At 40.1% G+C, this 60,948-nt stretch overlaps 1 protein-coding gene across 1 annotated transcript; it reads right to left on the bottom strand.

Annotated features, from left to right (window-relative positions):
* Positions 1-410: 410 nt before the first annotated feature.
* col2a1b (collagen, type II, alpha 1b) lies at positions 411-53,406 on the bottom strand. The gene is made up of 54 exons (XM_034690199.1): positions 52,791-53,406; positions 48,542-48,748; positions 47,018-47,034; positions 46,272-46,304; positions 44,722-44,754; positions 44,392-44,445; positions 42,597-42,698; positions 40,769-40,846; positions 38,674-38,718; positions 37,150-37,203; positions 34,503-34,556; positions 33,142-33,195; positions 32,736-32,789; positions 32,579-32,632; positions 32,452-32,496; positions 32,298-32,351; positions 31,758-31,802; positions 31,533-31,586; positions 28,217-28,315; positions 27,896-27,940; positions 27,600-27,698; positions 27,317-27,370; positions 26,915-27,022; positions 26,685-26,738; positions 25,841-25,939; positions 23,984-24,037; positions 23,164-23,262; positions 22,665-22,718; positions 21,783-21,836; positions 21,395-21,448; positions 20,592-20,645; positions 20,241-20,285; positions 20,054-20,152; positions 16,958-17,065; positions 16,785-16,838; positions 16,432-16,485; positions 15,999-16,052; positions 15,721-15,774; positions 13,582-13,689; positions 13,132-13,185; positions 12,962-13,015; positions 11,036-11,197; positions 9,107-9,214; positions 6,992-7,099; positions 6,698-6,751; positions 6,023-6,130; positions 4,902-4,955; positions 4,560-4,667; positions 4,376-4,429; positions 4,172-4,279; positions 2,564-2,852; positions 2,109-2,296; positions 1,478-1,720; positions 411-1,276 (listed from the first exon to the last, which is right to left on the bottom strand). The coding sequence occupies exons 1-54, from the start codon at positions 52,882-52,884 to the stop codon at positions 1,130-1,132; spliced, it is 4,473 nt and encodes a 1,490-aa protein (XP_034546090.1). The 5' UTR covers positions 52,885-53,406; the 3' UTR covers positions 411-1,129.
* Positions 53,407-60,948: the final 7,542 nt, after the last annotated feature.

Below are 60,948 nucleotides of genomic sequence, written 5' to 3'. Positions count from 1 at the left end.
CACAGCAAAATGGGGGCGCTGATTGGGCTTAAATAACCAAGATATTGGTCATATTGATAATCACGTTGATTACGGGGGAAGATTTCGGGGGGGAAAGGCCTTGGATTGATTTGTGACTTTTTGGTGTGAGGTAGCTTTAAAAAATAAGAATAAAAGTAAATTAAAATTCAGGATTGTTTCCAAATTGGAAATGCCTTACTTGTGATATTCAAAATAGGCATGTCTTTACATTTTGATGTTGAAGCAGGAGGGTGGGGCTCGCCAGGGACATTTCTCACCCCTGAAATTCAAAATTCCAGGGTGAAATCCTCTCTGAGAATCTGTATATATATGTATACACACATATACATATATATACATATTTACAAGTCGCTACATATGAGTTTCTGGTTGTTAAAAAATACAGACTGTTTTACAACAATAGCACCATTGACTTTTATTATAGTACACAGTAACTTTTTGATACACACTGTGGTGGTAGAAATAGGAACACCTGCACTTTCTACGTTAGCTAGATTTTTGGTTTCAAAGAGATATGTTTGCTTTAGTGGATACAGGAGAGATGGGGTGATGAGAAAAGAGGAGGAAGTAAGAGAGGAAAGGGTGGATAAGGTCTTTTCTGTGTAGGTGGGCTTTTTATTACTTAGCAACAAACTCAGTCCTACCACACCTGGGACCCAAACCTAAACAATAAATAAATAACACCAACACATTTTTCTCTCTCTAGTTCACCGGTGTGTTCCCGTACTCTCCTCCTGCTTGCTCCTTTTTGTACACGGGGTGGAGTAGGCAGAGCAGTTGCTGTGTGAAAAAAGGGGCTTTGGGGTTATGTTGGGTGTCCATGAAGAGGGTTTAGGGTTTTGGGGGTAGGGGGTGGGGGTTGACTAGAGGCAATGCTGGATGAATCACAGATGACAGATGCTGGTGCCATTCAGTGCAGATATCCTACGGAGTTCGACTTGGAAAAAAAGCACTTTTTACTTAGAAAAAAGTCCCATTTTAAAAAAAGTGTCTTGATCTTTCTTTTCACTCCTTCTCTCCTCCTTTATCTGAAGTGTGCTCCTCTTTCATTCTATTTTTTCTTTAATTTTCCACTTCTTTCTTTCTCTTCTTTTGGATCCCTCGTTCTTTACAAGAAGCAGACTGCTCCGACTTCGACTCCGAACTCCTGGTCTGCTCCACCAATATCCATGGGGGCAATGTCCACAATGGGCAGACGAGAGGTCTTCTGCGATCTGTATTCAATCACTGTCTTGCCCCACTGTCCCGTGTGTTTCTGTGGAGAGGAAGGAAACATAAGGGCTGTTAAATGAACTATGACTTTCTCCAAAATGGTCGAGAATAAGAGGGCCTCAGAGAGTAAGAGATAGTGCTTAACATTCCTCAAAGAAGGAAAAAGAAGATAGTATCAATTTAACATAACTTTGAGTAATATTGTCTAGTCCTGCACATGTGATTTGAACCAGTCTAATCTTACCGTGCAGCCATCCTCCATCACGCTGTAGGTGAAGCGGCTGTTGCCCTCAGCTCTGATCTCCACATCGTTGGAGCCCTGCAGCAGCACGGCCTTCTTCAGGTTGCCAGTGGCAGCGTCCATGTAGGCTACGCTGTTCTTACAGTGGTAGGTGAGGTTCTGAGAGGCCTCGGTGGACAGCAGTCTCAGGAAAGTCATCTGGATGGCAGCAGTGTTTGCTGCCAGGCTGTCATCACCATAGCTGAACTGCATTGGGCCGCAGGGAAGGAAGAGGAAATGAGAATGACAGTTAATATTACTGGTGTAGGACTATTTCCCTTTCAGAGGTAAAGCTACTTTTGTTCTTTAAAATTGCAACTTTTTAAAGGTTTTACACTAAAATGTTATGTTATTAATCTTTTAATTTGACTGGATAAGTTTTTGTCCCTATGTTTTCAGTGTAACTTAATACCAATCAGCCATTACGGCTTGAAATCACAACAATTAAAATCTACAAAAAAGGAGGGAGTTAAGTTTATCCAACTTAATGTTTGTGTCAATAGCGAGTATGAGATCACGATGCAGTATAAATTGTTGTTTACTGTGTTTCAGCTCATTGATTCTGCACAAAGAAGTAAATAATGGTGCAACTCACGTGATATCCTCCATTCATTGTCTCTCCGAACCAGACGTGTTTGCGGTCCTTGCTCTTGCTGGACCACCAGTTCTTGCGAGGGATGCTGGAAGGCTTGGGGAGGACGCAGGACTCTCCGGTCTCCATGTTGCAGAAGACTTTGATTGCATCGATGGTGCAGCCTTGGTTGGGGTCAATCCAGTACTCTCCTGCAGGATGAAAATAGAGGAACATATCAGAAACATATCAACATATAATCCCTCTCTGGCTTAAAAAAAAGCCTGTAAACACTGACACTTTATATGGTACTGGAGTACTGTATAACCCTAATACATCAGAAACACTCTGGATCATCCACATCCAAACACGCATACTGTTCAAACTACATTTAATCTCAGCTTGAACTGCAAACACTCCAACTTCTTCTACTCCTTCATGTCACCCCAATTTGTTCAATTCCCCTTGCTGTCACTCACCGCTCTTCCAGTCGGGGTGACAGAGCTTCAGGTCTCTGCAGGTGCGAGCCGGGTTCTTTTTGGATCCCTCGGGGCTGCGGATGTTCTCGATCTGGTTGTTTAGAGACTTTAGGGTGGCATCGACCTCGGCATCGTGCTGACGGAGGTTTCCAGATGCCTGGTCGGCTCTCATGTACCTGAGAGGATCAGGAGACTTTTCAGTCTGACCCAGACCAGCAAAGGCAGACATGTCGATGCCAGGGCCAGGGGGACCAGGAGGACCGGGGGGTCCGGCGTTTCCAGCAGGACCCTGAGAGGAAGAAAAGGATGGCGTGTTATAGTTGGCAGTAAAAAGAAATTTCACATTTCATCAAGTCATCGCTCCACTTTATGTAGCCTCATTGCTCATAAATGGTGGGTTATTTTTCCTGCTCCTTTTAGAGTTGACAAATCCCCCTAGCTCCTTTAAATGTTGGAGAAGCTGTGAGCTGTTCTGCAATCTGTTCTCTGGTCTAATTTCAGTATCACTGTCCAGGACTTCAAGATTCAACAAACAAGCTTAAGACAGACCGCAGTCCTTGTTCCTGTTTACTTGTTTCAAAATATCTTCTTCAATCAACCTTGCAGAATTTTCTCCTCATTCTGTTTTTGGCATCATCGAGAGTGATGTTCAAAAGCATAATTAATGATCACTAACACTAAATTACCAATGTTAAGATAAACCTTGTGAGTTTATGACAACGAAGATATTGGGATTTTTCAGTTTAGGTGTAAGAGCTCATATGTTAACTGGCTCAGATTAGGTTAAGCACTATTTCAGTATGTGACACATCATTTCATATTGGTCTCGAATCTAATGGTGGCACCAAAAAAAAACCCAATTATCTCATATAAACAAAGCAAATTTTGCCTTTAAGTACCAAAAAAATGTCAAGGTTTGTCTTGATTTATTTGTCAGAGAAAACAATTTAATTGATTTTCTTAAAAAAACATTCATACCATTGTGTTTGGACAAGATGTGCATGTCCTATAATCAGACACAATTCAATTAAATTCACTTGCATCCTTATTAACATATTTCACTTTAAAAACCTTCAGTATTTTACATTTTTGTTGCAGCTCTGACACTTTATCCAAAAAAGAAGTAATACTAAATGATATTATATCCTTTTTCAAATTATTCCACCACTAACTTTGTATTTCAGCCAAAAAAAAGCATCATTTTAGACTTCATTTGTGCCTGCCCAGGGCATAGTGTCTTGTGCTAAGTTTGAACAGTGAATTCAATATAAAGATGACTTAGTGATGCATTTTAGTGGGTCATACTTTATGGGATTAGTACATAAGCTCGGGGATTTCAGTGTGTCATTCACGCCCAGCAACAGACTGACACCTGCTGCACATGATGTTAATATGGGGTGTGAATGTAGCCCACTGAGGCTATTGATTTAAGGACTCTGGATCTTTTCCACATCAGAGGGTGTTATGAATTCATGAATACGTCATTAATCATGTTAATTTACCATATGCGTGTCACACTGTATTACATTTACAGGCTTCGCTGTGTTTTTAAGTCTACTATTATCTTGTTCAGTGTGTCAGATAGAGAACGTTTTCCTGGGTACTTACTGAGGGACCAGTCTCTCCACTGCGACCACGGGGTCCGGGGGGTCCAATGGGTCCAGGTAAACCATTTGAACCGTCCTTTCCACCAGGCCCAACAGGTCCAGGTGGTCCCTATAGAAAAAGATGGAGTGAAAATATGCTCTTACAGGAACTCCATGGATTGAAAACTATTTTATTTCATCTTCATTTGACAGCATTAGCACTCACTCTTTGTCCAGAAGGTCCAGAAGGTCCAGTAGCACCCTGGTCTCCACCTTGACCCTAAACAGATAGTACATGTATCAAGGTTTCTGTGGGGTTCGCCAAGTGATGTACATTTATAAGACCCTTTTGATGCCATGTAGAACGCAATTTCTTAGCCGTTTTAGGGTGATATTATCCTTGTACTTACTGGAGGTCCAGGCAGACCCTGCAGACCTGTGAAGCCTCTGTGTCCCTTCTGCCCTCTCTCACCAGACTCTCCTGCCTCACCCTTGTCACCACGGGGTCCTTGGGGTCCCTGTAAGCAAGTGGAAAACAACCTCATTAAGGAAACTTACAGTCATTTCTCTAATATCGTATATCCTCCTCAGCGTTAAATACACACAGAACTTCTTACATTAATATACTGTCTCTTACATTTTTCTGACCCTTAATAGTAAAAAAAAATGTGGATGAAGGTGTGTGTGCATCTATGTATGTGTGTGTGTATGTGTGTGTTTGTGTGATGATGTCCAGAAAGATAAAAACATACAGGCATTCCTCTGGCTCCAGCAGGTCCTGAAGGTCCAGAAGGTCCTTGTGCGCCCTGTCAGAGAAACACAGAATAATTGAATGAAATTACAGCAGAAACATTCAGAAAAATACTGGAACCTTTATTTTAACAGTCATAATAATCATAAATGAAATGAATAAGTGATCAAATTTATTGTACAACTTGCAGTTCTAAGCTGCTCTTATCCAACACATATCTGCTTGTATCGCATCATGTATCATGGTATAAAACATGGACGTAGTCTCAGTGACATCACCCATTGGTTCCTGAAGAGGTGTTAACAAGCCACATGATGCGTGAAGCCATATTGGAAGTGCTGGCTCAACCTTACTTTCTGTCAGTCTACACACAAGCAATGAGTTGGATCTGAGGAGGGCCTTATGATGCGGACAGACTTGCATGCAGCTAAATCACCTGTTGGCGTGCTGCCCTCTTTGGCGGCTTCACTTATTGTCTTAAGTTTCTTAATAATAAAAAAAAAACACTTCACAAGGTGTATTTACCCAATAGTACATCACTGTTTGATTTAAATGCATGATTTTAACATAAAGAGGAAGGAAAGGTGTTTGAAAACTGTCATTGTCAGTCAGATCTGCTTCTATACCACAATGCTTTGTGCAGGGAAGCAGATGGTTGCAATACAACGTTGTTTGGAGCAAACTTTCAGATGCACAGCGCTGTGCCGTGAATACTCCACGTTGTGCCTCTTGGTCAACAGCATCCGTATGTCAGTCAACTCAGCTATGCCTCTTATTATACAAAATAATGCAAATTCACAGCCTTATTATATAATATATAATCAAGTACCTACGTAAAATGTAAGAAGAAACTCTGGAGCACACTGACTGGAAGCGACATTTTCAAAAAAGCTAAATATAGAAGCTGTTTTTTACTCTGACCACAGGTCATTCAGTCAAGGATAAAACACTTCAGACATCTTCCCCTGTACTCCAGCACTAATTAACAGCAGGTGAAAAATCCACCTTTTCAAAATGATGTCTGCTCTTTTCTGGAGAGAGATAAATGTCACCTGGGGGAACATCCTGTAATTTAGAGACAACATCAAATGTTTCACTTGTGTTGGTACAGCCAGTACTCACAGACTCTCCGCGGTCTCCCTGTTTGCCGGTGGGGCCGACTGGGCCGTTAGCACCAGGAGCGCCAGGAGCACCAGGAGCACCAGAAGGACCAGTGTTTCCACGATCACCCTGAAGCACAGAGAGCAGAACAGTCAGTCATGGTGAGAAAACTAAGCATGAATAGTATGGTGGGATCACTGCTGTCTGCTCTATGTCTGCTCTGTATTTGGAAATGTCAAGATGATAAGATAATAAGACACATAAAAAGGATAAAACTAAGATTAAATTACTATTGTTTTAATATCAAGAGAGATATTTTAGAGAAAGTTTTAAATACATAAATGTTTAGTGTTGGAATCTGGATTGATTTGGAGAGAAAGTATGCATTAATATTCATCTTACATGGAAATATTAGAGGCAATAAACTGAATGAATCTCTCTCATACACTTTGATTTACATAAGATTGTGTTAAAGGCTAATCAGGGTACAGTAAGTTTAATGTAACTCTAACTCATGCACATGCTAATGCAAATTTTAATGACACAAGTAACATGTTTTTTTCTATCCTGAGAAACAGCATATTTGAAAACTGACAGCTAATTAAACTCCAACACACTGCAGGTACATTGATTATTAACTAAGAGAGAGATTTAATCCTGGTGTATGTTAAAGTAGCACCATTGTGTATTTCTCACCTTGACTCCAGTAGCACCGTCTCTTCCAGGCGGTCCATCAGATCCAGGGTTACCCTATCAGAAGACAGAAGAGTCCCAAGTGTTAATAATAATTCCGCTCTCCACTAAGCCAGGCGTCCTATTGAATACTGATCAGCTGCATAATAAAGCTTGCTCCAACAAAGAGCATCACTAATAGGACATACACACAATACAAATGTATACATAATGTAAATAGCAGTGCATTCTGATTGACTTTACCTCCAGTTATTAACAGTTATTGAAGTAAATTTAGTGTGCTGTTGTTTCTCTGACCTCTCTGCCGAGCTCTCCTGCAGGTCCAGTAAGTCCAGGGGGTCCAACAGGTCCAGGGGGTCCACGGTCTCCACCACCACCAGCAGCTCCCTGCTTACCAGGCTCACCCTGAGAGGAGCGAAGAAACAAAGCAGGTTGTTACACTTTAGATACATGTGTTTGATGAAATGACATCATGAATCACTGTGAGACATGACTCATCAAATAGTAAGTCAGCTGGATCATTCACACTGCTTTTACTGGGTATTCAGTCTGACATCTACAGAATGAATGTTTTGGAAACATTACAGTGAACAGCTGGGTTCTGATTGCCTGACACTTCAGCTTTGAATATGTATAAATGTATCAGGCGGGTAATGGCCTTCTCAGAAGATTTTACCATCTGTGACGACATCAAAATTAACGTTATCACATTTCACTGTCGTACTGTGCAACTTAATACGATGGTGACAACCAATTGTCAATGCAATGGAATCAGAAAAGTTACATACTCTTTGTTTTAATTAAATACCAGATGTTTAGCCACCATGATTTAGCAAAATGATTGCTGCCTTCTGAGACTCCAAAACTTCTGTTAACAGATATTGAAACTAGGTGTTGCAGAGTGTTATGTAACAGCTCAGACTTGTTCTTTAGAAACCAGCCCTGGTTAGTGATAGGGATTTGGCTCTATGATGATATGTTAGCATGTGAGATGAAAATGCATTGCTCTTCATTTTTTTCAGTAACTGGTTTGGAGGAGTATCGGTTGATGTTTTAAGGAGGAAGAACATTTTCAGTCATCCATTAAAAATCTGACAAAAGTGCTTGTTTAACCACAACCAAGCGAAATGTGATTTAACTTGACTGATTGCCCAATTTTCTAACCTCAACCTGAGTTCAGCTCACTAAATGGATTCTTATTGCCATATTGCCAGATTACTGTAGTAGTTGTTCAAGCTCCTGCGTTCTTCAAAAAGGGCCAAACTTGAACAACAAACAGTAGTTCACTTTAACTGCATGTGCTTCACTTCTGTTATTAATAACATATTCTCTGCTTCAAGTTTGGCATCACTGCGTCCGTCTTAGCTTCCCTTTCCTGCCTGCTGATGAATAATTGATGGTGAGGACATGCCCACTGAGACGCTGACAGCAAGGGATGTGGCTCGTGTCACATATCAAATAGTGCGAGCTGTTAGCAGGGGAGCCGTCTTGTCACACGTCATACTGTATATCAAATAAAATCAGTTCAGAGGGAGGAAACGTCCGGGCTCGTGTGAGACGAGATTTGACTGTGTTCCAATTAGGACGCAGCAGAATGACGGTTGCGGGTCTGCTAACTCTGGTCCTGAGTGACAGATTAATTACTGTTGTGTGCTCAGGGTTGAGATTCATTAATATTTACTGTATTTGTTTAACCTCCTCTTTTCTGTTTCCTTCTTTCAGCGGTGAAAGAGAAACACTTAAAATAGCACTGCAGCATCATTAATAATCCTCCGTTCAGCCAATACAAAGTGCAGTCTGAGCCATAAATCTGAACGTACACCTTTTTAATGTGTTTGCTGAAACAATTAGTTAAAGTTTAGACTCATCTACAGCTGCAGCCTCTCTGCATTGAGAGCTGGCTGTTTTTTCCTCTGTATGTATCTTATTACTGTAGTATTGTTTCAATATTAATTAATCTGCATAACATTTCCTTAAATAATTAATCAATAGCTCCTTATAAAAGGACAGGCTTAAGTGTGCTCCTATTTAGCTGTCTTCATTTTAGACATACCAAATTATAATAAAGGGTTATGAAAATGAAATATCATAATGTGTGGCATTTTCACTGGAAAATATATTTATGATTAAAATATATAATTGGTTTTCATTGTCCTGCTGGTCCATCAGGTATTCTTTTTCACATTTTTTTCTACAACTTATCTGTGTTCTACATATTTACAAAGAAATGAACTGGTAGATGCCTACTTACAGTTTCACAATTTTCCAACAACTCAAGCCTGAACAATCCAACAATTGATCATGAGATAAATGTATTTATAACTAATAATGATATTATTATGACTGATAATTAGTTGTGTTATGAAAATGTCTGTAACATTTTCCTTATTTGATGAAGTGTACTGTACTTACAGAGGGTCCAGGCAGACCAGGGAAACCTCTCTCACCACGCTGTCCGGGCAGACCAACGATACCACGCGTACCAGCCAAACCCTGAGGACCTGAAGGACCGAGGGGACCCTGAGGGGGGGAAAGAGGTAGAAAACACAATGACTGTCTGGTACATGCATAAATAGTCTAATCAGTTTATCTTATTTAATCATTATACATATGCCAATGAGCAATCATACCACAAATGACACTGGGCTTCTGAGAAATTAGATAACCCTGATACCCCATTATCATTTCAGCATTTGTGTTCTGAAACTTCAAGTTACTAATATGCCAAACACTTTATCACCACTAACTGGCCCTGCATGATTGTTCAAGCAATTGGGGTCAATTTTGCCTTCATTTCTGACAGTGTTTTGAGAAAGCTCCTGTGATGAATTTGTTACTGTTTACAGAGCGGACTGAAATTAATACCAACGCCACTCTATAGGGGTTTTTCGACCAGAGGTACTTTACCCTGGAACTAGGGACTTTGTGGGCACCTAATGGGGGCACAGGAAACTTTTAGTCCTGTGTAAAGTAGTTCTGGGAGCTAAAAGACCCCGGAAATCTTGGTCGAAATGCACCTTATGACCCCTTAAAGCAAACATGAAAATCAGTGACAATAAAGAATATTTATGTGATGTTATTATAATTACCTGAAATTGATGCCTCGCTGGAGGAACCAAATTAATTGAACAGCATGTGACTGAAATATACTTTTTTTTTTACATTCTCTAATGATTTATGGTGAGAGACACATTTACAGTTAAGAGATTAGATTTCTTCATCAAACACTTCTATCAAGATCAACACAGAGATAAGATGTATCAATTTGTCCACAGGGGGCACCAAAATCAAAACCAACTGAATGTTTCTCACAGGAGCTTTAAGAAAAGGATATATGGACAGGATTTTTCTTTTACACAGAGGGGAATGTTATCTGTAAACCTAAAATATCTGTATACATGTGGACAAGGCAAAATTCACCAACAACCCAAAGTTATCCACGTCTTTGTTTTTGTTTTATAAGTCTTATTTGCCATCAGATTTTCTCTTTGAGAACTCTGTGCCGCTCATTCCGTCTACTTAATTGATTTATATCACACGTCATTTGCTCTGCCTGGGATTTCACAGCTACAAATTGAAGCAGCGCAAACCAGCATTGATTACTTTGTCACCTCTCAGGTCTACTTCATCTCTACCAGCACAGTCCACTCTGCCAGCTGTCTCGTGTGTAACACTGAATTTCCCTTACGCTACGCTCACAACAAACCCTGACTCAAAGCCACAACATTCAGCTGAAAATGACTTTGATGCGAAGATGCAAGGTTCAAGCCTTCATACATGTTATCTATATGGAGGTGGGGGTCCCAACACAGCAACTATCTTCATGTCTTAGCATGCAATCTTCCCTGATGTGTCATTATCGTGACAGGACTCCTCATGTGCTGTGGCGGGAGCGTGAGTGGAAAAAGCCAGGGGTCCTGTCACCGGTCTGTCACTGAGCCTATGCTGCCCTGTGCTGTCATATGTCTTGGTCTGCTATTAAAGTCAGTGATGGACACTGACAGCTTGGTGTATTAATGGAGAGCGCGCTCAGCTGCTGTCCATTAGGGCCAAAATTGGCTCTTTGGGCTGACAGAGCTACCTAAAAGTCTACAGAAATGTGGAAAACAAACACATTTAATCATTTTCTTCTCTCAATAATGGACACCTGTGTTCACCTTGGCACTGCTGAAGGAGATGTGCAGTCTGGAGAGAAAGAGAGGGGGGCTAAATATGTAGGAGCTAAAGGGACTGAAGTGGTATTTTGAGCGACACGAGGTCAGGGAGTTGCATATTATGTAAAAGCCCAGAAGTGCTTCTAGTGTTATAAGGAGGTATATGATTAAAGTGCGGCAAACTCACAGGTGGGCCGTCCTCTCCAGCGTCTCCCTTCTCTCCAGATGCCCCAGCAGGACCACGCAGACCTGCATCACCCTGTCTGCCTGGGGGTCCACCGTCTCCCCTCACACCCTTGGGTCCATCTTTACCAGGAGGGCCGGCGGCACCAGCAGGTCCAGGATTACCCTAGAGGAGAATGAGAAAATATACATGAAATTTAACAAAATACATCAAATAACAAAGCATTCTGATTCATGTCTGGGGTGTACAAGCATTTACAAACAGGCGCAGATTGTGTTTACAGTGCATGTGTTATCAAAGTGTGAGCCCCTGGGTGGCTGTGCTTCTTTAAATAACCTTTAATAAAACCTCTCATTTCACAGTCTTACAGGATCAGGCTTGTTTTTCACAATGTGTTGCACTTCCTTTTCGCAGGTCTGTGAAAATATTCCAACAAACTACAACAGCTCCCACTGTGGCAGACTAACTGTTTCAGCAGCACGGACAGGTGCAAATTAAAAAAGGCTTCTAGGGTGACAATAAGTGGAGTGACATTTAGAAATCCACTTTGTTCCTCCTTGGCTGAACATTTTTCCAATGTAACATTTTGTACAGATGTCCCAATAATCTTCTTTCGCTTCCTCCAGATACTATTTCTGATGCGTTGTAATCTAATACCTAATCATTTGTTTATACTGAGTACTCCGTAGATACCAATGGGCTAAAGAAGATATACACAGTGTTTGGAAAATAAAAAACGACTGACATTTTGGTAACTTCAGCTAATACCATATTCTTTACCAGCGCTTCTAGACGCACATGTTGTAGTTAATTTACAGTCATAAGAGTCGTTATTGGTGGTAGCCATGAAACATATTATTCCTGTGTAGGCTATGTTTATTGAATGAATTAAACAAGTAGATGTCTTGGGCGCTGACAAATTATGTGCGTCAACTGGTGTACTCACCCCATTTGAAACCACGTCTTAGCCTGTATCAAAGGAATTTCTAGGAACGGTGTTGTTATTGTAAAACCTTTGATTTGTTTCACAGCAAAACAATGTCTATATTATATAATAATGGTTGAATTTTGTTTTATGTAACATCAAAAGTTTAAATTTGCAAGACTGAAAAATATAAATATTAGGAGTGTCAGCATTAACACATTATTCATGATGAGATTAAGTCCGAATTTAATGTGTGCCTTTTTTTTTCTAATCGTGTGTTACTGTGTGATCACAAAGTAAAGCCACCGCAGCGTCTTCCTGCTTCCTATTGCTGCTGTGATGGAAAATAACAACCTCACTGCGCTTTTGAACGGCATATTTCACTTTAAAAAAAAAACTCTCAGATGGCTCAGTTGACAAATCAAAAGTAATATACACTTTGTTTAAAACAGAATCAAAATATCACCAGAGTACTTTGAGTTTGAGCCACCACCCAGGAGCTGAGCATGCAGGTGCAGCTAATCAGACTGATGTCAGCGGATAACTGCATCACAAAAGCCAGCAGAGGCTATTTCTGAGTGTGCAAAATTGCCACAGACCTGTGGATGAAATTAAATCATTGCTTGTCCCGTTCAGGGTCGTGAGTGGAACTAAATTGAAGAAGTTAATTCCAGTGCTTTCTAAATGGGTGGTAACTGACTGCAGGCCGGTTCACATTGTGGAAGATTTGCATTCATTTGATCTCCAAATCATTACACTGAAAGAATTGCTCTACATTGTTGATATAGCTTTAAAATAGTTAGAATTTTAAACATGCGATTAAAAATGTAGTTAATCACAATTAAAAACTGAAATTCAGCGATTACTTGCAATTAAAAAATTACTCATTTGACAGCCACACTCAATATTTCACATTAGCAGTGTCCAGTATATAGATATATCAACTCTTTGGTAACAGACTTAGCTGAGTGATTGAGGGCAGTTGGGTTTAGTTGTGAACTTACATTGGGGCCTGGGGGTCCAACTCTGCCAGCAGCACCAGGGAAACCAGTGGCACCCTGAAAGAGAAAGATGGAGTAAGACAAAGCAAAAATAAGCAATTAACAAAAACAATATTTTATTATATGTTATAATGAGATTAATCTGTTTAAGATATTCTCATTAGGTCACTTACAGGAGGTCCCTGAGCACCACGAGCACCTTTAGGTCCAAAAACACCAGTTGGGCCCTGAAACAGAAAACATACTGTTCATTACTGTCTGGCCTTTTTATGTTTCATAAATAAAAACATGAACTCATGAAAAACACTTTGAGCTGCTCTTGAAATGTTGTTTGGTTCAGTGGGGAGATCATCTGCCTCGGCTAGCTTTTTATTCTGCCAGCTGTCACACAATCAGTGACAAGGACTGCTTTCATTCTGATTCAGCAGAGGAAAAAAACATTTTGTCCTCCTTAAAAAAAGGACTCAGTTTTTGCCCGTCGTTGGTTACTTTATGTTTCCTCAGAAAACTTTACCAGACTGTGAACATCCAAGGTTTTAAAAGAACTTTTCACAATTTAGGATTGAGGCACAGTCAGAAAACTACAGTTTGACTGAGTAATGTGAACAGAGTCAGACACGTACAGCAGGTCCAGGGGCTCCAGAGGGTCCTTGGGGTCCGGGCGCTCCAGCGTCACCTTTCTGTCCAGACTCTCCCTGCTCTCCCTTTATTCCTGGCTGACCATCAGCACCCTGAGAGAAAGACACAGATGGATATATACATATGAATAAAATGTGTCGACCTGTAGCTGGGTGTATATTTTTTTATTTTACAGAAGGACAACACGACTTCATCCACTGAAATACACTCAATCAAAAGGAGCAGTCCACTGATTTTGTAACTATATTGACAGTTTCCTGTCATGGTTAGACTGATCATCAGGTGAAAAGTAGTATGTCTGAAGATGTAAAATGTAATATTCAAAGTCTTCATTAGAAACTTTAGGTTGAGAACACCTACGAGACAGGGAGGATGCAAGAATGAATTGAGTAGCATTATGGGTAACGTAGGATCTAGTGCTTTTAGAGCTGAAGACAAAATATCTTATCCTCAGCTGTTTTTCACTTTGTTTAAGTTGACTCTTAGTGCCTCTTAATTTTGTAGAAATTGAGTGTCAAATAACTGGAGATCACAATAAATATGCATCCTAAAAGGAAGACGGATACCTAACATCACTTAAACTTTTCTATCTGAAGGTTTAAGCCTCAGAAATATAATTCCTTAAAAGCAAGACCTACTAACTTAAATTTTGGTGCAACATAACACACACACGCCCATATTTTAAGTAAAAAGGTTCTCCAGGAAATGCCATATTTTGTCTGGTTTTACCATTCACTTATGGTGGCTAAAGCTAACACATTTTAAATGGAAACATATGGATACATATTAACATTAAACTGAGCATTTTACTGATTCTGTCACTCATCTATGCTAGTGCTACTGCTGAGCTGCATGTTGGCATTTTCTATATTTAAGTTATTGTCACTTGTGGCCACTATGACAGATGTGTAACTCAGTGAAATAGTCCTGTGTTATAGCAGCATTACCAGAGGAGAAATGCACTTAAACACTGTATAAGGAAAGCAGACTTCTTAACCACTCTTCCCTCTTTTTGATGTATTCTTTTTAATCACACAACACTTCACTGATGCTTTAATCACGTCCACAGTAATTACAGGTCTTGAAGTGTGAACACAGATTTTAAATTATCCAACAAAAGCAGCTGATGTTTTATGGAGCATCCACGTCTATTTCCAGCCTGTGTGGTGATAAGCTGTGATGTTACAGTCTGTGAGCTGTAAACCACAAATGATTTAGACACCTTATCGTGTTATTCATCCTGACATAAATTCAATAATTAATCATAAAACAACACAAAGAGGAAAACATCACATGATGTATTGTGTTGTCACTAAAGTATTGATGACAATCCTTTTGTTAAGGTGCAGCTTATTAAAAACATTTATTTGACGACTGCTCTGAGTCTTTGGGAGGAACTAAATGGATGAGTGATACAACGACAACAGACTGTTTACACACTAGTTTCTCGCAGAATAATACACACAGGAGGCACAAGATGCATGACAAGGATAACAAATCACTGAGGCCTGACACAGAGGTAAAGACAATTAGATTTCAAAATGTATCCAGATGGCAATGAGCGAAACTACTTTGATGTAAGAAGCTGGTGTCATATTCAAGAGCTAACAAAACATGAGGAGGTTTTCTGTGTCTTCATTTTTTCTTTAATCAAGAGAATCAAAACTCTTTCTTTTTACTGCAACTTAATTGATTATTTTCCTGTTTTTTGAAGGCTATCTGTAGCTTTTAAAAGTCTTAAACTTGTTGAAGTCTTAGGTTAAATTATCTACATGTTTTGATTTACACAACATATTCTGATTATATTTTACCCTATTTGAAAAGACAATAAATTTCCAACTTTTACTTACTTTCTTTCCTTTAAATATTTCTAATCAAGGCCAATAAAAGGTAACTGAAAATCTAAATATATTTTAAGAGATTAAATAGTTATTATAAACATTGACTGTCTAAATAGAAAATACCAAAACATTTTTATAATTATTCCTGAAAATGTCTATACATTTCTTATATGATCAGACCTAAATGTAACCAAACTAAAATTACTCTACGGCTGCAGACTGCATGTCCAGATGATTCAGTGACTGGCTCTAAAAGATTGTCAATGTTTTTTTAGTACTTACAGGGGGTCCAGCAAATCCAGCAGGACCAGGGGGACCTGTCTCACCCCTGTCACCCTGGAGGAGAAATCAAGAAAGGGTACAAAAATTAGAAGTCAGTTCAGGTCACATGTCTCAGAGAAACTTTAATATCGGAAATTATAAGTTGTATCTTTAAACTAATCAAGTGTAGGTCTTTTAATATATTCTCCAACAATAAAAACGATTATGCAGATTCAATGTTTTCTTAGCTTTGGACTGGAATGTAACTTTCTGTTTAAATTAATCCTGGTTGGACTTACAGGTGCACCACGGGTCCCAGCAGCTCCAGAAGGACCAGCAGGACCAGATTCACCCTAGATGAAAACACAGAAGCATCAGCAAAACACACACAAGGCTATAAACATTTTGTTCAGATTATCACAAGCAGACACTGAAAAACACAGTCAGTTTTATTCTTAAAATGTAAAAACATTTACCAAAACAAAAACGTAAATTACAAAAACAAAGACAGTCAGATATTTAAATTCAACATCCCAGTTATAGAAAAACCTCTGATGAAAATACAGGATGTTACTAACATAACAGGATTTGACAGGGATCATGCAACCTTCAATACAAAGCATGGCAGTGAAGGGTTTTGCATTTTTTTAAACTTTATTCCTTAGGTGGGCCATGACATGTACAGTGCAATAACTAATACAACATAGAATAGTCAAGAAATATATAAATCACCTTCTCTCCGTTGGGACCACCAGGACCGGGAGGACCAATGGGACCAGTGAGACCCTGTTACAGGAAAAAAAAAGAATTATTTAGACATTTTTTAGGAAGAAACAAAGGATGCAGGTTTATATATATGTGTCCGCTAAAAATCTCGGATGTTGTTATGTTCATATGTATGAAAATAATATCAGTATCTTCTCGATGTCGGCCATCAGGAGCTGGTAAATATCTGTTATCACTATGAGCTCAAAAAAATCTATGACAATGGCAAGAAAACGTAATACTCCGTGATGGAATACCAGATAACGTTCATACTGTTAAGTATCAGTAATAAAACAACAACATGGATAACAATAACTCACTCTTGAACCATCTTTGCCAGAAGCTCCCTCAGGTCCTTTCTCTCCGAGGTCACCCTATGAAGAATAAAAGAGGTCAGTCACCTGACAGGAGTAAAGGCATAAAACTAAAGTAAAGAAAGCAATTCTCCCTATGAATGTATCCATATTCAGACTTTGTTCCTATCATGGCTTACTCTGTCTCCTTTGGGTCCGGGAATGCCAGCAGATCCTCTCTCTCCAGGCATGCCCTGCAGACCAGGGGGTCCCTGAGCACCGCCGGTACCAGCAGGTCCAATGGCTCCCTGTTTTAAAGATGAAATTAATGAAGATGAGGTTATAAAGGGACTGAAAAGTAGCTGAGGAACAGATACAGAGAGAAAAGGTTCATCAGGGTCAATGTGAGCTGTAATAACTGTGTGCAAGCAGTTCTCTGTCATCCCAAGGACTGTGGATGTGTTGTGGGCATAGACTGTATAAAATATGGACGTAGTATCCGTGACGTCACCCATCTGTTCCTGAGAGCTGTTTTGAAGCAAATCGACGGCAGCAGCCATATTGGAAATGTGGAACTCAACTGGGCAGAGTGTGACGTAGTGTGAGCCTCCTAGCCAATAGCTATGTGTTCCCGGCCGGGAGTCACATCAGTCATGTCCTTATTTGGGCAAAACTCGTAATCTTAATATCTTCTGAACCGTCATGTTAGAAATAAATTCACCTCCCGTACAGTGTGTGCCATTAGAGAGATTAGCTTGGTGGAGCCAAGCTGTTTTTGAACCAGGCTGTAAACATGTTTATTAATGTTGCAAAGATCGTCTTTTTTTCCCATTCATGTCAATGTGGTTTCCAGTGTTTCTGCAGCCAGCCTCAAGCGGATTTTCGATGTATTGCAGTTTATAGCACTTCCGCATTGGCTTCATCGTTTGAGACCGGAGGTTGCCGCTTGGTTGTGGGTCATTTTCACACTGATCTTGCCAAGACCTGTTGTTGATTCAAACGTGTCAGAAAGTGCAGCTGTTACAATGTGAGATTGCACCTATTACTGAACAGACGAGACCCAAGCTTTCATCTGAGCATGTTTTGTTCAAGGTTACCAGAAGATTGAAAAAGCAAGAAAAAAAGAGTGTAACACTGCAGAAAACAGATCAGCTGCACATTATCCACCTCACACAGGTTGTTGACTTGCTTGGCTTAAATAAACCTTTGTAGGCTTTGATCATTGAAAAGCAGAGAAAGCAATGAGGTCATTAAAAATCCAACACCAGAATGAAATATCTCTAGTTCTATGTGTTCTCTGTGTTTTTGGCTGCACCTTTAAGTACAGTTTTATCATCTCTAGTCCACATGCCAAAGCCAAGATAATGGCTGTAAATGTAGACTTGATTTTTTTAAGTGGCTCCACTGGGCCGACTCCCGGTCACAAGCTGTCAGGCTTATCAGCTGCACTTTTTACTGCTGCCTCAGAACAGAGATCAGACGCACTGACACCAACTCTGCCGCCTATCTCCAATCATTAATCTGTAACCATTGGGCAAATGCAGGCTGCATGTTACTGAATGCGTCCAGCATGCTTCTTGTAACTATGTCTGAGAACCGGGCTTCAATTTCCTCAAAATGTCAAATCATCCTTCCTCCATCAGCATCAAACTCACACTCATGACAGCTCGATAATCCTCACCCTTCCTCTCTATCTGCTCCTGTCTGACCTTAAGGGTAGAAAATCTGTGAAGTGGGATTAAATCTGACCAGATATGAGAACAGAAGTGAGAGCAGTCGAAGGTTTAAGCTCTTCTTTTGGTGTAGCTGTTGAGACATACTGCAGAGGCTGGAAATCGTTTATGTCTGTAGGTATGTGACCGTCTACTTTAGTTAGTTGGAATAACACTATGAGGTCCAATTTGTCTTTCTACAACAACCTTTATGATTCATGGATTAATAATACAGTCTTTATTTAAAATAAAAGACATTTTTGAAATAAAGACTGTTTCACTGAAATCATAAAAACTCAAATAATTTATAATTATACACAAAAATCTTTAACATATCTAGCATAATGTTTATGTTCACACTGACTATACTTCTAAGAATGTATGACCACTCAGGTGTAAAAATACAATTGTGACATAGCATCTTCTAAGGTGTGTTCACTTGTATGCTAGATTTAATTTAGGATGTTTTAGTTCATGGTTAACCATTAGGCTTTAGTATTGGAAGTCCTCAAATATAAACCTGAGACTGTCACTGCTTTTACTGCAGATGCATCGGGCATTTATATGGTGCAGGCTTGTAAAAGAGGCAGGCCTTTATATCACAGTCTATCTGTCTAAGAAGTATAATTGTTCATATTTTGTTACATATTTTTGTCTTATTCCCAAAGCAGTGCTAACAGCCCAACGCAGTTAGAGGGACATTTTTACTGTCTGCTGAGAGTTGGTGGTGATTGTGCTGGAGTACGTATAAGCATTGTCATGCTCAAACTCTTCAGTGATCATGACAACATTTCAACTTCTGGAAGACCTAAAAATAATATATCTGTACATGAAGTTTTTTAATTTTTAATTGACATAACCATTGTTATTATAATCAGGGATGTAATCAGTCTGGGACTGTCTGTGGCTGCATGGGCTGTGATGCACAACAGAGTTTATTTTTTTTATTTGAACAAGCAGCTTTTTGCAAGCTCGCTCTAGGAAGTAAGCTGTGAGTAAACTATGAAAAGTGTGTCACATCTGTCATGAATCAACTCCACAATAAACTGGTAAGGACTCTCCCTCTCCATCCAGCACATATAAATAGATACAGTATTTATATCGATAGAATTTAGTGAGCACAGCCAAAAATGAGAGTGCACAACCCCAGTGAATAGTTGGAAGCCGGCTTTTATTCACTCATTAAGGAGGTGATCCTGGCTGTAATGGGGGACCCTACCAAAAACTGAAAACCAGTCTTTATTTGTGGATTTCAATAAATCAGATTCCACCCAAACCCCTACTCTGAATGCACTAGTAAACAATTTATGGAGGAGAACACTATAAATGTGAGTGTAGAGTAATATGTATGTGACTGAGAGTGCAGTGTACTATGTATGTACTCTATGTGCAGTGGACGCAGCTCACACATATCTGAGGTCACTATTCTATGTTCATATGCTCACACTAACGTGTTGCTGCTGCTAAATGTGATAAGAGCAAATCAGAAAACTGGCAGCATTACCACACTAGCACATTTGCCTCGGGCCATAAATAAAATGGAGTATTCCCAAGATCTGTCTCTTGTGCAAAAGTTGGACTCACCTTGGGTCCGTCAGTTCCAGGAGTACCAGGCAGACCACGGGGTCCCTGCAGACCCTGAGGGCCAGCAGCTCCTCTCTCCCCAGGAAAACCGCGCTCTCCCTGATGAAAGTGACACAGCAGATTAGCGATATGCCTGAAAATCTGTCACTTAACTTGAAGCTAAGTCATAAACAAAATGTCAACTTACTCTTGGTCCAGTGGCACCAGCACCTCCAGCCTCTCCAGGAACACCCTGTGAGAGAGAAGACAAATTCATGTCTGCTGAGAAGAGAAACTACCACACATTATACACCACCAAGAGCCTGATAAAAATCCCAGGATGAATGAAGAGGATAAAAAGCCTGTTAATTCACCTCAGTGTTACACTTGGTAAGAAATAAGTAACAGTAGCATAGAAGTTACAAATTCTGTAAGGACCGAAAGAAAAGGATCCGCTAATGAAAGGTAGTGAAAATAACAGCCTCCCCCAAATGACATAGGCACGACCTTTAAGAATCTTTCTCTCAAAGCCCATGACAAGAAAAAAAGGAGCACTCACCTGGTCACCAGGCTTGCCTCCCTCACCAGGGGGACCAGGAGGTCCAGGAAGACCCTGAGCACATGAGAAAAACAAAATAGATGTTAGAAGATCTGACACTGAATCAAAAACGATACAAAATTAAAACAAAATAACACAGATTTCTAACTCATTACATCTCTAGCTGTTAGGTATATAGAATTAAAAACTTCTGTAGTGGTTGCCAGTGCTGCATATCAAAATCGTCTCTCTTCCTATGCAGCTCTGTCATTTCATTTCATGTAGTTTTCAGCCAAGAAGGCCAGCTGGTCAACTTAGCTTGTATTTCCAGTCACCTCATTCCTTTGTATTGCTAACTCCCCCTCCTTTTAACTGTACAAATTAAGGCAAAAATGGCCTTTCAGGGTGGAGTTCAGAGGATTTTACTGATAAGGACACATTCAGTGTTGTTTTGGCTTACACATGTATTAAGCTTAAGAAATGCAGCAGTCCTCAGTGACTACAGCACAGGTGAGGAATTTCTTGCTTTAATTGCAACATCAACACTTCACTGGACAGCCAAATAAAACAGTCAGAATTCATTTTCATGTACAGCAATGAATCAGCACATGTTGGTTGATTGAATATTTACGTAGCAAGAACAAAAGTGGATTTTAACAAAGAGTAGTTGTCATCTTTGAAAGTTCAGTTAACCATTAGAGATAAAACTTTATTTTCCAGTTTTAAGCATCACTGTAATTACTGTGACATTCAAAGCCAAAAGTGCACAACTAAATAATCTTAAACGGAGAACTGATGTTAAATGTTTGAAGCAAGAGACTCACCTGGAAACCTGAGGGACCTGGCTGACCTTGCTCTCCTCTCTCTCCAGCAGAACCCTAAAAAGATTAGACAAATATTATAATGAGAATCAGCTCTATCATAAGCAGCATGTCAGAAAATTCACACAAGACTTGCACATTAAAATGGTAGGAAAATGTTTAGGTACTCTTTGATATATATGGATATCAGTAAATAAGTCAGTGATGGTGCCAACGTCCAGACATTGTGTCTAGGACTTTTTATTCCTGCAGACAAAGCTCTCAAGGGGGCAGTCTGGGAAATGTAGATACTGAAGGTTGCTTCTAAGCGCAGCCTGAGAAAGGGGTAAGATAACATCAGTGTTGCAGGTATATACTAGAAGGGGTTAGGGAGATAGAGATATATACATACGCTTGGGCCAGGGGGTCCTGAAGGGCCGGTTTCTCCATCTTTACCGGGCAGACCCTGAGGAGAGAAGAATAGGAGGAGGAGAAGATAGGGGGGAACAGGACAAATAGAGATCAACAGTTAAGCCGAGGGGGATGCTATTACAGAGATAGACATCTGATAACTATGTGAGCTTCTCAACATGCTTCTCATGTGGAAGCTGAACTGCAGCAATAACAGAAGACCAATGGTGAGTCACAATAACAAGAGAAGAAAGGTTGAATTGAATCTGTTTTATAATTTCAATATTATGGTAATTATTACCATTCAGAGTCTGAAAAACACTTGTAACTTCAAATGCCCTTTGTATTTTTCTGGTATTAATCTCTTGGTTTTGTTAGTTCTCAGACAATATACCTAAAAACTGTTTGGAATAATGTGAAATACAAATGAGTATGTTTATTTTGAGATAAATACATCAATAAGATATTCTGTAAAGTCCTCTGAATGGAAACCTGTTGATATTGATATTAGTATTTTTGAAGCTACAATAAATACATCCTTTTCTTTTCTGTTTCCTTTTTCTAGTTAAAGTTTTTTATTTCCTGAACACAAATTACTCCATTCTGAACTGAAACCTAACAGCAAACTGCTAAATGCTGGGTACTACATGCTAAATGCTATTGCTGTTTAATATCTGTGGAAACCCATGAACCCCAAATCTGAATCTTTCAAAATAAAAAGGGGAAAAACGAAAAGCTTGTTTGTTAGTTGAGTGGAACCCATTTATACTTCAGGCTGATCTATCAATCTGTTTCAAGTGGGGAAGCTGCACAGTGTCAAAATACCCTGACAACTCCAAAGACTCCAATAAGATTTTAGGAGCAGAAAAGAAGAATCACTTACTCTCAGACCAGGAGCTCCACCCAGTCCTTTCTCACCAGACTTTCCAGGCTCCCCCTGAACACATCAGAGACAAAATGCAGCAGTTAGTCACAGGGCCATGATGGCTCATTTGCTGTCTGTGTCTATTTTAAGAGATGAGAGGATGCATGATATGGTGTTAAATCACTATGCAGTAATTGGAGGGTTGTTAAATTTGTGCAGTTTGTATCACTGGCTCTGGGGCTTCTTTTTAGAAAGGATAAAATAGACAACAACGAGGTTTCACAGGCCCAAAACGATGAAATTTAAACAGATGGATGTGTACATTTCTAATCACAAATAAACAGTAGCACACAAACACAACCATACATAAAATATGGTTAGGTAAGTAAATGCATATACGGTACATACGTTTAGGTATAGATACAATAATAAAATCCTTTTAAAATAAGATGTCTTTCCAGAAAACATCAAATAACGTTACTTTAACGGTAACATAACAAGTGGATATTTTACTCACTGTTGCTCCCTTTGGTCCGGGGAAACCCATGACTCCAGGCTGTCCACGGGCTCCCTGTGGGCCAGGAGGTCCTGGACGACCATCCTCACCAGAAGCCCCCTGGTCAAGTCAAAAGCATATTTAAAAAACAAAACAAAAAAAACACAACAAATTTCAAAAGGAAAGTGAAGGCAACCATTTAGTCACTAGGTAATTTAGTCAATTAGAGATAAATATTTACAACATATGGGGACAGATGTAGTAAGTGCTAAACCAGACTTCCATTTTGACTGGCTGTTGAGTGTGGAGGAGGTAAAGTTCAAAGGAATCAGTTCAGATATGGATCTGTGGGTTTGGAGTGAGTTCTAGCTGAGAAGTGTCTGGCACTGCCCAAAGATATGCAACAAAAAACACTCCATTTCTAGAAATGTTGATTTCCTCCACCGCTCTCACATAAGGGAATAAATAAGTAAACAAAGTCCTCAGGGGTAAACTAGGACAGCATGGAAGCAAAGACATACCAGATCAAATAAAACATCCGTCTTTATCAGTCTGACCATGTGCTAGACCTTCGGCAAGTCAGTCAAACATGAAAGGAGTGCATGATCTGTCTGTGAACCATGATGTTTGAATGTTCCATGCATGAATGTAAACAGATAAACGGGCAACATGGTGACCACCAAGAGCACAGGAGTTATGGTGTTACTACTTATACAAGGACCAAAAAATAGAGTAAAATCCGGCCCAAGTACAGCTAGGAAAGAAAAAAATTTGGCTCCTCCTGTTGTTTGACTTTATTAATTTACAACAACCACATGACAAAATGAAAAATAGCACTTACAGATGGTCCAACTTTGCCTTGGGGACCAGCGTCACCAGGGCGTCCGGTCAGGCCCTGAAGGAGACGCAGAGGAGGAAATACAAGTGAGTCATCAGATAAAGAAACATGGGAACTTGTTGCTCAGTGGGAAATTGAATCAACACATCTGAGTTGTCCTTGTGTGCAGTAAGCAACTGTTCAACACCTACTGATAGAAATGACTAAGAAGGGAAATATGAATGATAGATAGCACACTTCAAGCTTCTAATGCTTCACCAGGGCTTATTTTTTCACACTTCGTCTGTAATAATTACAAACTACCTGCTGCTGTTGCTGTTGGGGATTGGAGTCATGCAAGGGAGGGGGGCGGGGTACAAATACTACCCAGTGAACACCATATGCCTCCAAAATTGTTTTCTCAGATAAAATGAAGGATTAAAGGGTAACTCCACTGATTGAACATAAAGGTCATCATCATCCACATAGAGGGACAGCCCACCTTGTTGTTTGTTGTTATGAAGGAGCTCTCTGAAGTCTGAAGGGTTATTTCAGCTCCGGTTTTAAAGATTTTAAATTGGAAGAAGGAGCCATTTTCAAACTTGAAAGTCTGTTTAGAGGTCTCAGGGAGTGCTACTGTATATGTGGAAATGTTGAAGCCTTTAGAAACTCCAGAGGAATCTGCACAGTCTGATAATTTGACTCAAGTGTGTCTTAGGTTGGCATCAGATGAGGCTAAAGACTGCAGGTTTGCAAACTAAAAATACTTAGAGGTGTGGAAACAATAAGCTTACCAGACCTTTAACCCATCTGTAAAACTTGCTTGAGGCTATGGGCTCAAGGCTACACCAGCTACTACCAATAGCACATCCCTAATCTATCCCCAAAGAAGTGAATGTTTCCATCCTGATTTCAGCCACTAGTTTGTGACTGATTAGTTTTGAAGCTTTGGGTTGAGCATTTCTTATTTTTGTTAATTTAATTGTTCTGATTTGAACAACAGTGTGGTTTACAGGTCATCTTGGTAGCAGCTAGCTAATCAACGATAGCCCACATTAGCCGCTCACACTCAATCAAGTGCAAACTAGGGTGTTGTCTCATCAGCTTCTATATAATCAGTTTTTTTATCCAACCAGGTCATTCGCCCCCTGCTGGCTGTTATCAAGAATGCAGCCTGAAGACACACACTTGTATGTGTATGTGTACAGTGTATGAGCAGAACACATCCTACTCTTGACTGAGCTGCTGGTAATGAAGTTGCAATGTGGGAAATTTAGGAAGAAAGAAGAATGTCTGGAATTAAAGAGATGAAGTACCTGCTGCATCAATTTTGATCTTTCTACTTTAATCTCACCATCCTTAGTCCAACAAGTTAACTGTTAAGTCAGGAGGCAAGTGCTGGGCATTGTAATTTGAAAGATAAAGGTAAGGCTGGTATCTTTAATGGAATTGAATCATTAGATTGCCTTGTGGAAAATGTAGGATCCAGTGTTTTTTTGGAACTTGACCCATACCATCAGGAGATGACTGTTTTTCTGAGGCTCTTTTGAGTCTCTTTCCTTTGAAAGAACATGTATTTATTGATAGAGCTAAAATATTAGTTTCAACTAATTTAAATTATACTTGGATGTTATCAACATGTGTTAAAAGAAAGCCCAAAATAGACTAATCAAAAAATGTACCTCTCTGAGATACAAGGTTTGTACAGGGCAGCAATAATTAGCTGCCACTTAAAACACAGCAACACATCCGGGCAAGCCTTGATCATCAGCTTAATTATAAATGATTGGCTGAAATGTATTAGATCCTATTACAGAGAGCTAAGCTGTATGTAAAATGTAAATCTGACTGTATTGTTTCTGATGTAATAAAAGTTCTTACTCTAGCACCAGGCAGACCAGACTCTCCAGGGCGGCCTGGGTCACCATTGGCACCCTTGGGACCACTGGCACCAGCGGGTCCACGCTCACCAGGGGCTCCCTATCAGAGGAGAGAGGAGAGAATAAAACAGGTTCAGTCAATCAGAAAGGAGGAGACACTTCAATTCTCAAAGCTCTTAGGAAATAAGTTTCTCTTTTAATAGTGTGGATGAGTTTCATTGACCTGCTGCAGATGGAAGATTAAAGTCTGACAGATTCATTTTGGTACAAATGAGATTGTGCTGGGTGAATAAAGTTAGATGAGCTGCTGGCTTTTTCAATTTGGTACATGTAGGTCATTGGGGTTTCGGGGCTGTGCTGCCATCTAGTGGTCATGTGTTGAAGTTACATGTATGGCTGCTGTCTACAAGTCAGCCTGAAGTTTAAAGAGCGCTGACTCTGAAAGTATTTTTTTCTTTTTCTTTTTAAGAAGACTGCAGCACTGGAAAAGTAGAAGTTTTATCTATCCTCATGTTTAGCTATTAAAGATGCTCGGGAATTTACTGTCTGAAACTGAGTGAGTCCTACATTGTGATTAGATGATTCACACACATAATTTACTTACTGCTACAGTCAATAACAACACAAAACTAATAAGAACACTGGACATGGTTATAATTCAAGAATCTTTCATGGATTCACACCTGCAGCAAATATTACATCAACTTGAAGACATCCCCTGATCACTTCCTGCCAGATCTATGTTAAACCAATCACGTTCTTGTTCTCTATCAGGGCAGATTTTCAGCTCTTGTGATACCAATAGGTCTTTTCAAAGATGCAAGAGTAACTGTGATGACACTCACCTTAGGACCAGCTAGACCATCTTGACCAGGGAAACCACGGTTACCTGGGGATCCCTACACAAACAACACAAAACCAGAATCATAATCAATCAAAAAAATCTTAAAATCTTTTTTCTTTGTATCCACAGAAGAAGAAACTTGATATTCTGTAATTCGTTCAAGGTGGCAATCAGTGTACATTTACTTCAGCTATAAAATAACATTCTCTCAACCAACTTGAAGGAACTCACTCTCTCTCCAGGAGGTCCGAGTGGCCCGGCAGCACCAGGCTCACCCCGAGGTCCTCTCTTTCCTTCTTCTCCCTGTGGGCCATTAGTTCCCTGAAGACCAGCTGGTCCCTGGAGAACACAATCGTAACAGACAAAGTTACTACAGGAAGAACCATTGACTTAAAAAAAGAAAGAAAGAAAAGATAATACATATACCAACTATTGCAACATTCTTGGATTACATAAGAAGCCTTAAAGATATAAATGCTTACAGATACTTTCAAATAAAGTATCTGATCTTGATTTTGAAGTACTTCTTATGCACACTTATAATTATGCAACATACTGTGTTGACAGTACATATCAATAGGTGCAAAATAAGAAAATACAGGGACATTAAATGATAAACAAAAAACAACTCACAAATTCTCCTTTGGGTCCAGACTCCCCCTTGAACCCTGGAATACCTGGGTCTCCCTAAACCAATAACAGACAGACAAAGCAGAGAGAGAGAGTAGAGAGAGAGAGAGAGAGAGAGAGAGAGAGAGAGAGAGAGAGAGAGAGAGAGCGAGGGCAGGAGGTTTAAAATCTTACTGAGGCAACAAATATAAGCTCATAACAGCTCATAAAACCTGTTTGTGGACGACACAACTCCAATAAAGCAGTATCTACGTGAATATCAATAGATGATTGAGCATGTACATACGGATGTGCCTTTGGGCCCGAGTGGTCCAGTTGCACCCTGAGGCCCAGGAGGTCCACGAGGTCCAGGGAAACCAGGAGCACCAGCGATACCAGGAGCACCCTAGAAGGAAGGAACAGACAGACACATGATGTATAAGATATGTAAATTATATATGCCACCACATCACATTGTACTTCTATTTATCTTACTATACTAGATCAAACTTTGTATGATAGAGATACTGGAACAGTACGTTGGATTACAGGCAATGACGGGTGGCTGTTTGAAGTACAGACACTTAGGAGAGTTAAACTTACAGCTGATCCTTTGGATCCAGGGATACCATCAGTACCAGGGTTACCCTGTGGAGGAAGTAAACATAACAAGTGAATAACCTGGTTCAGTTATAGTACTGGGATTGACTGATTTAATCTACAACTTTAAAATGTGTTGTCATTAACAGTCTTTGTATAACTCAGTGCTCTCTCTAATAAGTATCTATAAAATGAAAATTGTTTGAAAGTATGAAACTAAAGTTATTTTACCTCTGCTTTTAAACAACAAAAGGGAGCTGTTGACACACCCCACTACACTGCCTCAGACAATCTTTATTTCGTTTTATGTAATGCTTTGCTTACAGAAGCGCCAGAGGGTCCAGATGATCCTGGAGTACCAGACTCTCCACGGGGTCCCTGAGCACCCTCAGGTCCACGAGCACCAGTAGGACCAGCTTCTCCCTGGTTGGCAGCACACAAGAAAAACAAGTGTTAGACATAAGAAGGGATTTGAGCATAGATCTTGGGAAATGTAACTACATATCAGTAGATAGAATCCTGGCATTTAAAAAAGCTTTGATGAAAGTGAATTACTGCAGGCTATTGTAAATGACCTTTATACGTTTTAAAGTCTTAGTTCTTTAACTATATTCAGCCAAAGGACTGATATCGTAAAAAAAAAAGGCAGAGTCAGAAGAAGGTGGAGTAGCTGTGATTCAACCATTCATAAATGAAACTTAAGGCTCTATCTGCTAAGACAGTGGTTCCCAAACTTTTCAGCCTGCAACCTCTCAAAATATAGGTGCCAAAGACTTGCGACCCCCACTGTCACTCAAAGTGATTTAATGTGGCTTCATTTAGCTGGTCTGTAGAAAATTAGCCTACCTATAAGAGCATGTGTCTGTGTTTCCTGTGCCGTTATGAATTAACCTACTTCAACTGATGCTTTTGATAATTAACTGTTCACTAACCCTAAACTTAGGAGTCATCTGTCAAAAAGAAAGGCAGAAAACCCTTTATATCTTTTATTTTCAAGGTTTTATTTCATGGTTAGCTACTATTTTTGTTAATATTTCTTACTATAATTGGTAAAATGTACTATTTCTAGATAACTTAAAAACAAAACATGTTGGAAGACATCTCTCAACCCCCTATTTGTGTCTTGCGACACCCACTTTGGGAACCCCTGTGCTAAGACACTGCAAGCACTTAAATACAAACTCAACGATTTTTAGTTTATAAGAAATCAATACTTTATATTTTGCAATTTTTTTTTTGCTGGAGCAGCCCTAGAATAACCTGAAACCGCGCCCCCTAAAAAAATTGCGGAATATTTAAAATGCAAAGTGAAACTTAAGCCCATTGCTTTTGTATTCCACCGGCTTAGTTTGTTATTGCAATTAATTTTTCCTTATTCTCTAATACTACAAGCGAACTATGCGAACATTTAGTTTACAAACGCCACACCTGAGACCAGTCTGTCATTTCCAAAGCAAGCTGGCAGCTGGACAGGTGTTTCCATTCAACATTTCTTTCTCCCTCAAAAGCTACCTGAATCAGGTGAAAGTAAGAGTGACAACACAACAGTACACTACTGTACCCACATTGAGTTGTTTGGATGTACAGAAGAAAGGCAGCTTCAGGTTAAGGCTTGCCAGCTGTTTCTGGTAATATGAACTGTCATGAGTGATGAGTCTGCTTGGCAAGAGTTTGTTTGCTTTGAAATGCAAATGCTGGAGCTGGTAATTCCTGATGTTATGTGGCTGTCACAGAAAAGTACTTCATATTAATTTAATATCCATTTGCAGGACTCTTTGTGACACTTGCTGTTGTGTTTATAGATGAAGAAGCTGTGATCTACTTAGAAATACATTAGCTTTTGAGGCAAGTTCACCTATTTATGCTACTGTTGCAAGATTACTATTCCTTATTGTGTTGGTTGGATATAAAACTAAATTATAAGTGTTTCTGTGCTGTTGTATTCATGATACATTGCTGCTGCTGGGCTCATTGCTTACGCTATGCTTGTAGGTGTCACTGTCATCTGCTGCTTTTCTCCATAAGAGATTGTCTGCTAATTGATTGTTGATCTCTTTTAGGCTTTCATGGAGAGAAGTAGACTGTGACTCCATATAATTTACAGAGTATCGTACTGTAGATGCATAAGCAAAGTCACCAAAATTAGCGCAATGATATTCACACAATACATTTGTGTGTTGGCTGAATAATCCATTGTAAATTATCAAAATATTGATTGAGAAACACTCTTCAATTGACTGCAGTTACACAGTGTGCTTTTCAAAACCAGGTGCGTAATGTTTTGCAGACCCTCTGGTTCAGGAACTTTTGGACACTATCCAGACATTTTACCACTCTGCTGGTATGCAGCTTTTTCAGTATGCTAGTGAATGAAATTCCATTGCTATTTGACATTTTTGTAAACTTTGTCAACGCAAGAGCACTACCCACATAGATTTTATGAGTGTTTGTGAATATGGTGGTCTTGTGTTTTGGATTTCTACTCTTCCCTAGGCTCACTTTCAAGAGCATACCATTTTAACTGTCTCTGAAACTAAGGGGAACTAAAAGAGGAACATCTGCCTGTATTTTTTTTAAGTTACAGAAACAATTCCCAGCATCTCAGGGGCCCTGGCTCCACTTTTACTAGCAGTTAAAATTGTTCACTAAAGTTTTATCTTGTCACTTCACAAGCACTGTTAGAGCAAAGGTTGTGATATTTGTGTTGTTTTAGTCTTGCTAGCTCTTTATTGTGTAAGTCTTGAGTCTTCTTTAAAGCTTTTCTCATGAGGCGGTAAGAGGAAACGAACCTGCACTTCATGAGCTCTAAAGCAGGCTCCTTCAGGTGCATCAGCACAGTAACATAATATGAGAGCTTTTACATTCCTCCTCTCCGTGGAGGACTCTAGAACATTCTCAAGTTGCACAAAAAACACCTTCACGCAAAAGAGGTTCATACACTCTCGCAGACCAGCTTCCAGTGTTTGTGCATGTAAAACGATATGATACATAAATACACATGCAGACACACATTGTCACATCCTGGGCTAAGTCTGCCTCTATTACTTGAAGGGGAACTCCTGGATTTTGTTAAGAAATCCTCGGCTTGTGATTCCTCAAAGATTTCCCAGACTATCAAGGGGCCTAGAAGAAGAAAGAGAACCACCACCAGCGCTGGGCCCTGGAGCACAGAGCCGAGCCTGTCTGCCATGCACGAGGAATAAATCAGACGCAAAGCAGAGGCAGAGAATAAGAAAAAGCCAGTCAGAGAGAGGGGGGGGATAACACTTTAAAGCCCCCTCCTCCTTAATTTTCCACACAGATGGAGGCTTAAAGCTCTTTTCAATGCAGGGCAGCCTGCTCTGATTTCACAAAAGCATTTCAACTTGTCCCCGAAAAATCCACCCTGAGCTGTGTGCCAACGTTTTTTTATATATTACATTTTTGTATATTAAGAAGGTCTTTTTTAACAATATAAAAATAATATAAACCACAACTTCTCAGCTGTTACACACCACTTTGTGTATTTGTACTGTATAAGTCGAAAGCAAGAGCAAGAGTGAGAGTTCATTCAAGTTTCCTGATTTCGTTCAAAGAGTGAACCGACTTGAGTTGGAGAAAAACAAGAACTGAGGGTTTAAGAAGGTAATATGCGACTTACCTTTGAGCCAGGGGAGCCAGGGAAGCCTGGGGCACCTGAAGGACCAACAGGGCCCTACAGAGAGGAAGAACAGTGTGTCAACTCAGCTATAGTTCACTGACGCATCCAGGTGTAGACTACTACATATAGCACAGGGGGTAGTGAGGGGAGAAGTGCGGATGTTTTTCTTACTCGAATCAAATGATAAAAATGAAAAAATGAAATAAGACAAAAAGAGGAACTTACCGGGGGACCAGCAGGACCTGGCAGGCCATCATTTCCACGTGCTCCCTGCATAAACAACACGTCATTACCAGCATCAAATCCTTCAGTTCAAACTTAAGTCCTCATTAAGAACAGGAAAAAGTACTTAACACAAATTATCCAATTCAGAAAAAAGTACAGAGGATTAAGAGATTACACCTGACACGTTCAGGTTAACTGCTCTGAACTGTTGTAAACAAGAGCCTTTGTTTGGTGCACTGAAAGCTGCACTGTTGAACTCTATACACCCAGTTATTAATGCACATTTGAGCGAATGCTTAAGTTATTTTTGCACACACGTGAAATTGATTAATCTTAATACTGTGACTGTTTGTGCCCATTGACAGTTCAATGGACAGTTCAATAATCATTCTTGACAATTAGCTTGCTCCTGATTCTGATAACAATATACTGCTATATCTTTATTGACTCTGAAGGAGACACTGATAAGAAAGGTAAGGTAAAAGCTCAATCTACTGTGATTCAGACGGTGTGTTTGAGATAAAAAAAGATGACACTCACAGCAACTCCACTAGGCCCAGGACGGCCTCTCTCGCCAGGCAAACCACGAGGTCCCTGTGAAAGAGGTGAAAGAGAGGAGAATGAATTCATCGTTTTAAATTAGACTGGATTTGTGCAACTTTTTTTGTTAATGTGATATCCTAAATGTACACACCATTGGTCCAGGGGCGCCATTCTCTCCAGGAGCGCCAGACTCACCCTAAAGAGAGGAAACAATACTTAGGGAATAGTAACAATGGATTAATTGTTGTAATTAAGTGGAGAACAGTAAATAATTATACCTTAGAACCAACAGCTCCAGTCTCTCCCTTTAGTCCATCAAGACCAGAGTAACCCTGAAGTAAGTAGCAGAGAGATGGTGCATAGTAGGAAAACATTAATAAAGACACACAAAAAGGAAATTTGATTTTCCTTGAAATCTCCAACAGATCCACTCACTCTGTGTCCCTTCATGCCGGGCAAACCTGGAGTTCCTGGGAATCCACGAGCTCCCTATGATGCAGCAGGAGACATAATGCAGGGCATTAATACACAGGAATGGATGTGGGCCTTATTTATGCAGTCTATGGTGTGGGCTTAGGGAATAAATATGTTGCTATTTTTCACTCACTGAGGTACAGATTATATCAGGACAGATACTAGCCACACATCAAAAGGCTTAAAACATACCTTAAAGCTGTTATTTCCAATTTGGATCAATCTTTGTAAATCATAATTTAAGTTCAGGCTCCAAATAATACTTGTCAGCTCTTATTCATGTTTACAAAGTAAACCACATCAAGTGAACTGTTCATCTAAGCACCTAAAAACAGTCTGAATGAAAGATCAGCCAGAGGAATCTCACCTGAGGTCCGGATGGTCCACGCTCGCCTGATTTTCCAGGTTTTCCAGCCTCACCCTAAAACAGAACAGAGTTAAAACTTTCTTAAAAATGTTTCACAAATGTCATGTCTCTTCTGTTCTAATCTAAGCATGGTGCTGTATATTTGATGTGGTTTATGTTGGGTGTGAGTGCCCCTAGTGGACAAGTTGTGATATATCATGCATGCTTCCATCGTGTGGCTGAAGAGGGGAATTACACCTTGATAAACAATATCCCCATCCGTTAAAGAGGCAACACATCTTAGGAGTGGAAAAAATAAAAAACTAACTAAGATAATGTTAGTTTGCGCAAGTAAAGTATATCAAGGATCCAATCTACTGTTTCTCATTCAGTTTCTCATTCCCTGCGGGGGTGTCAAGAAGTCTGAGCCAGCTTCAGGTTGATTGTTACTGTTCTGGTTTTTGTTTTTAACTCTGTAAAGCACTTTGAATTACTCCATGTATGAATTGTGTTTTAGAAATAAACTTAACTTGCCTTGCCTTGACAGTATCTAAGCAATATACCTGTGAATAAATAAATTATGGTAAAGGCCTTAATGTGAAGCAAAGTGACACATGCTATGTCTCCTGCTCTAGTACTATTACAGTTGCTTTGTTAGCCTTGAATCTCAAATCAATTAATTATGACAGTAAATTTAAGTATATTTGCACATCTTCTCTGGAAGTACGGCACGTATTATTCCAAACTAACTAACTATTTTGATATGGCTTTAAATGATCAAGAATATTTCAGAGCCGTAGAATACAAAAATAGTGAGGAGGAGGCTTATTATTTAGTAGTTTTTTAAAATGACCATTAGAATCATATTTATTTACTGCGGAGGCTCTGACTTTTATTTAAAAGTAATATCCTGGGGGCTGCACTTGTGTTAGCATTATTGCTTCACAGCAAGAGGGTTCCTGGTCTGGAACCCCCCGGTCAGCCAGGAGCCTTTCTGTGTGGAGTTTGCATGTCCCCCCCGTGAGTTCTTTCCTGGTACTTCAGCTTCCTCCCACAGTCTAAAGACATGCTCCACAGGTTCATTGCTGACTCTAAATTGCCCGTTGGTGTGAGTGTTGTTATTTGTTTCTGTTTGTTATCCCTGTGATAGACTAGTGACCTGTTCAGAGTGTACCCTGTGTCTTGCCCAATGACTGCTGAGATAGGCTCCAGCCTCTCTGTGACCCCTAATGGGATAGGTAAGGGATAGATAATGGAATAATATCTGATGTTTACACCCTGAGTAGGTGATACAAGGACAGCACATTAGCTGCTCTGGGTATCAGCCATGCCTTGTTGTGAACATATTTACTTTTTTATAAAGCTGTGACGCAGACACTTACATCGTCTCCAGGTTTTCCAGAAGGTCCGGGAGGGCCACGGGGACCCATGGGGCCCTATTAGTAAAGAGAGAGAGAAAGAAAACAAACATAGGTGAGACAGAGATTCCACTCATGACCAACAGGGGGCAACAGCACACAGTTAAGACTGACTCAAAACAATTCCAGCTGTATATCCATTTACAACTAGCTTTGACTAAACACAGACACAGCCAGCCAGCTCAACGTATGACTTCAATTATCATTTCAACTATACGTGACACAAATAATCTTTTTACTACATAATTTATTACAATCTGTTTTGGCAGCTGTGTCTCATTGTTCAGTACAATATTATATAACTCTTCTTTCTAATTTATTTATGCATCTCTTTATATTAAAGCCAATGAAAGGAATTATATTTATTAACTGTGAACAACAAAGACAACAACATGAGTCAAGTGAAAACATTATTCAATGACAGGAGAGAAAAGTGAGCAGGATTAAAGGGTAAGGTATGGCCAAAATGATTGAAACAATCATCTTTGATACCCTTGTGAAGTTGTTGCCATCTTTTCTCTATATGATATTTAAGGGGAGGTTCTTAAGTTTTGCTATTTTTATTAACTTTAACATTTGCTTTGTGTCATTCTGTCTTAACTAAGCAGTGACCTCCAGTGTTGAAAAAAAAGATATTGTGTTGGTTCAAGAACTGCACTCATTCGGTTGTCCGCTTGAGGCTGCTTCCAAAAGCCAGGGAGGCCCCATATTAAATACACTCTCACAGCCTGGTACAAAAAAATACCTAAATTCTTTATTCATGATAACTATGCAGGGGCTGATTTATATGAACTCATCTGCGTTTCTTATATTAAGGCAAAGAGATAGCACAATTAGTGACGTTGTAGCTGTTTGCCAGCTGGTTAGGCTCAGGACTCAACTCAACCTCTGACCTCTGTTTTGAGATTAGCTGAAAGTTAGTTGCAGTCAGCATTATCAGTATCGTGACCGCCATCTTTGGACTTCTTTATGTCTCCTCAGAAACCAATGGATGATGTCACTGAGACTACGTCCATGTTTGATACAGTCCATGATCTTTACTGGACAAGTGAGACAGAAAAAAGTGCTGCTGTTGACTGAGCATTACGGTAATGACAGTCTTTTTCAATGCGATGTGATGGAAGAGCTCAGAGTGAACAGGATTTATAGAGTACATTAAGCCAATAAGATGGAACAAATTCCTCCATATCCTTTTCCAAAAACTCCAAAGTTCATAGTGCAGATGTTTCCATTCTTCTTCTCCCTGTCTGCCAGGTTCTCTCACTCTTTATGCATATTGATAGGTCAACCAGATTTGTCCCCTTTTTCCATCTAGACTGACTTTCTCTCGTCTTTTTTGATGTTTGCAAGCATTAACTACGCAGCTGGAACTACAGACAAAAATGCATTTTAAAATGCAGAGGCTGAATGTAAAACTGACCTCAAACAAAAAACAGAATGGTATGATAAAGGAAGATAGTTCTCTCTTTTTTTTATTTGTCTGAATAAGCTACTTAAAGGTTTTTTCTTTTTCATTTTACTCAAATGGGAAACACAAGCACAAGAATCTTAAACTCTGTGATCTTTTAAAGGCTAAATCTATCTCTGGTCTTCACAAACACTTTGCTTTCGACATTGTGACCCTTCCTCAAACTGTCGACTTATCTGCAGGGAGGCAGCTTGATTTTAATCACACATAATGATGTGCTGGAACACTTTTAAAAGAGAAGAGGCTGCATATCTGAACTCCACAGGAGCAGATTAACACAGCGGTGGGGTGAACGACCCTGCTCGGTTTACCTGCAGAGAGTTCGGGAAGGACAGGGGAGGGTGAGGGGTCTGATTTCTGGAAGCTTTGTTGGAGGTTAGTTAGAAAAGAAAACTACAGGAGGGGTAGAGAGGGTAAAGATGGAGAGAAGACTAAAAGTGGGACTGGTGCAAAGGAAGTAATTTAAACTGAGATATAAAGTAGCAGGAGAGGGTTGACAAATATTGGACAGGCTTCAAAAGTGCTCCACAGGAAGTAACGTTCAACAGCAGAAAGACGTTTTAGTGTGCTGATTTATTTCACACAGACTTGGTTTTGAGATGCGAGTGTTGAATATTGACTGAAAAGGGTTGTTTATGTTGTAATTGGAGGAGCTGGCAGGTGAAGCGCAGAAGAAAACAGAAGTTAGCTGTGGTGAGGAAAAGTTAGAAAGTGTTTGGAAGAATTTATGGAAATGTCATAAAACTAAAGTGAGGAAAAGTAGGTTTAACACGATGAAGGGAAGAATGAAAAGAGTATGATTCTAATAACTGTTATTAAGATTTAATGTTGTTAAATCTTTTAAATAGTCAAGAGGACAGGAGGGAGCTGCCAGTTAATACAAAGATGAAGAATGGAAATGAGATTCAGTGTAGCTGTGGTGCAAACTTTGTCATTTGTTGTGCTTCTTTGTTTACATTGGCCTGTTTGTTTCTATTTATTTATTTATCTATGAATCCAACTGTGGAGGAAGCTAAATGTGTGCAACACTTGAGTTAAAGACAAATCTCCTTAAGGGGAAGAATAATAAATGGTATCCTATGGTATCATTTTTGGCCTTTGGTATGGACTGAGGTTAAAACTTGAACACCTTGGGGTACTTACAGATTGTCCGGGCTCTCCAGCCTCTCCTGGGTTGCCTTGGAAACCTTGTGGGCCCTGTGATGTAGAAAAAAAGGGAAAGGTGGTTTAATGAGACTCATATTTTTTAAATGCCTGAGAAGAAGTTAAATACTAACAACAACAACAACAACAACAACAACAACAACAACAACAACAACAACAACAACAAATACAGGGGATTTTTGTCTTTATCAAATAACCATTACAGTTAATGCTAATTACGAAATATTCAAGATTCAACATATTTATTCTCACTGGTTATACAAGCACATTTATGTGAAATGTATTGCTGAGAGGCTCCGTTTCTAAAATTATAATACGAAAATAACAATAGAGTAACATTTTATAGAATAAATAATAACAAAATAGACATAGACATGAATATGATATATTTTTTTTAAATATAAACGTGTGCCATTTAAGATACATTTCAGGACGTCTTGGTTTGTCTCATCTTCTATAACGTTAATGTATTATTTTGCTGCTGATTGCTGTTTGAACAAATTTTCCTTAATTTTATGAGATCATGATGAGTATTTTCTGTACTATGTGATATTTTAGTCAATAAGAATTATAAATTGGATTTTAATTAATTACATTTTTGACAAATAATTCAGAAAAGGAGCAAATAACCTGAAGGTCAATAATCATTTGCAGCAATAAATAATAGTTTTATTGCCAACTGTTAAGTAACAACATACATAGTCTATATTGAGTCTTAATATGTAATGAAGTTATGTAATGTGCTGTTCATTTAATGCATATCGTTATTTACATTTTCAAATGTAACATTTGTATGAGTTGCTGCACCCACAACAAGTAGATAACTACATGTGCATCCATGTGTGTATCTGTATCACAGTGCAGCTAGCTCTAATGTTGCTGTGTTCCTCTTTTTTTGAGAGACTTCCCTGTCTGAGTGCTGTCTAGAAACATTGAAAGGAGAGAAAAGGTATCTCCAAATGGGCTCAGATGATTAACCCATCAGGTTGAGGCATGTCAGGTGGCATTGCCTACATCTTAACAGCTTTTTTGGGGGGGAGTCTGGGTGGGCTCAAACAGGTGGAGCCTGTTATCAGGTAAGAGCAGAAAAGGTGGGGTCTGTCTGTACACAGTAGTGTAAGACGGGTAGTCTAAATTGTCAGGTGTTCTGCAGCATGTTCAGGTTATGGTATACGTTGGAAAAAGCCCTGAAGCCAACAGCTGAGAGACAGAAGCCACAGACCTTCCCCCCTGGGCACTGGTATTTAAAACAGAGCTGTGTGTAAACATTCATCTCCGTCAGCTGTTGGTATGTTGGCCTTGCTTGTGTTGGTGAAGTCTGGGTTCATTTTGGGGTCATTGTTATTGTGAAATGGACTCAGGGGAAGCAGACAATGTGGCATCATGCATGTTACAATTATGAGATTTAGCCTGAGAGGATCCTGAGTGTGATTGAACGCAGGATCTTCAGTGTGCAGGTGCATCTGGCTTATGTGCTGTCTTGGGTGTACAGGAGGTACTTACAGGTGATCCGCTGGGGCCAGGTGGTCCTCTGGGACCCATAGGGCCCTGAGGGGAAGAGAAGAGACGAGACGAGAGACACAACATCAGGATGAGGACTTATAATCACATCTAGCAGCACAGAAAAAAAACACCCATAAAACAGACTCTTGTGTTGGGAACATTTTGAAGTTCAGAATGTGGATGCTGAGGGGAAGGCAGTTATCTTGTCCCCTTGAATTTATCCAGAACCTGTAAAAAAAAAAAAAAAGAAAAAAAAAGAAGCTACCACCTGCTTTGCCCTAAAGCTTCACAAAACTGAACGGCTTTACTTGTCAAATCCATAAATCGCCTGAAATTCCTCAGTGGCATTCAGACCTTCCTCTGCTCACTATTCTGCTCTTTTCACTGTAATCTCCCTCCTCTCTCCCCTCTCCTCTAAGCTTCTTTCCCACTCACTGTGAACTCTTACAGTTCAAAGGTCATTGCCAAAGTGTACTCCTAGGAAGTGTGTTTGAACTCGTCATGACTTCTGACACTCTGACACGGAAAGAAAACAACAAAAATACTGGAGTGTTTGGCTTCAGCACAATGCTTCATCCTTTAAATGTTGGATTTAAGGCATCAAAAACAGGAGGTGAGACTTCTTCCGCTAAATTCTCTCGGCCTGAACTTTAATCTGCTCTGTGAGAGCCTCTGGCTGGAGTCACACGCCAAAGTTAACTTCTGCTTGAACTTCATGCATCACTGCTCAACAGGAGAAAATCACATTTAGCAGCGGCTATGAACCAAATCCCCTTTGCCTTTTTTCCCTCTGTCTGCCACTTTGTGTGACACAAAAATGCTCAAAAAAACAGACAAAGAAAATCAGCTGTTGGAGGGACGAAAGGAGTGGGTGTCAATAAAGATTTACAAAATTCAGTGAAAGAGTTGCTTGATTTGGAATTTGTGTGAAAGTTTTTTCCTCTTTAATAAAAACATATTCCTTTCAGTGAGCTGTCTTTTCTAAAAGTCACATTTAAGCTTCATGATTGGTGCTGGCAGCTGAAGAAAACATCATCTCAGAAGGTTCTCAGAATTTAATAAAAGTCACCTTTCAGTGAGTGTGTGAGCCTTTACCACAAACCTAAATCAATGGGGCTCTATATCTGCAGGATGTTTCAATGTGTGTTTTTGGGACATGCATACATACACTTGTGTGTGCATACATTTGAGTAGGAGTGTTGTTTGAGTGTTTAGAATATAGGAGTAGGGGGTAGGGGTAGGGGGTGGGGATGATCTGAGGAAGTTTATGAAGGCTTGACTCTGACTCAAGTTTTAATTCTAGTTAGTTCTTTCACGACCCTGCAGGCTGGGAAACGCCAAAATAAACATGGCAGGCTTCAGAAAGGATCTAGTATTCTGGCGAGACAGACAAGTGGAGGGACAGGCAGGAGTGAAGCCACAAAAACTGCTGCTGGCTGTGGGGATCTGATTGACTCCAGCCCCCCTCCTTTCCTTCCTCCTTCTCCCCTCATCCCCTCCTCCCTGCGTCTCAAACCTCTGCTTGGCTGAGACACTGGCAAGCTTCTCTTCAGCTCTCAAAAACCAAAATAGCTCCCAGTGTGCTCCTCGCTCCGTCCCCGGCAGGCTGCCATGCCAGCTAACCATATGCAGCAGCGGTTTGACAATCAATGGCTGTTTCCTCAAGTTACAGAATGCGCCCTCTACTCCATGTGAGGTGTTTATTTTCCATCAGGAGTCAGGACTCAGAGCTGTCTTCTGTCCAACACAGTGGGGGGGACTTTTAATCTCTTAATTTTCTTCAAAGCCCTTCACAAAGTAGGGGGGGGGAATGTGATGTTGCTACAAATCACTGAGATTAGATTAGCCTTGTAGTGTTTCCTCCCATCCTTGAGTATTTTAAATCCTTCATTGGTACTTCCTCGATGGTGAAGAACAATGACGATGTGTCCTCCTCATGGGTTTCATATTTGATAACCCTTGAAATGCTTCTCTGGTTCATGTCAGGAAGCTGACCCTTCCATGATTGTACGTCCAAGCAAACTATTTTGCAGTGGACTGTAAAAACAAAAATTGACCATGAAAGTTGTAGCAGGTCTCAGCTTCGCTCGCTCACCATTGGTCCTTGCATCACACCCATCTGTGCGCCGCCAGACTTCTCATCAAAGCCCCCGGCCATCTGAGCAGCAAAGTTCTGGAAAAGACCAAAGAAAGAAGGATTTAGGTTTTATTGAGTCATACAAGGACTGCTCAGTATTTTATAGCATTTATATACATTTATGACATCAGTGAAAGAAAGTAAGCTTGTGAGGGCACACTACTGCAGGTTGAAGCATCTGATAATGAAGAAGATAAAGGTAGTTAAAATTAGTGATGTTCCAATACCACTTATTTTTGCTACCTTTTCCAACATTTTAGCTTTTTCACCTGATATTGATGTGATAAAAAAATACACATATTGATAATTATATTCAACAGCTATTAGCTATAGTATTAAGCCTGTGCGAATGTGATGCGTTGCCATCATTGTTTAATGACCTGGCTCAGGATCCGCTTGAGGCTGGCTCCGGAAGTACCGGAAAATGAGTGTTGTCTGGATAGCTAATTTCCTGATCGGTACACACTGTACGGGGGGTGAATTTTTTTCTAACAATTTCTCAATTTATTAAGATTACAAGTCTTCCAATGACAGACACAGCTGACTTGATTGACAGGCGGGCACAGGAGGCTCAAAGCCCGCCTCTTAATGTCGCATTCGCTCAACAGCAGCAATATGGCTGCCGCCGACAATTTGCCTCAAAACAGCGCTTCAGAAACAGATGCAGGGCTCTCAAGTCCCACGCATTGGGCGTGAGACACACGCATTTCAACCTGCCTACACGCCACACTTTGTATTTCCCACGCACAATAATTTCTAGGACAACGACCACCAAGTTGCGCCGCTTTTTCTCAGAAGGAGCTTGCCACGCAACAGCTAATCAAAAAGAAAGACAGGAATATAGCTACCCAACAGCCAATCAAAAAATAGCATCACTGTATCCAGGTAAAACAACACAGTCGTTCTAAAGAAAAGGATGCACATGCAGACTGACCGCAGATTAGCAGATTAGAAGACGAGATTCGATCTCATTTTGTTAGTTAGCTAAATTAGCAATTCATGTTAGCTGTACCCTCTTCTTAACTGCTACTGGTGTTAGCCATATTATAGGACTATATTTGGGCTGTAAAGGCGAAGAAGAAGCAACAATATAATTTATTACGCTTGGATAATATCTTAGCATTAACTAGCGTACTAGCTTATAAATACCATTAGCTGTATTCTAGACTGCATTATAGGCATTTCCGATACAGTATTATCTGTAAAACCCTGCTTGAAATGTATCAGTTACCATGATAAATTGTATGTATTGATCTTAATCCAAGAGTTTTTTCATTGATGTCTCAGGTTTGTAGGATGATATGCTTTTTGTCAGGAGAGTTAAAGACAGCTAGGATTAGCTTTAGTGGTTTGTCAGCTAATTATGTGACTCCTGATGAGGAGAGACAGAGGGCATGTGAATACTTTTCATCTCCCTCTCCTTCACAAAGAGTCTCCTTACCCCCGTCATCCCCAGCCAAAAAAAGCTCTTTCTGTATCACTACCTCCTGCCCTGCACCCTTTCTCAGTCCACCTCCTCCCTCCTTTCCTCCTGAAAGAATGAGAGGCATTCCACCTATTCTCTCTCTCTCTCTGCTTCTACTCGCTGTTGTCTCTCTGCCTCCTCCAAAGCCGTGAAAGATTTCCCACATCTTTTGTGCTCCTGGATTCCTGTCTCGCTTCATTTTAACCATTCTCTCTGCTTATTCCACCCAGTCTGACTGAGCCCATTCTTGGCCTTGCATCAGCTTGTCAGCTCCTGTGTCTGCAGTGAATGCTAAAGCCCTAATTGTCATGGGACACTCACTCCGCCAAGGCCAGGGGGTCCATTAGGTCCTGGAGGTCCAGGGGGGCCGGGGTTTCCGGGGGTGCCAGGCTCACCATCTCTGCCGCGGGGACCTGAGCCTCCCTGAAATTGAAGAATTATAACATATTCAGATATAATAGCAATGAATAGTACAAATGATCTGGCTTCCTCTTGTAAGCTAAATGAAATGGCCAAAGTGAGCAACCTCTTAAGAATAACACAAATCTGTGTGTCTAAAAAACTATAGAAGTTAATATATAAATGCCTATTAAACATTCAAGTTTTGGGGGGCTGAGTTAGCTCGATGGTTAAACTAAACACTCCATAAACAGAGACTGGGGTCTTTCAAACAGGCGGCCTAGATCCTAGGTCCTTATTCCCCACTCTCTCCTACTTGTTTTCAACTCTGTCCACTGCCCTGTACACCAAAAAATGTATAAAACCCCCAAAAATCTTAAAAAAAAAAGAAGTCAATTTTTGTCCATGCAACCATCCTACCAAAATCGTAACAAACAGAATCTTTCACTCTTTTCTCTTTTTGTCCAAAAATAGTGAAATGTTGATTTATTTTGTATCAGCTCATCCACTGATCATTTTTGCTCTTCTGAGATTTGACACTGATATGGGTATTTGTCTATTTCAACAACTAACCCAGCATTTTTTTATCTAGATCAAATGCACAAAGAGTAGCCAAAGACTAAATATTTCACCAGTTAAAGTTCATAACTTGTTTTTATATCATATTAAACTCACCAAGCTAAACGCTGTGGTCCCTCAAGTCTTTTATTAATACATTTAAGTATTAAAAAATAACCATTGAAAGCCACGCTTGATTAATTTCAGGCCTTTGTGCCAGTGTTTGAGTTTCAGAAGTACTTTGGATAAATCATTACACAGTTGCTGGCAGATGATCCACAAATGGATCACATTTATCAGATACAGCTGACAGACACTTAATGCTCTGTTGAACCCTCTCCAAACTGCACTAACGGGTCCACACGAGGGAACTCCACTCCACCTGATATTGATCATTCTGGACTGATGTTTGTCTTTTGGATTTGGACTTTTAAAGGCTACACAAATCATAAAAAGCTTAAGTAGCTTACGCTGCATACAAATGCACGATACAAAACAAAATACAACCAGTTTTCAGACAACACTGATATCTAAGTATCAGACTACCTGGAATTCCTCTGTGCATGTAGTGACAAACTACCCTGCAAGGGGATCCTGAACAAAGAATGTGCTCAACACTTATAAGGCTGATTTACCTCTTTACCTTTCACCATCCAAAACCCAATGTTCCGTATGCTTTAATCTGCATAAACAAGACGACTACAAGGCATAAACTCCTCACCTGCAGCTATTATCACATCCAATAGCTGTTACATTAATTCAGTGATAAAAGCCTGGCAAAAGCAGCAACACTGCCTCTCTCTGCAGCCTCACTCACTCAGTCAGTGTGGGAAATCAGACGTTTACATTATGAGTCTCCCACAGTCCCACATCTGTTAAACCATCCAGACATAAGCCGACCACAAGGCCTAATGGAAACGACACATGACTAGGTAGACTGAGCTGCTCCATGAAAAGAAACCATTCTGCAAACCTGCAAGCTATAACAGATACCCCACCCACCTATCCACCCACCTACACCTGCAAAGAAAAACACCCAGAGCTATCAGGTTCAATAGGACGGTCTGTACTTCTTATAAAGCAGAGTGTTTGGCTAGTTTTTGGTGCTGAAATGACGAGATCATCGAGTTTGGCGATTTTTTTCTTTTTTCAAACTGACCTTCTCTCCCTTATCTCCTCTTGATCCTCGGGGTCCTTGCTCTCCTGGTGGGCCCTGGTTAACAGGAGACAGTGAAGTAGTCAGTAACCTCAGGTGTTTTCTCAGTATCTGTATGTGAGCTGCAGAAGCAGCTGTAGCTTGTGAACTCTGCTGCTGTTATGTCATATCAGTTTCAGTCTCCTGTCACAGCAGCTGGCAATAAATTAAACACATTTATGGCAAATACAGCCCCTTTCTATGTGGAATTCTCTTCACATAAAAAGAGATTTAAAAGCTTTGAAAGATCAGAAATTAAAGACAATTTTAATAGATTAAGTTATTGGTACATACCATTGGGCCACCCGGTCCTCTTGGTCCTACAACCTGAGCAAGGAAAGGAAAGAAAATAGAGAAAAGATGTCAAAGATCTTCATGAAACGGTCCTTTTAAAGCCTTTGTAGTCATGTAAATGTACTATATGACCACTTTTACATCAGGCCCCTCACTAAAGCTTACATTTGCCAGATGTGTTTGCATATGCGATGTTGGGGCCACATTACACTAGAGGCGGGGGAAACTTTATCTTTCCCCCATCAGAGAAGGATGCTAATTGCTAATTTCTTCGGGCAGAGCGTTATAAGAAACATGCAGTAAACAATGCCTTCTTATTTCCTGCCATGGACTTGTAGTCCCTTTAGACGGGGTAAAGCATTTCCAGGTGCAGCAGTAGGGAGTGCTCTCTCTTCTCTCTGCTGAGGATCTTAATGGAGGATTGTATGGAGGCCTTATTGTGCTTGGCTGTCTCCCTGATGAGCGGGTTATAGACCTCCTGCCTCCTTTTTGCTCCCAGAGTCTCTTTCTTTCTGTTTTGGCCCACTGATAGTGAAGCTTTGAATTCTGTAGTTGCTTCGTAACAGTAAGCACTGAAAACTATCTGTAGGCACATCTACAGCCAGCGCCTGCCAGGTACATGCAAATACCAGGGCTGGAGTTTATCCCAAGTGCTATGCTGTGATATAAACTTTAAGTAGTTCATTCTTCAGATAGAAATATTGTATTTCTATTATAGTGCATTGGTTTGACCCCTTGCATTACTGGTTACCTTGCAGATTGTGTTTTTTCATACAGAACATATAATGACAAGCTTATCAAATTTGATGCCCTGGTGTGGATTAAAGTGCTTCACAGTATTTGTAATGGTTCATATTCGGGGGCAGAGCCAGGCTTCTTTCACTGGAGTGGCTAAACTGGAGTAAGTCCTTTTCAGGGGTGGCGTTTAGTATGTGTTCACACATGCATTTATTAACCTCACTATCTAGAATAATCATATCTACTTTGACTTTTAACATTAAAGTATCTAAACAATGTTACATTCCTGTTGTGAGGTTTCCAATTTAAAAGAAACACAACACAGAGGAAGCATTTTACCTACTTAAAATATTTTTATCTTTCAAGGACTCACAATGAAGATGTTGTCCAATGTCACAATTTCAGTACATTGTGCCAACAACTGTTGCAGCAGGCTGCCGAAAAAGAGTTGATTTAAGTCTAGAAGCCAAAATAGTTGATTTTACCACAAGTCCCAGGATTTTGGGGTGGCCACAAGAATGGAGGCCGCCTCTGTTTACATTGCCACATCAGTGTCTCCAGCAGATACATGCAGCTGTGATAATAATCTTATAGTATAATATTTTAGACAAAAACACTCACAGGGTCCAATTCCTAGAATAAGTACTGCCACACTGCAGGGCTTTCGTTTGTAATGATGCAGGTTTATATTGTAGTTCTTGGTTGTAAGAGTTTCACTTGAGACTTTTAATGCCAAAGAAAATTACAAGTGAACATTTTGAAATTACATCAATGGTAGCTTGTACTTTAAGAGCCGTGTGGTGTCAACTTACATCGGTAATGTCTCCGGGTTCACCTTTCTGACCCTGATGATGAAAAGATTAAAAACAAAAGTTGCAGTTACAATCAGAAATACCAAACGATTCTTGAACAACTATTTCAGCAGCTTCATAACCCTGACCCTGAGGGGGGATCTGGAAAGTAGATTTGATGGGAGATAAGCAGGGATGCACTGATGTATTGGTTGAACATCTATATCGTTGGATATTTGCCCTGTTGGCCCATTGGCAAATGATGTACATTGCACTGATATCAGTCGCTGATGCTTGTCTGTAACCTTATTACATATTATTGTTATGTTGACTGTAATGCTGGCAAGCTAACTTCTGATTGGCAGAAGAAGTCACATGATGGATCTCAAAGCTTAGACACAAAGAATTACAAAGAAGGACTGAAGTACTGTTATTATTGGTGTGGGCCCTGAATTCCCCAAGCAGTGTACCTCTAATAATTGTGCAATACTGAAGACATCAGTGACGGCCAAATATTCGGATAAAGTACCCCGCCAGTATAATCAGACACATAAATATGGCATACAGTGTCTAGAAGGAAGTAACCATTGTCCATCTGGCAACACTCTCATACATCAAAGTCTTGTCTTAATCCATAAACAATAGTTTCTACAGCACTAATATCAGTCTGGGATTGATAGAATTGCAGGTGCTGGGGAGCCACACACACAATCACACACAGACTTATCCTTACAGACAGAGCATCTTAATACCCTGAGGTGTCTCACCTTGGCTCCGGGTGCTCCTGATATGTCATCCAGGCGGGTTAAAGGGGAGAAACAGATCACAGTTAGCAGATACATTAAACAGAGCTGAACCGTCTGAGTTACAGTGAATATTTCCAAAAACCTAGAGAGTCTTTATGTGCTGATATCCAGTTGTTCTTTTCTTAACTGAACTAATCTGAAGACCACCACCAAATTAAAAACTGTGGTCCCTAAAGAGCCCATCAGGATGAAAAAGTGTTGGAGGAATCACCATCTTGAGAGCTCAAAGCAGAAGCAAAGCAGCTTCAGGTTAAAGACAGTTGAAAGCAACATTACTGTCATACCCTGAATCTTGATAAAGGACATGGTTTGACATGTTGATGTTGCAAAGCTTTATAATAATAAGCATTGATAAGCAGCAGTATGGAAACAGTATAAGTTTGCATATTTTCAGGTAAGGCTGGATATCACTGAGAATTTAAACGTGATTTTTTTTAACCAATATTTTGTGATAAGTGCCTTTGAGATACATACTTGTAAGTATAAATGCAGAATTATGTATTTCTTGTTGTTTCTTTTTCTTTGATTTCCCCAAAAACCTCTCAAGTTCTCAATTTGGTGTGTAAATACTAACGGCCTTATAAAGCCCTTACCTCGATAATTGGTCAGAGACTTTCTTAAATTTTGACACAAATCTGGAACTGTCCATTAAAAAAACAATACTGAGCTCGATTATGAATGTAAGATATGTTGATTGCCAAATTTCAATTTTCAAAACTCAGTGGTCTATGCTGATTGAGGTCAATTTATGTGTATTTAGGTTTGATAGCCAGCCCTTTGTTGATATATTACTTAAAAAAGTTGCTGTTAATGTTATTTTCTGCTGTTAGAGTCCTACTCTTTGCCTTAATAAACAGAAGAAAAGTATTTTCATGAGCATTTAAATCGACAAGCATGCATTGCAGCAAACAGTGACACTTCTGATTTCATCAAAGCCCCTCAGCCGACTCTGTTTGTTTTTCCAGAGCTGACCCATAAAGCTCTTTATTTATCAGGAGGGGATCTGGTGAATAGCTCCTTTTTCAAAAGTCTCAGCAGAGTGTCGCACTTTTCCTCGACATCAGATCTGCAGAAATCCACAGAGGATATCGAGTAGAAATGTGAGGCTGTGTCTGCCTGACTGAGGTATTTCCTTAATGACTCCCACATGTTTTCATCATACTCAGGGAAGGAGAGAGGATTCAAACAAGATGGGGCCAAGGTGAGCCAGCCATGGAAAAATGGCGCTTTAGTAGCATTTCACTGAGATCTGCTCAGATGTGTCACTGTTGCCTTTCATTTCTGATCATTTGTTTCTTTTAGGGATGGAAAATGGTGTTGAGATCAAAGGTTTGCATGTATGAACGAATTCAAAGCATTAAAGAGGTTAAGCTGCACCTGGTCGACCTTTGACTTATACCAAAGCATCATTTTCTCCCCAAAATAAACAACATGATCATGCAGAGTAATTTATTTATGAGAGGTGTGAGATAAATAAATTACAACCAATGGGTGGAGATGGGTCAGCAGCACAGATGGGGCAACACTCTCCGAATGGGATTTCGGGTTTGGGGCAGTCTTTTAGCTCCTCGCAGACTATTTCATCACACAGGACGGTTCCAGTGTCACACACACAGATGCGACAAGGCTCTGGTTTCCATACGTCCTTGTCGCTATAGCGCTGTCCATCCTGTATACAGCTAAACACATCCTCTGTGTGTGTGATGTCAGAGCGAGGGACACACACACACAGGCCGGAGCAGGTGGATGGTGGGAGGAAAGAGGAGATTATGCATCATGTTAACAGTAGTGTGGAACTCATGAACATCAACAATTGTATTTACAGCAAGTGCTAACATGTCTGTAAACTACAAAGCAAAGTACACTATGTTTAGTTAAGGTGGGAAATACAGATGCAACAGTGCTATAACAGGTACTCCAAAGTTTAAAGCTCCAGTGAGGAGTTAGTAACTGCTTATGAAACAGTCTAATATTTACAGTGATGCCTCCTTGCAAGCTTTAACAGCAAACAGAGCCACAAGCGAATAAAAAAAAAAATTATGTAATTTTTCATACCTATAACCGCTACTAGAGGGTAGAAAGTCACACAAGATCATTTACAGCACAACAACAAAAACCTCTTTTTACCTTTTTCCAAGCAAATATGCAGATCGAGGGATACATTTGAATGTTAAAAGACAGCAAGATGACATTTTTGTCAGATAACACAATTTACACATGGACAGGATAAGACTAGCAAAGAGATGAGGGGTATCACTTTGTCCACAGGGGGTGCTAAAGTCAACACAAACAGAAAGTTCCTCACAGGAGCTTTAAATACAAAAACTGACATGAAGCTTAAATCTTTTTAAAAAATAACCACCAACTGTTTTAAACTACCAAGAATTCAATATGATATACCATTCAGCAGTTTAGGATGAGCAGTAAGCAAGAGAGAACTTAGGGTGTCAGTTTAGCTACACATTTAAGGCAGGTGCCCCTTGTACAGAGGCTATAGTCCTAACAAAAGCGGTCGATGATTTGACTACCAGCCATGACCTTTGCTTGCATGTCATCCCCTTCTCTCCACTCCCTACATTTCCTATCTCTATGCAGCAGTTCTATTCAATAAAGGCAAAATCCCCACAAAAGTAACTTTAACAAAAGGCAAGAACTTAAACTGTGGATCATCAATAATGACTCAAGTTACCCATGTAGCTTGGTCTTACTACACAGGTTCTGCAAAGGAAAAGTATCAATGTTTGGGCTGCAACAAAACTTTATTTTCAGGCTACATTTCGGAAAGTTATTTTCTAGGTAAGTTGCAAAATTCTGTCTAAAAAATATGAATAGTGCAAAGAGCCCTTGGTAATACTCAACAAGGGGATACATGCAAATTGCTTAATTCAGCTACAGTTTACCATCATTCAAGGACCTTCTTTAAATCTTCACATTCAAGCAGCGAAAGTTTGGGGTAGCTATTTTAGCTTTAAAAATAGCTCAAATAATAAATTACTAGCCACCGTTTTGTCAATTTACATATGTATTTTTAACTAATAAGTTGCAGCTCTATACTCAACACAAGCCCTAAATTCCCCAGTCTGCATCCAGCTGTGGTACCATCCATGTCCCCTACCTTATTCCCCTATGTTCTGTCTGCAACTTCAGCAAAGTACTGACCAAAAAGCTCAGAGTAAAATCTTGAAAAGAAGAAAGAAAAATCCCTTATGCCATTATCCTTTAATAATTAATCAACACTGATCAGTTACTACATTAGTACAGTACCAATGCAATCTTCCAACTAGCCACCAGGTGGCAGTTTAACATCACAGTCAAGCTGAACAACACCTGCAGCAAACCTCCAACAACTTCACGGGAGCTGGAGCCCATGTGCCTAAATTCCTCGACATGTTAAATATAGGGCGAGTTTACATTGCGGGAGACACCCTCAAAGGAGACAAGCTTTGCATTCAGTTCATGAAAAATGTTCAGACCACAGCTTGGCAAAGAGAGCCGGGCTGAACGTGATGGAGGTGGGGCATGTTTCAATACAGGTACTGTACCTGGTTTTAACAATCAACTCAGTAATGAGCCATATTCCTGCTCGTTTTCCAGTCTGGCAGTTCAAAGAGTCAACAGTTGCTGAAAGAAAGAAAAGCTCTGATTGGAGCTGCTGAACCTGCACCTGAGGGGTGAAAGTGGTTAGCACACCAAAAGAAAAGGCCTCAGGGTCCGGAGTACAGAGTGAGAGTAAGTACAGTAGCTATATTTATCTTTGAGCGCTGCTTAAGTCTAGGTAACCCAACGGACCCCAGCAGCAATGAATGAGCTCTTTCTGGGCAGGGGGACAGAGCAAGCAATTCACAAACTACCGCCTTGTATAAACACGGGGCATTTTTTAAACCCCCTCATCTGGAAGCCATAGCTGCATCAGATGCCAATTCAAACACCCGGGAGAAAAGAAAAGTGGTCAGCTTTCACGCGAATACCCCTCAGGTTTGACAGTCAGTGTTGCAGGCTCATCATAAGACTGCACCTGTCCTTTCACTGGCTCTGATATGAAAGATTCCCCTGATATTCTGGGACAACGGCTCCTCTGTTTATGTGCAAGCTGATAGAAAGCTGGCTTTTCGTCACGGTGGATAATTTGTCAGTCTCCTCTCCCATATGTTGGCAGCCATACTGCTTTTCGAGGGAGTAGAATGAACAATGAAAACAGTAAAGTGAACCCAGGTGTACTTTGGAGGAGGTGGCCTGAACGCTTTCACTGCTTTTAGTAACTTTGAGTCCTCTTCTCTCTCTGTCTGGTTAGCTTCATGCCTTAATGAATGGCCTCAAATCTGACCCTGTCCCCTCTGTGTGACTTGGGGCCAATGAGCCCGTTGTGCTGAGGTCACAATCAGACCTGCCTGCCACTTCAGCATCTCCCAGAAGAAATGCAGAGGAAAGAAGGGCTCGCATTATAACCAGAGGCCTATTCCTCTGAAAGGGTAACCTGAGACTTTCAATTGCTTTGGCATGAGTTTCCCCTCCTTTTTTCTCTTCCTTTCAAGAAAATACACCTTTCCTTTGCTTTAACCACCTCTCAACATATCAATAACAAAGTCCCCTAAGTTTCAAATTTTTCCAATCACCTCTCTCTTGCACCTTGGCTCTGTCTCTCTCCAGGCTGACTGTCACAGCTTATGGCTAATCTTTTAAGCAGATGGAAATGCTGAAATCATATGGAACATTATTTCTGGCCCTGATCTGCTGGCATACCTTCACTCTCTAATGTCTCTTGTGGATGCTAAAATCAATAACCACGATGGATACTCCGAATCTATTTAAAAAAAACTGCAAAGAGGGACGGCAGAAAGCCTGCAGGTATGAAGAATGACACCAGAGGCATTTGATCTTTGAAGGGGTGAATTTTAAAAGAATCACTTAAAAGGACATTTTTAAAGACACTTTTGGTTATTAGTCCACCTTTTCGCCTCAACAAGCCAGGATTTGTCTGGATGCCCCCTGACAGCAAAGGAATGTGAACACTTTTCACCACAGGCTCTTGAGCCCGGCCACCTTTCACTTATTGCCCATCCCCACCCCTCTCCCTTCTCTATATTAAGTGAATCTGCAGCTAAAAGGAGAGGCTGTCAGGGCCCCTAAAGCACCCACAGGTGTCCAGCAGCTTGACCTGAGAGAGGAGGGGGAGGTAGGGTATCAGGCTTCTGGCTCCACTGTTGGGGATCAAAACCTGAATCTTGATGATTTTCAGTTTCAACACTTAATCCCTGAGAATGTGAACTTAAGCGGGAATTAACATGCACTTAAAAATATTAACCTTAATAAGAATAACTCCACGTAAGTGAGAAAGCAAACAGCTCCTTCGCTGTACGCGTTATTTTGCGTAAACTTGCCATATCTCTCCAAACACTGTAGAACTTTTACGCACGTCCACAACTCTAATGTATCGCGTTTTATCACGCTCCGCAGACACAATAGGATCCGAAAGATTTGCAGGAAGAAGATCCATAACAACTATCAGTCAGAGTACTTTTCATGCCATGGATAACCCAAATCATCGTGAACTTTCTGTGCGTAAAACCCAAATCACTGCATGCACCAAAACAAGTGCTTGACTGTTCAAAGTCCAGGTGCTTGGCTCAAGATAAAAATATTTCTGAGCAATCTGACTTGGAATAACACCAATAATCTTTCTGCACTGTATGGCTCATTTGATTCATTGGTGAAGTGTAATAAAAGTGTCACTTACGGTCGTCCTCCTCCTGACATCTCACCACGGCTAATAGACACACTTGGGCTGCTACAAGTAGCAGTAGAGTCCTGGAATCCATAAAGATGAACATGTCTAAATATTAGACATGCAGGGCCCTTTAGGGAGAAATAAAATAGCGGGGGCTTCTCTCAGTATTTTGGTGTGTGAGTCCCCAGTTACAAAAGCCAAACCATTCGAAAATCACTCTTCCCAGAAAGAAAAACCGATGGGGGGAATCCAGCGGCAGGACCTGGACCTGCAGCACAAACTCAGCACCGACCGCTTCGGGCCTGACACTGTAGTTTTATGTCCCCGCTGCCTTCGATGAATCTTCGTATATTCCCAAATATCAGTCCGGCCCCTTACCCCCTGTCAGGCTGAAATCTGAGCCCCGCTTCCCTCCCTTTCTGTCTCCCAGGTTCCATTATTGCAGTCCCAGACCACTCCTCTCCACACGTGCTGCTACTGAACCCAAAAAAACTGAAACTTTCTTCCACCTAACTTTGGCGCCCTCCCCCTTTCTCCCCTGTCTTCCGCCGCCCTGTTCATCGAAAGCATAGCGATGTCAGAAGCAATCCGTTCCGCTAATTGAAGACTCTTTTTTATTTTCTAGTTTTAATTTTCAAGTCTGAACAGAGCTGCCAGACACTCGATGGGAAGAAAGACGTTTATCCCTTTTAATTTGCCTACTTTACCCGATTATTTTACCTCACAAGGGAAGATTGTACACCATCATTGCGCTCAGGATGTGAGTACCACAGAGCGTAAAAAGGGTTGGCTTTAATCAGCACATAATTAATGGCAAAGGTACAAAACAGGTGTAAGTACTGTAATACAATAGATACATAACTCATCAGATAATAATGCAAAATGTGCTTTAAAAGCCCCCAATTTGGACTCACGTTGATTGCATCATAAGTACAGTAGTACTTCACATTAAATTGTCAGTTTATATGAAAGTAGCTGTTGCACTTTGATTTCTCTTTAAAGCTCCTGTGCAAACTTTTTAACTGGAAACAAACACTGAAATTGATATTGATACCTTATTGTACATGTAGAACTATATTTGAGTGTTAAAATAAAACAGGGTGAGATTTTTCAAGAAAAAAAAACACATCTGACAGGTGCAGGATAAAAAAACAAACAGATTACAGGTACTGCTTTGGCCACAAAGTCAACACAAACTGAAAGTTCCTCACAAAAGCTTCAAGCCTTAACGATGATTAACAGGTGCTTTAATCAGTCTCTTAATAAGCAAAAATACTTTATTTGAAAACAATTTCATACTTTCCTTACAAGCCTTTTCAAGAATATTGAGCAATGATCTTCAAGAGTCCATGCCATCATGCAGAATGAAGTTCAATGCAGCAGAAATTACTTGTTCGAATGCCTGTTGTGATAATCCCTTTAGTGCTTGTCACAATTTGACAGATCCAACCTATTAAAAGTACAATGTGTAGTATTTAGTGGTATTCTGCGGAACAGACTTGGTAGAAATGTTATATGATATTCACGAGTATATCTAAGTAAGTGTATAATCACCTGAATTTAAAGAAAAACATTTAGTTTTGTTTAGTTAGAATTAGTCTTCTACATCAATAGTGCGGGTCCCTTTCTACGGAGGCTACCATCTTGCACCGCAATGTTTCTACAGAAACACAGAACAGACAAGCTAGTTAAAGCCATGCTTATTAGTGAGTGGTACCCGAACATACACTATATGGGCAAATAATCATTCTCTCTGTTTCTGATGACATGTCTTGTCTGACTTGCATGTTGGCTTTGGTGATGTCACAATTCTGCTCATGTACAGGTAGACAGGCTGTACCCCCCTCCATTACTTATGCTTCAGCTTCTTTAAATGAACCCTGGGTAGTAGGTGATCCAAACACTATTCCAATTCTGTCACCCCCAAGTTGCCAACTGCCCAGGTTACAATGTTACAATGTTACAATGTCATTTAGCCGACGCTTTTATCCAAAGCGACGTACATATGAGAACAAGAACAACACAAGCAAAGATCTAGACAAGAGGAAACAAGATCAGTAGAGGTATCAAAGTGCTTCAAGTCAATTTGGGTGCAGGTACTGCCAAGCAGTGTAAAGGCAATGCACAAAAATAAGTAAGGATTTTTTTTATTTTTTTTTCAAAATAAGGAACATCTACAATGAGGCAACCAAACAATTTAAGACCTTCCATTATCATCATCAACAATTAACATCACCACAATAATGACCAAAGTACCAAGTGCTGGGTCACTCAAGAGCTGAACACAGATTCCCAGAGTAGAGCAGTGGAGAACAGTCTAGCTAAGTGCATAGTGCTTCCTAAAGAGCTGGGTCTTTAGCTGTCTTTTGAAAGTAGAGAGGGACTCTGCAGATCGAATGGAGTTGGCCAATTCATTCCACCATTTAGGGGCAAGAGAAGAGAAGAGAAGAGAAGAGAAGAGAAGAGAAGAGAAGAGAAGAGAAGAGAAGAGAAGAGAAGAGAAGAGAAGAGAGAAGCGGTTGCCCACCAAAAGTTTTTACCAGCCCACACTTATTTTTGATGGGCTAGAACCTGGACTGCTGTGTAATGCCCTTCTTGTTTTTTGCCCCTGCCCTTCATACAGCCTGGGTACGCCTCTACATGGGGGCCTAAGTGAATGATAATAAGACTCACTACAGGCCTATGATAGTCAAGGGTACTTTTTTTTTTTGTTGTTGTTGATTTTTAAGACAATTCTGTCTATTTATTTTTCTTCATTGTTATTCAGACAAACAGTATACAAAACACAATAGAGTACAACAAAACCTAGAACAAAGTGAGTGCCATGACCAGAGTTGCACCTTCACTTTGCAATGTACACACAAATAAATATATTCCCCCCTCGCACCTTCCTTACAAATCCACAGGTTGCAGACATTTAAATACAGGTGAAATACTGTTATCTATACATTAAATATTGTATTGGCCGGATTCTGTATAGGCCACCCAGGGGTCCAAGGTCTTGTGAAACAGCTGTGGGCTACATCTGATGGAATAGGTTATTTTCTCAAAGGGAGAAGGATACCGTTCTTGACAAAACATTTGAATTGTGAATGTCATTGGTTAATAGTTATAAAAACATGAAATTAAATAAATTGCCTACTAAGGATGAAGTCTAATTGGTTAATTTAGTCAATGCACATCAGATGTAATACTCCATCTCTGTTGTAGAACAAAAGGTGATTGCTTCCAAGAGCTTTTCAATGGAGCAGTACCATAGACTATATAAATATGGACATAGTATTCATGACTTCACCCATCTGTTCCTGAGCCCTGTTCTGAAGCCAATCGACAGCGGCAGCCATATTGGAAATGCAGAACTCAACCAGGCATAGTATGACGTAAAGGGGCGGAGTTTGAGCCTCTTAGCCAACAGCTATGTGTTCCCGTCCATGAGTGAAGTCAGTCATGTCCTTGTTTGGGCAAAAAAACTCATAATCTTAATATCTTCTGAACCGTCACGTTAGAAAGAAATTCACCCCTGTACAGTGTGTGCCGATAGAGAGATTAGCTACGTAGAGCCAAGCCGTTTTTTTAACCAGGCTGCAAACATGTTTATTAATGCTGCAAAGATCGTCTTTTTCACATTCATGTCTATGTGGTTTCCGGTGTTTCTGCAGCCAGCCTCAAGCGGATTCTCGATGAATTGCACTTCTGCATGGGCTTCATAGTTTGAGACTGGAGGTTGCCGCTTGAGCAGTACTCAAAAGTGCAGCAGGCTAAACACATAATAACTGAAATAAACTTAAAGCTACACCTACTATATAAAGTGAAAAAATGTGATACATGTAGATTCAGATTGTTTATTTAGGTCAAACTGTAACTGTGAACTCAGTGTGGATTAAAACAGGGAGTACAAAGAGTGCTAAGAATTAAACTGAATGGTTTATGTGCTTATACATATGTATGTAAGAGGTTATTTCCTCTACATACAGCAGGTTGCTTATCTTTTATTTTGTACACTATGCAGTTGGTATATGTGTAGTTTCTTAAAGGAAGTGAATATGACTGCCAAAATGGAGGTTTAAATTGTTTGCCTTCAGTAAAATCTTGATTTTAAGATGGAACTGCTACAAAAAGATACTCCTGCTCCTCTTTATCCCTCAAACTCACAGATGCTCATTTTCAAAAGTAGTTTGTAAATGTGATTGAAACCTCTCCTGTTTGGAATTATGTCCATGTTTGCTGACACACAACCACACAAACTATCCAAAAGCTCAGCCTTTATTATACTTTGAGAAAATGTATTGGGTTAATTTTCATGACTTATGATTATTCTACCTGTTAATAAACATTGTATAAATGTAAGATACACTGACTGCAGCAGCACCATCTTTTACTGTAGTCTCCTGAACATGATAATCTCCACTCACTCCTGCTCACAGAGAAAACACACAGCCAAAACAGCCAAAACAGCCTTGATCTTCCCATTAGACCTCTGAGCAGAGCCTGTAGTTTGTGCAGGAATAACACTCTTGTCCCAGCTTTAACCCAGTCACACGACCTGAGGTTATAAATCACAGCAGTTAACTGAATGCTCACTGAGATGCCATGAAGATCCACTAGTGCTCTGTTGCTGCAACTTTAGCTATATATACATGACAGAGAAGGCAGTTTGGTGTCGTCATCAATGCAGGGTCCTCCTAGCCCCTCTGCAGGTTGTGACCTGTAAGCTCTGACCTCTGACCCCTCACTCTTTATTGGAAGCAGGAGCAGCTGGTGGATCCTGAGTGTGCAGCATCAGAGCTATTCTACACTGCTGGGCTCTCAGGTTGATTATTGTGGTCCAGCGGGTCAGAGAATCATACTGCATGTAAGTTTGTTTTGAGGGTAATTTACCGTGTGCAGGTTCAAGTGGAGAATGATTGATTGCAGATCAGTTGAATACTTTGCTGTAAACACCTACAAACATGCAAAATCAGTAACAGTTGCAAGCAGGCTTCTGCAAGTTTTAACATAAAATCATAAGTTGAGGAACAGAAATATTTCATCCAAAAAAAATAGACTTACTACTTGAACCCTGTGAGTCAAATGTGGTAGAAACTGAAGATGAGTCATGTCTACTTTTGGTCATCTACATTTATTCACTTATGAAAACCATGTAAATGTGTTTGTGTTCCTAAAACTCCCTCAAAGTATTGTCTTCATGTAATCCCTGCTCCTCAAGTTTACATGAAAATTGAACAATGTATCATTTTGCATAGTTTTCAGTATTTTCTGCACAAAAAGTGCTTGTCTGACTATGTATAGCAAAGTTCCAAACAAATTATAATTGTTTCCCTTTTGTGATCCTGTGGCGCGCCCATAAACCCTGCACAACCCAAGGATCAAAGACTCTGGATCACTCAACTATCAATTATCTATTTATAGGCAGCAGGCCTAAAATCAGCTGTAGTTTCTTGTTTTCTTATTGCTGGTTGTAACGTCAGTCTGGTGCTTTGTAGACTGAAAATGTGTCAACTGTGGTGAAAGCAGTAAAACAGTTTTGCTTGACATGACTGCATATGCTGCTATACTGTAGAGGGAGATATGAGGTGTGTCAAGCAGGGTCACCTTTGCCTCTCATCTCCATGTATGGTTTAAGCATTAAGATTTCACTGTCAGTAATTGAGACAATACTCTGCCTTGTTTCAGCCATGAAAACTTTCATTTTACCTGAAATAGAGATGTGTTGCAGCGTCCTGTGGCTGGATTTTGATTACTTGTTCAAAGCGTCTGTGTGATGAACTGACAGACGTGTCCCCCTCTAACAGGTTGAGGGGTTAAGGGTGACAGAGTCCCCTGATGCTTCATGAGGGGTGAGAAAATAAACTCTGGCACATGAGGCACAAATGTGTGTCATGCAAGCTCCTGAGCCCCAGAGATTATTCCTACAAAACTGAGGACAGGGGGAATCTTTGTTTAGCAAATCTGTCGTATGGTTTAAACTACCATCTTGACGCAAAACTCCAGTATTGATTGCTTCGTTTTGAGTGTTTGTGAATGGATTTTAACGTACTTCAAATATAAGACCTTCCATATTTTCTTTCTGTGGGAGAAACTTAACACAGTTAACAACTTATTGGCACCCATTTCTACACGGATTCAAGCTCATGCAAAAAATCTGAATATAAGTTTTGTCTAATGAAACTGGATTGGGAATTTGGCTGACGCAGTAGAAGAAAACGGGTCAACATTTGGGGGGATCCACTGATTATTTTTATTTTTTTTAGCTTGCTGCCTAATGTAGCAAGCTAACTTAGAACAGTACTGCCATAAGTGGAAAACCTCAACTAAGGCTACGTTCACACTGCAAGGCTTAATGCTCTAATCTGATTTTTTGCTCAGATCCGATTTTTTGTTTGCCTGTTCACATGACCATCTATAGTGGGACCTGTATCTGATTCCAGTGCGAACTGTTTGCGGCTCCAAACTGCCCCGCATCGAAAAAGAACAGTAACAATGAGGTTACATGCAGCTGTTTCAAATTCTTTCTATATACTTTCAAATACAGACCCGTTACGTTATGAACCCTCAAGCTTTGCTTGGATGGAAGTGTCACCCCATATATTTGCAAGGTCCAAGACCTCGCTATCCCTCAATTGACTCGCTTCATCGATGCTATCCTCCATTTTTGCAAGGCTACCACCACGCAGAATTGTGACTTGTATCGCTATAAAGTAACGTGAAAGTATAAAATGCGCATCAAATCCGCCTTGGCCGTTCACACTGAGGTCGCATTGAAAAAAATCTGATCTTTATCTGATTCAGGACCACATATGGAAGTGGTTTAAAAAATCTGATTTGGGCCAGATATGAGTGTTCACACTGCCTCTAAAAAATCTGACCTGGTCACTTGACCCCCAAAACATCAGATTTGGGTCACTTTTGCCTGCAGTGTGAACATAGCCTAACTGATCCCAATTTACAAGGCTTATCTGGCTAGTGAAATTTCCCAGCTTACCATCTCTAAGACACTATTTTTTAAGCTAACTTTATGAAGGACAAACTCCAGTTTTATGCTAGGAAGCATAGCTAAAGCCAGCTTACTTAAATTGACCTACTCCTTCATGTTATTCCTAGAAAAGTACTGTGTGCTAGGTGTCTAGCTTGCCAAACAACTCAACATGATCCATGGTAATATGTAATATGACAAAAGCTAATTTTAGCCAACTATAATTAATACAACAAAATAAAGTGAGGTGTATAAATCTAAAATATAAAGGCTTCTGTTTATCACCTCAGTGTTTCAACCAATGGTACTATTAAGAAAAACAGTTCTCAGAAAAATTCCACATCATAGCCTCTAAACCTACATTTCAAATTTTTTTTTCTGAGTTGGATTTCCTCCAAGGATTCTCCTTCGGTTTAAGTTTAATAGTTTAGTGGGAATTTATGATGTGTTGCAGGAGGTTCAGTTTGGTGTTTCTCTTATTGCTCCCATTGAACACCTGCTTTTCAAAGTGGCAGAAAACTATGGGAAGAGTCTTAGAATATAGGTCTGTAGTTGTTTAGGAATGAAGTCAGTCTGGAAAGATAATCAGAGTATGGGAAAGAGAGAGAGAGAGAGGAGGGGTGCAGAAAAATGGAAAATAAGAGACAGAGTAGAGTGAGAGGTAAAGAAGGTGGGAAAGATGGAATGCAGGAGTGAGGGAGGGGTCAGCTGAAAGAGGAGGAGAGGGTGGGACGCTGAAAGTGGGAAGGAGATTGATGAAAGAGAGAGAGGTGCTCAGAGCAGGGGGAGCTTTAACCGAGGCCATGTGGGATCGCCTCTGCAATAACAAAAGCTATGACATCACCAGCTGGGCTGGATGTGAAAGGTGGCACTGTCAGACTACCTATAAGCACAATAACATTACTTCCAATATCCTGGTTTCCACTGCGAGGCCAAATAGGGATAGACGGGATTTACAATGCACACTACTCTAAAATGTATCCCACAAATGTCACAAAATCCAGTTGTGGAAAAATTCCAAAATATTACCTCTCATATGTTGGGCTGGGAATACTTTTATTGTCAATATATCTTATGAAAAAGAGCAGAACAAACAAAGACTCTAAATACTTACAGACTTCCTTTGTCACAGACTCATCCTGCTCCATTAAAAACCTCAATCTTCAAAGCAGGTCACAAAATTAGATTTCATGC

This window comes from Notolabrus celidotus, chromosome 1, assembly GCF_009762535.1.
Source record: "Notolabrus celidotus isolate fNotCel1 chromosome 1, fNotCel1.pri, whole genome shotgun sequence".
Classification (NCBI taxonomy): Eukaryota; Metazoa; Chordata; class Actinopteri; order Labriformes; family Labridae; genus Notolabrus; species Notolabrus celidotus.
Note: the sequence above shows the minus strand (reverse complement) of the source record. Positions and strands in the feature narration are given on the sequence as shown.

Excerpts from the sequence above, each read along its gene's own strand:
- col2a1b (XM_034690199.1), bottom strand. The coding sequence starts at position 52,884 with ATGTTCATCTTTATGGATTCCAGGACTCTACTGCTACTTGTAGCAGCC. Across the intron at positions 44,755-46,271 it reads AACCCGGAGACATTACCGAT|GTTGTAGGACCAAGAGGACC; the intron begins GTAAGTTGACAC and ends TTCCTTGCTCAG. Across the intron at positions 23,263-23,983 it reads AAGGCAAAGTTGGACCATCT|GGGGCTTCTGGTGAGGATGG; the intron begins GTAAGTGCTATT and ends TGACTTGACCAG.